At 36.7% G+C, this 60,461-nt stretch overlaps 1 protein-coding gene across 1 annotated transcript; it reads right to left on the reverse strand.

Annotated features, from left to right (window-relative positions):
• Positions 1-265: 265 nt before the first annotated feature.
• On the reverse strand, positions 266-52,101 carry LOC306864217 (integrin alpha-1-like). The gene is made up of 30 exons (XM_079408054.1): positions 51,869-52,101; positions 37,156-37,276; positions 33,898-34,010; positions 28,664-28,755; positions 26,946-27,060; positions 26,162-26,283; positions 24,335-24,483; positions 23,918-24,068; positions 23,611-23,785; positions 21,765-21,838; positions 21,116-21,260; positions 20,235-20,377; positions 19,021-19,164; positions 17,963-18,223; positions 16,665-16,795; positions 15,856-16,019; positions 15,638-15,774; positions 13,703-13,813; positions 10,430-10,506; positions 10,052-10,178; positions 9,833-9,913; positions 9,661-9,737; positions 9,021-9,110; positions 8,644-8,752; positions 8,237-8,350; positions 8,038-8,142; positions 7,839-7,949; positions 7,654-7,749; positions 2,962-3,075; positions 266-2,868 (listed from the first exon to the last, which is right to left on the reverse strand). The coding sequence occupies exons 1-30, from the start codon at positions 51,909-51,911 to the stop codon at positions 2,806-2,808; spliced, it is 3,555 nt and encodes a 1,184-aa protein (XP_079264180.1). The 5' UTR covers positions 51,912-52,101; the 3' UTR covers positions 266-2,805.
• Between the last annotated feature and the right edge of the window lie 8,360 nt (positions 52,102-60,461).

A 60,461-nucleotide genomic window follows, 5' to 3' on the forward strand; every position in this document is an offset into this window, starting at 1 on the left:
AATTGTTGTAATTATGCATATACTAATTTCCTGCAGTATATCTGGGCACAGGAGCCTTTACCTAATCTGTTTTGCCAATATCCTACTATTATAGTTTTAACTCAGGGTGCTTAGAAAATAGATGTGTGGCATGAGAGCATGAGAAAAGTGTCAATTGCACGAATCTCAAGCTGAATGCATGAGAGTTGGCAGCCCTGTGGTGAGTGTTTCCTTGCTTCCTGGAATACCCCCAGTACTGTATAAATAAAAACACACACAAATATGTCTCTTAAAGTGTCTAAATTACAAAATAAGCATTTATTTCTTTTCTGCGCACATTTTTTTTTTTTTGACAATATGTGCAAGGGTTTTTAAATCCGTGCTGAAAAGTATGTACAATATGACAAACCAGTGCATTACATAGAAACTTCACAGCAGAGTATCTGACAGGTGCCCAAGACCGATGGTCTACATCTGAGAGTGAGGCTTGATTATCCTACATGTTTTCACAAAATTATTTGCGTGTCTGAAACATTAATGCAGTTGATAGTAATATTTTATACAATAGAAACATGACATCTCAAACAACAAAAAAGAGACTAAATGGCACAAAAATACGAGAGTGGATGTTGAAGTTCCAGTACCAAATATGAGTCTGTGAACACATTTTAAGCCCACACAGCAATACATTTTTTCATGCCAACTTTAAAGATAAAAATGTTCCTTGTGTTGAAATGACATATGATTATTATATGTCTTATTATTATTATATAATAAGTTATATAATAAGACATATGCTACACATCATAAAGCAGTACCACATGAATAAGAAACAAAGCCCTTTTTCTGAAACTTCTTGCAGAACACCGTTCACATCTTTGCATGCATTGTTTTCTTGTTTTACTAAAAAAAACCTCAATTGATCTGTTTTCACCAATGAATGATTATTCATTTAAACCACCAATCAAATAAAATAAAAATAATTAAATTATACTATTTATGACTCATATATTTTATAACTTTATGAAAAACAGAGTTGGGAGAAGCCTTCTTTCTGTTCTTTTTCTCTGAATATCTTAAATATTCACACTTATTCACACATTTAGCATTTTTGGCAAAAACGGAACATTAAAAATCAATTATGTTGAAACTGATGTTGAGCTTGCAATGTAAGTTTTATATATTTTCACATGGCCTTTAAGGCTTTTATGAAAAAAATGAAGAGAAAGGGAATGGAAAAAAGTGGTCTAAAAAATGGAAAACCCCTGAAAAAAACACAACAACAACGGTGGAACTAGAAACAATGCAACTAACACAAAACATTGACTTAAGGCATCATTAATTAATTAAAAAAATATTTATGCTTTAATTAAATGAGACATTTAAATGAAAAAAAAAATCTTCTTCCCATTCAAAGACCCAGAGCATCATAAATTAAGGCACTCATACTCTATACGTATGTTTGATTGCTTAGTCTCATGTTTTGCATTTTGTCTAATTTAACTGCACTATATGTATGTATAGTGGTGCATTTGTGCAATCTGTGGGATATTTATTGGGGTTCATAACATTATTTTAACAATTATTTAGGTTATCTACTCCAAATTAATATGAAGAGTCAACTATAAGTCATTTTTAGATGAATCACCTTAAAAGTATAAGCACCTTGTCTTTGTGGTAATCTCAAAACATTTCTCTTTTTGTTTGATCTTCCCGACAACAGCAACACTGACTTAACCAATGGTGAGAGTTTAGGGCAGGGGCTCTCGACCAATAGGAGAGCATTTGGAAATCCTGTTTGAAAACAGTCATTATTTAGTTTGGTGCTGTTATAGTGGTGCATGAATTACACACTTTAGCTTTAACATTTCTGTTTCAGTCAAGTAATTGTTTTCCTGATATTTACATACGGCAAAAATCGTACAAGAAAGTTGATGGCTGTCTAATTTGATGATTCCAGACATTCACTGCAACCCATCTGGAATACCTGAGAAATACTGCGGGCATGAAGACGCTTTCTACCTCAGAAAACAAGACAGGTATCACACTGAATACGGATGATAATTTTGATAAAGCCATTAATTTATCATTAACATGGTATTGCAAACATAACTTTATATACACTTTAAAGCTTTACATTTACAGTACAGACCTTTTCCTCTTCATACTTGAAGACTAAAAGCGTGAAAAACGTCAGTGCCAAAAAATGCTTTGTGAAAAGAAAAAAAAAATGAATGTGCCAATATTCATAGACCATAACACTAATCAAAACAAATGCTTTGAAATGAAAAACATCCCTGTACAGCACTTCATCAAAACAAGCTCTAAAAGTGAGTTATTGGAATAGACCTCCATATTTAACCCTGTTGCCAATAAGAGTGTATGGTTCTGATTACAGGACTGTAGATCGCTATAGATGTTGCCAGGACAGGTTCCTGATCCTTGCTATGTTGATGAAGAATGTCGTAGTCGGGTTACAGATGAGGGTCTGTGGGATGTCGAGTTTAGACAAGATGAACCTTTGGTGCTTTGCTGTTCAAGCTTGACTCTCGTGGTTTGGCAAAATGTCCACCAATCTTGTGGCATCTTAGAGGTTCACTTGAGTTCACATTCAGTCGAATTTTGCAGTGAGCAACATGAAGATAAATCAACATGCCAAGCAAAGCGCTGGGTTCTCTTTGGTATGCTCTACAATACATTAGTTGTGAACCCAGATGTCCTACATGATCTTCATATTTCTGGTGATGCTTCTGCTTTGTGATCCATGACCTTGGCTAGCGGTGAAGTATGAGTTTACCTGAGGGGTGGAGGCTAGATCCACAGGCTTCAATTAGAGTCCTTCATATCTTCCTTCATGTCCTCGACTGATTTTCTCTTGAAGAATCCAGCCTGGAGGAGAACATTCAACATAGTCAACATTCAGCATCACCGTGGTACTGTGAGTGTGCAGAAGAATTAACATAAGCAAATTAGAATGCTTACCTTCCATAAAGCAAAGATGACAAGTGCCAGAATTAAAAGTCCTATTAGAATACTAAGGATTATAATCCATAGTGGGATTCCACTTCGTATGTCTTTGGTGACTTGAATCTTCACCTGCAGTAAAGATATAACACTAGTCACTATTTAAAAGCTAAAATGGAGAACAAGTCCTAATTTAAAGGTGCTTTAAGAGATTTAAGCCATTCTGCTAACTGTTCACACCAAGGATGATATAACAATAGTTAATAGTTAATAATTAAAAAAATAATAATTAAAAAGGAACCTCTGCATGGATGAATTGTTCACAATAAGATCAGTAACAAGCATTTAGAAAATAGATAGGGTGAACTAACATTTCCACTTTAATAGTATGAAATAAAATATTATTTAGGGATGCATGATACATTAGTACCAGATGTGTTAACTGTCAATATTAGAGTTTTTATTTTTATTTTCTGTAGCCAAAGAAAAAAAACTGTCTCATCATAGAACGACACATTAGCACTTCCTGTTTTCATAACCCAGGATATTCTCATGAGTTTCTACAGGTACATCTCAAAAAAATTGAATATCATGAAAAGGTTCATTTTTTCTTGCAACTTATTTCAAAAAGTGAAACCTTCATATATTTTAGATTCATTACATGTAAAGTAAAACATTTCAAAAGTTTTTTTGTTTTAATTTTGATGATTAGCGCTTACAGCTCATGAAAGTCAAAAATCAGTATCTCAGAATATTAGAATATTTACATTTGAGTTTCAATTAATGACCATCCCTACAGTATAAATTCTGGGTATCTCTTGTTCTTTGAAACCACAATAATGGGGAAGACTGCTGACTTGGCAATGGTCCAGAAGACGAACATTGACGCCCTCCACAAAGAGGGGTAAGTCACAGAGGGTCATTCATGAAAGGTGTGGCTGTTCACAGAGTGCTGTATCGAAGCATAATGCAAAGTTGACTGGAAGGAAGAATTTGGGTAGGAAAAGGTGCACAAGCAGCAGGGATGACCGCAAGCTTGAGAATATTGTCAAGCAAAGCTTGAAAAGCAGAGCTTCACAAGTAGTGGACTGAAGCTGGAGTCAGTGCATCACCACGCTCAGACATCTTCAGGGAAAGAGCTACCAAGCCTGTGGGGAAAAAGAACTGGACTGTTGCTCAGTGGTCCAAAGTCCTCTTTTCAGATGAAAGTAAATTTTGCATTTCATTCGGAAATCAAGGTCCCAGAGTCTGGAGGAAGAGTGGAGAGGCACAGAATCCATGATGCTTGAAGTCCAGTGTGACGTTTCCACAGTCAGTGATAATTTGGGCTGCCATGTCATCTGCTGGTGTTGGTCCACTGTGTTTTCTGAAGTCCACAGTCAATGCAGCCATCTACCAAGACATTTTAGAGCACTTCATGCTTCCTTCTGCTGACAAGCTTTATGGAGATGCTGATTTCCTTTTCCAGCAGGACTTGGCACCTGCCCACACTGCCAAAGGTACCTAAAGCTGGTTCAATGACCATGGTGTTACTGTGCTTGATTGGCCAGCAAACTCACCTGACCTGAACCCCATAGAGAATCTATGGGGTATTGTCAAGAGGAAGATGAGAGACACCAGACCCAACAATGCAGATGACCTGAAGGCTGCTATCAAAGCAACCTGGGCTTCCATTACACCTGAGCAGTGCCACAGGATGATTGCCTTCATGCCACGCCGCATTGATGCAGTAATTCATGCAAAAGGAGGCCCGACCAAGTATTGAGTACATAGAAATGAACATACTTTTCAGAAGCCTGACATTTCTGTTTAAAATATCCTTTTTTTATTGATCTTATGTAATGTTCTAATTTTCTGAGACACAGAATTTTGGGTTTTCATTATCTGTAAGCCATAATCATCAAAATTTCAAGAAATAAAGGCTTGAAATATTTCACTCTATGTGTAATGAATCTATATAATATATGGGTTTCACTTTCTGAAATGAGTGACAAAAATATTGACCTTTTTCATGATATTCTAATTTTTTTAGATGTACCTGTATATTCTACTCATTTTGTTTACCTCTTTCTACTTTAGTTCTTTTAAAACCTTTGTATATTTATGTGTTATATATTACACTTGTTTCTGTTCAGTTTGTTCATTCTTGTCACTTTTTGTTTTGGTTTGTGCCTGTGTTTTCTCCTGTGCCAGAAGGTTTTGTTTTTATTACACATACTGCTTGCGATAGATATCAATTTTTCTCTATTTAGATTACTTTAGATAAAGTTCACTTAAAGTAAATCCTTAAAAATAAACGATTTAATAATAAAAAAATATTTTTGGAAATCTGATGTACATTATAGATGATAAAATTCACTTGTAGCATCACAACTGTTTTTAGTTTTTATTGTTTTACTTTTAGTTATCAGCCATAACGATTCAGGGTAACACTTTCTATGAAGCCCATATTTATAAAGATTGTTTGACTATTCTAGTACAACTTCACACAATCAACAAGGTGCGTGCAAAAAACAGTTATGGTATACTGGGACAATACCAGTAACACTTGTGATGTCAAGGGGTCATAACAGTCATTATAATTCCTTAAAGGGGTCATATGATGCTTTTTTAAAGATCATTATTTGGCGTAACAGAATATCTTGACATGCTTTAATGTTCAAAAAACATTCTTTTTCAAATACTGTATATTATTGTAGGTCCTCTATGCCCCGCCTCTCTCAAACACTTCGTTTTCTACAAAGTCCCTCCTTCCGACAAGCGCAGTCTGTTCTGATTGGCCAACTGGCACAGTGCATTGTGATTGGCCGAACACCACAAGCTCTTGTCGGAAATGTAACGCCCCTTTCCATAATCGCGAGCTTCAGCTTTCAAAATAAGAGTAAAGACAGTTAATAATGTCCTTAGTTTTACCATCAGTTCAAGCCCGAGAGGGGAACAGAGTCGTGTGACAGACACAGTGATGATGCTCGTATGTATTTGCACACAAGCTGCGATTAAGATAGCTGACGTGCTGTGATGTGACCCTGTCTCTCTCTCTCTCTCTCTCACATACGCGCACACACACACACACACACACACACATGATACGCAAAACTCCACATTTGAACAGTCAGAACGCCATTAGAACGTCAGATTTTCATAGCAAAGTCAGAATTACCTCCTCTCCTAGGTTCATGAAACGGTCGTTCATAAAATGCGTTGTGATAACATCTGGGTTGTGCTGTTCTGTTGTAAGTAATCTTAATGATTCCTAAATGCATCTACTTTCAAAAGGCCAAATAAAGTGCTTTTGCTTTCACCTAGAAACACACAGCGTCTCCCTGACACGGCTGCATCAACACTACTGCGGTTACTGAAACCATGCCTTCTCTCTTTGCGTGAACATTTGGGCACAATTACGCAAATATATCCACATCGTGACGTGACGTATACATGTGGGGGTGTGTTTGAATGCGCCGTTTTAGGGGCGTGGCAGAGTCTTAACTTTGATAAAGAATACCTCTTTGGTTTTGAGACTTTAGTCTTTGCAACTTCAGGGATCTTATCTATGCACAAACAGCTTGTAACACTCCAAAGAGAAAGGAAAACTTGAAATCGCATCATGACCCCTTTAAGAACACTCTTATAATGTATTTTAAATACGGGCCTCATAGAAAGCCGTATTTATAATACGTTACCCAGTTCAGTTCTAACATCACTGCATTCCCACTATTTTTCCCTTTCTGTTCACTGCAGCTATGAATAGTCAATGATTACCCATCAATAGGGAAGGGAAGTGGTGTGTGGAATTTGTGCTCTGCATTAAACCCAAGTGTACACCAAGTGTAATCCAAGTGTACACACAGTAGTGAACATACACCCGGAGCAGTGGGCAATGTACCTGATGCAATGTTTAATCTTAATGGTCATGAAGTTAATTTACAGTAATAGTAATAGTACTTTCACCCACAAATTTAAATTACCCCATGATTTACTGACCCTCAAGCCATACTAGGAGTATATGACTTTCTTGTTTCAGACGAATGCAATCAGAGTTGTATTAAAAAATGTCCTGACTCTTCCAAGCTTTATAATGGCAGTGAATGGGGTGAAAAAATTGTATCCATCCATCATAAGAAGTGCTCCACATGGCTCCGAGGGACTAGTAAGTCCTTCTGAAGTGAACCAGTCTCCTCTTGGCTTATATCGAAATCCTCTGACATTTTTCCTGAAAAATCCTCGTTTTGTACTTCTAATTTGTGAACGGTGTTTTGCTTTTCTCACTCATCTACGCTACGCCTACGTCATCCGCTGGAACGCCACTCTATTGTGAACGCGAGGACAACAGTTTGCGGAAGCTAGAGATTACTGTTTATAAAGTTTTAAACATGGATATTATTCTTACACAAACGCTTCTATTCACTTCAGAAGGCCTTTATTCACCCCTGGAGCCGTGTGGAGCAATTTTTAGGATGGATGGATGCACTTTTTAAATCACGACCTCCATTCACTGCCGTTATAAAGCTTGGAAGAGCCAGGACAATTTTTAATATAACTCCGATTGTATTCATCTGAAAGAAGAAAGTCTTTGAAAGTCTTGAGGGTAAGTAAATTGTGCTATTTTTTATTTATTTTTTTGTGAAAAAAAAAAAATATCCCTTTAAGGTTGTTTGAATTGCTGTTTATATTTATATTAGTGCAAAATTCAGGGCGTGTTAATTTTCATACCTCTCTTATCTTGACGTTGTCATTTAACACAAACAGGCCCGTGTCCTGGCTCTCCAGCTTGGCATCGACAGCCATGTACATGTTGGAAAATTCTCCCTATAGATGAATTATTACTATTACTACAGCATACTGACAGATCACACGCAGCAGAACTGTGAAAGTAAATGAGAAGATAAAGGGCGTACTTTGATGAAGGTGGGTCGCCACACTCTGAAAGTGGTGTTGATCTGCTTGAAGTCTCCAGGTGGGATGGAGCAGCTAAACGACTCGCAGGGATTTCCTTCTTCTTTGCAACTCTGAAAGAAAGAAAAATGAGATACCAGATAACCATCATATATCAGATATCCATTTCACATATTTATGAGAAAAGCACTACTTACTCACCAAAAGATATACACTCAAGGTCTCTTTTTTAGGATTCACTGTATAAGGCTTGTCAGGCTTGATGCCTAAAGGGTTAATCAGTCTGCTGGCATTACAGCTGATGCCCTGTAAGAATGAAAAGAGGTAGTTGAGATCTTTCTGAGCCAGTCATGTACTGTAGTCAACACCACAAATAGCTTTGAGGAATAGGAGCACCTACCGCTGTGTGGCGGACATCTGTCAAGTACAGCAGAAAGTTTTTGACAGACGTTTGATATGGAAACATTATTTTGAGCAGCAGTGGAGGACTCGGCATTTCAGGATCCATCTCAATCTGTTGAACACAAAGAGAAATCAATCAGAAATGGATCATCAACACAGCATTCACACTCAAACCAGTTTAAGTAAATCTGGATCATAACCACACCCAATGACAATCTGACATTGGCATCAGACTACATTTGACTCAAAGATGATGACTCAGCCATGCAGTATCTTAGTTTAGCCATTTTTATCATTTTACCTGCTATGACATAGACATAGTTCTCTTTAAAAGTTCCTCATTTTGTTCACATGATGCCCTGAAAGAAGTGATTCAAACTCCCAAGTTGACGTTTTGAGTCTTACCGTGTAGCTGATTTTCACCTCGTCCCCGATCACACTAGTGTGGTTGAAAACACTGGGTTTCGTCTCCTTCTCTTTAAATATGATGTGGTCCTCCTTCATATACTTGTTTCTAGGATAAAAACATGTATTGATACTCTGACCAGCAGTCCTGGTTTATATATAATTTGAACATAATATGACATTTAAGTACATTTCACTGTGCAAATGGTCCAAATTACTTTATATATGTTAAATCTAGATTCAGTTTTAGATATATTACAGAGTGAAATAGCAAACTGATTAAATCTTATCTGTCAATGCATTCATTTGACTTAGTTCAGTTCTGCTCAGATGCTTATTTTGGCAAAGCCGATTGGTTGGTTGAAAAAGCCACTTACGCAGTGAATCTCAGGTTGGGTTCATGCTGCACAGGGATGACGATGCTCACAAAGTTGTCTTTCAATGCTGAATCTGACTCTTCACTATCACTGCAGTCAAAACAATAATTATACATCAAAATACTGTACCCCTATACTATGGAAGCTTGTTTCGGCCAAAAACAAAAAAGGTAATTGCGAATTTTTAACTCGGCAGTCTTGACTTTATTCTCACAATTGTGAGTTTACATCTTGCAGTTGACTTTTTCATATCACAATTGTGAGATATAAATTTGCAATAACAAGTTATGAAGTCAGAACTGCAAGATGTAAACAATTGTAAGAAAAGTGTTTTTTTGAATTGGACTCTGAATTGGACTTTATAACTTCACTCTGAAGTCAGAATTGCGAGATGTAATTTCGCAAATGCGAAAGAAAAATTCAGAATTACAAAAAAAAGAACTGAGTTTATAGCTTGAAATTCAGACTTTATTTTTTGCAATTGAGTTCATGTCATGCAATTCTGAGAAAAAAGTCAGAATTGCGACATAAAATTGGCAATTATCTTTTAAATGTTTTATTTAGTGGTGAAAACGGGCTTCCGTACTATTCTCTGTTTAATTGAGTCAAATTAGTGAGTAGTCAAGGGCGTAATTCTTACGTGGTTGCAGTAACATTGATCACAATGTCCTTACGAATATGAGAGGGATTGGGCTCAAACTGGATTTTGAAGCTTTCCTGTTGGATTGACATGATAAGAGTGTAAACAGAACCAGATATAATAATGCACATTATTTAATTATGTTAATTTAATAGTAAGAGGCAAATCTCACCCTTTTGTCAGTTTTAAGAAAAGGATATCCAACTGCACATACTATTCTGGTATGATTCGTTTCACAGTCTTTGTCTTTGGGCTGCAAAAAAGTGACAACAGATTTGAACTGTTTTTGACAATATTGATGACCTTTTCCCCATTTTGAATGTATGTGTGCTTTCACTAGTTTGTTCCATTTAAATGTTTTTCTTGCCACATTACAGATGACAAATCCTACCTCAACTTTCACATAGTTGATATTTTCCGTGTGGCTCAGTGTAACCTTAGTATTGTAAGCATTGTCTTTGCTGTTGTGGATGTCGATGTTGACATAAAACTTCTCCTGGTTGCATTTTATGAGAAGTCTATAGAAATACATGGAGATGGACAAAAATCAATTTGCATCTAGTGCTCTAGTTCGCTTGTTGTAATGTATTGCAGACAAATCTGAGGCTGATGACTCTCAAAAGTCAACAGAAGGGGGCAGCAGACAATAGGAAATTACATAATATCAAAATAATATTTATAATATTTGATATAATAATATCAAAAATGAAGCAGAAAGACTCAAATAGGACGATTTAACTGACCTCATATTAAAAGCTATTATTAATACCTTGAGATGTTTGCAGTGGCTTTAAGGTGTAGATTAGCAACACACTTGTCGTCATTCCCGCAGTTCACTAATGCAATCTAGATCAAAGAAAATATAAAGAAATGTAATAATAGACGATTTATTTCGACATGCTCGAATGGTTGAAAAAACTTTAAAAGCATCTTCATCCCTTTAAGTTTGCCAAAAAATGTTGGTCTGAAACATTTTCCGGCCTGCAGTATAGTATCAGCTTTTATTTTACACCCTTTCCCAACAATGTCATTTAATTGCAGCAAGCATTAAGCCAAATGTCTCCCACAAATATTAGTGGCAGGAATTGTTTTCCTGCTCCGGTGCTTTAGAAGACATGAACAACAGAACTTGAGGGAGTAGCAGTTTCCAGGAAAACGTGCTCTTCCTCCTGATAACCTTATCTCGTGAGCTTGTAAAGCTGTCTCCTTGTGTGTGTGTGTGTGTGTGTGTGTGTGTGTGTGTGTTATATAAGAAACCTCCAGTTCTGGATGGACTGGGAGTAAAAACAGGAATCATTCCAGCCATAATCCTCTATTTTATGTATCACTCATTTTTCCCCTTTATTTCTATAGTGCTTTGTACAATAAAGATTGTTTTTAAAACAGATTTACAGTGATAAACAAGAAAATAATTATTCGAATGATGCAACAGAATTTAATTCTGCTGTAAAGCAGCTTTAAAAGGAAAAGGATAAATAGTCACTATTCAGTTGAAATCAGCTCATTGCTGATTCAGTTCCGTTAAATAACTGTGTGAAGTTAATTAATGTGTAAAGTCCATACATATAATACAAATATTGCCTGCTGTACTGTCTAATTCAGGGGTTTGTACACTAGTTACACAAGGGGGGCGCAAAGAAATGTAATGGGCTCTGGAGAAAAATTGTACAAAATATATTTTTCAAAGCTAGATTTTAATTAAATATTTAACACAATTATTTATTTATCTAGTTATTTATATTACATTTGAATTCACAAAACAAAAAAAAATAATGAGATTAATACATTTTATTTTTTATTTATTTTTGAAAAATATATTTTGTGAAAGTATTTCTACATTCATCTGACATATATTATTATTTATTTCAAAACTTAATTTGCAAACAACAGTAATATCATGCTTGACATTTTGGAAATATTTGGTGAAAAAATATTTAATTATTTTCTATATTGAATGTTTTCTATTTAACCTCAAATGTTATTATAAATTTTAAATATATTACTCAATTTGTAAAAAAAAACAAAAAAAAAACATGCTGTCTTTATAATATCATGTTTGTATTTTTTTTTATATTTTGTGGAAAGTATTTGAGTATTTCTATTTTCATTTCACACTATTATAAATTTTAAATACATTATTGAATTTGTAAACAACATGTTGTCTTTATATCATGCTTGAAATTTTTTATATATTTTATGATGAGTATGAGTGTTTATATATTATTATACGTTATGGGGAAGTCGTGGCCTAATGGTTAGAGAGTCGGACTTGTAATCGAAAGGTTGCGGGTTCGAGCCCCCGGCCGGCAGGAATTGTAGGTGGGGGGAGGGAATGTCCAGCGCTCTCTCCACCCTCAATACCACGACTGAGGTGCCCTTGAGCAAGGCACCGAACCCCCAACTGCTCCCCGGGCGCTGCAGCATGGCTGCCCACTGCTCCGGGTGTGTGTTCACGGTGTGTGTGTGTGTGTGCATTTGTTCACTACTCACTGCTGTGTGTGTGCACTTGGATGGGTTAAACGCAGAGCACCAATTTCGAGTATGGGTCACCATACTTGACAATACGTCACGACTTTTTTTGACTTTGACGTTAAAAATAATATTATAATAATATAACATATAAAAAATATTTCATTTCTAAACAACATGTTGTCTTTATAATATAACACTTAATATTTTCTCATCAAAAAGTCAGCACAACTAAATTACAAAATATATATTTTTTAAATCAACAAGATCAAATGTGTAAGTAATCAAAACTCACAAGGAAATTGCTCAGATTCGTTCAAATCGGAATAATTATACATGTTTATTTTGCAAGAAAATGTGCAATTAAATGAATAAAGTCATCAAAAAAATAAAATAAAATTGCCCAACTAGTTGGCTGGACCATTGGGAAAAGTCTTGACATTACTTCTGCCAGTCCATCCCTGCTTCAGCTAAATAATCTCATTATAACTGCATGTGAGAGAGCAGCTCAGCATGGAGAAAGACTCGCAGCGCTTGTAAAATTAGAGAGACTTCATTAGCCTAACTTACAGCTGCCGCCTACATTCACTTCTTCTTTAATGAGTGTTATTACTGCAGCAGCCAGTGCAGCGGTTACACTTTATGACACACATACTTTGCAGCTCCGTTCTTAATTTGCATGTGTTGTGAGCATTTGCAGCGTTTCTTAATTTGCATGTGTTGTGAGGATTTGCAGCATTTCTTAATTTGCATGTGTTGTGAGGATTTGCAGCATTTCTTAATTTGCATGTGTTGTGAACATTTGCAGCGTTTCTTAATTTGCATGTGTTGTGAGCATTTGCAGCGTTTCTTAATTTGCATGTGTTGTGAGCATTTGCAGCGTTTCTTAATTTGCATGTGTTGTGAGGATTTGCAGCATTTCTTAATTTGCATGTGTTGTGAGGATTTGCAGCATTTCTTAATTTGCATGTGTTGTGAGGATTTGCAGCATTTCCTAATTTGCATGTGTTGTGAGGATTTGCAGCGTTTCTTAATTTGCATGTGTTGTGAGCATTTGCAGCGTTTCTTAATTTGCATGTGTTGTGAGGATTTGCAGCATTTCTTAATTTGCATGTGTTGTGAGGATTTGCAGCATTTCCTAATTTGCATGTGTTGTGAGCATTTGCAGCGTTTCTTAATTTGCATGTGTTGTGAGGATTTGCAGCATTTTTTAATTTGCATGTGTTGTGAGCATTTGCAGCGTTTCTTAATTTGCATGTGTTGTGAGGATTTGCAGCATTTCCTAATTTGCATGTGTTGTGAGGATTTGCAGCGTTTCTTAATTTGCATGTGTTGTGAGGATTTGCAGCATTTTTTAATTTGCATGTGTTGTGAGCATTTGCAGCGTTTCTTAATTTGCATGTGTTGTGAGGATTTGCAGTGCATGTGCTGTCAAAATGATGAAGATGTTTTCTTGATTTGCTGGTGTTTTTTTCTATTTGCATGTGTTTTCTGAAGTTGCAGCGCGTTGAGCTCTCTCGGCCACCCATATAAACCTCCGGCTCTGATAGAGGAAGATAGAATGAGATCTTACAGTCTTGTTGAGTGACGTCGGTAATTCCCCGTCTAGAACTGGACCCGAGTCTTCATCCGCTAAACCGAATTCCAGCGTGACCATAATGGGGTCTCTGAAATCCAGTTTATCCTGTGGGGGATAATAAAGGATGTTGCAAATTTTTTCAGCTTAACGTCTGTCTAGCAACTTATAAACAGACTGAAAATCTACAGAAATTGTATCAGATTCATTCGGTCGCTAGCAGCCACCATTATCAACTATATATTATTGCCTTAAGTCACATTCTCATATTGATCGTGCAGTATTGCAGCCGTCCATCACTGACACAAGGGGGCATCACTACTTTTGCTCGGTTTGCTCACAGACTGCATACTTCCTCTAGATCTCCGATGGCAAGTATGCAGTGAAGCAGGACATGCTGCAGTCTCTCAATGAAGGCTGGGCTGATTTTACTGGCCTCAGGCCTTTGATCAGAGAACCTCTGGCTTTTATTAAACTCAAGTCCTCTGGTTTCAAACGCTTAGTTTTATGCTCTTTATCTACTGAGAGATGTTTAACGTAACATAATCTAGATCAGAGGCAAAAACGATAGACAGTTAATGGTTTCGGAGAAGAGGAGGGACTGGTTTTATAAGAAGCCCGTCTGGAGGGAGTGTAGTCTCCATTACAAGCTACTACTTTACATTTAAAGCAGCATAGATTACATGCACTAACAGATTTCAACATATTTAACTTAATCCTAATCAGTATGTTCAAAAAACTTTAAAATATATTTTTAAGGTCAATCGGATAGATTATATATGATATACAAAATATATATTTACAGTACCTCACAGAAGTGAGTACACCCCTCACATTTTTATAAATATTTTATTATATCTTTTCATGTGACAACACTGAAGAAATGACACATTGCTACAATGTAAAGTAATGAGTGTACAGCTTGTATTACAGTGTAAATTTGCTGTCCCCTCAAAATAACTCAACACATAGCCATTAATGTCTAAACCGCTGGCCACAAAAGTGAGTACACCCATAAGTGAAAATGTCCAAATTGGGCCCAAAGTGTCAATACTTGAAAACATTAAATGAAAAAAACATTTTATTTCATCAAGCTGCCAAGACAACATTTTGAGTTAAATTAAATTAATAAAATAACTGCCATTTAAATAATAATTATATTATAAATGTAAATAAATATATATAAACTAAAACTAAAACTACATAGCCATTTAAAATATATATATATTTATATATAAAATTACAAAAAGATAACAAAATTGCTCAAATTAAATTACAAATACAGAAGTTTAAAGTAACAACTTATTCAAGATATTAATAGAAACTATAATGGTATATCAATGATAGTAAAATAACACTGATACTTCATAAGGTTTTCTTTTAAAGAATTTCATTCATTTAATAAAGGCGTATTTCTTCATTATAATATCGGAACGGTTGTACCACCCTGACAATTTTGCCTTTAGGCCCCCCCAAAAATATCAAAATTAATTTCAATTCAGAAATTCAAACATATTTTCATAACAGAAGAGGTGCAGTCAAGTAAATATATGTATTAATATCATTTGTAATGAGTGAACAACTAATAAAACTAAAAATATCTTGTTACTTGTTCTAAAACGTAGCTTTTTACTGGAAAAGCTACTGAGAACTCTAGTAGCACCGCTTCTTTTTATATAAACGTACACACAACTGAAGCTAAAATTCACGACCTTTCTGTTTCACAAAAGGTTCTTTGTGGTGAAAGAAGGTTTTTCAGATTATAAGAAGGTAAGAAAGAGAAGGTTCTTTAAAGAACTTTTGACTGAATATTTCTTTGTGGAACCAAAAATGGTTCTTATATGGCATCGCTGTGAAGAACCTTTTAAGCACTTTTATTTTTAAGAGTGAAGTTTGTGCGGCTCTCGTGTATAAGAAGACTGATTTACTTGCCGACGTGTAGAAGGTGTGCTCTCTGCAAAGCTTGTCCACGATGGACTCGTTCTTCTGCAGCCTTCTGTTGTCCGTTTCGTTAAACCGTCCTCTAGCAATCGCTCTCAGCGAATCCAGAGTCAAACTGTACCTGATGACTGGAGCAAAACACCATTTGAAAAAACAGAAATTGAAAGATTTGATTGACAAAACATAAAGAAAGCAGATCACTTCCTCACCCGTTCCTGTGTTTGTCTCTTTGTCAGACTTGATTCGATATTTGAAGCACACTATAGTCTTCACACATACTGTGGTCCTCCCTTGAACCTGACAGGTCTGCTGCAGATTGATCTTGCTAGGGTTGAAGGTCATCTCGGCAAGAAGCTCTGCGACATCCCGAGACCTGGATTAAATAAATTCAACAAGATGTTTACTTGAGCGTAGCCGCATTTGGAGGATTAATAGGTGTCTCGTTTCGCTCTGTGCAACAACAGCTGGTTCGTAGATCATAGATTGATTTCAGTCCAACTAAAGGCTTCAGATGGCCTCCAAAAAATGCAATATGTGGTCAATTACAGGCAAATTGAGAGCTCCTAAAAGGCTGGGTGGTGCAGTTTGGGGAGTGAAGATGACAGAGGTCACTAGACTCCATGGCTTTGCTCTACAGTCGCAGAGTTTCGGCGTTTAGGGGTCATTTTATGGCCGTTCTGGAATCTGTGATCTCTACAGGGGATCTAAGAGAGGAAATGCTGCCAAGCGTTTATTTGGTGGTTGGAGGCACTCTCATACAGTTTCAGAGGCCAGCAGAAATGGGTCATAGCGGAGGGACGTAACCCCTGATGGACAAGCCTCTACGATGTGGGATGTTTAGGCTTGGGTCCAAATTCGAGACAGCTGCTGCGGATGGGATCGAGGAAGCTGCACATCCAGAGGGTAGTGGGTTCAAGTTACATACCCATGATTTTATTTTAGCCCTGGACATTAGTGGGAATTTTGAAATGTTGTACTACAAGATAGATTGAGAGGAATAAATTCAATGAAAGTTCACCAGAAAAGCGCAGCTCCTCCTATTCCTCCGATAGTGACGTCAATGATGCCGTCATCATTCAGATCCATGATGCCGTGAATCGATTGGCCGAAGAACTTCATGCTCTCTCCGTCTCCTCCAGCAGCAATGCGCTAAACACAGACATATACAGATCATATATAACTAATATATATATATAGCTAATGAATTTAGAGCAGCAACACTGGAGGAGGTCCAGTCATTTACTGTCTGATTTTTAAACAAAAAATGTGTAAATCTTTCCTGTAGCTCAAATAGTAGAGCATGGCGCTAGCAACGCCAAGGTCATGGGTTCGATTCCCAGGGAAAGCAAGAGCTGATAAAAATGTAAAAACTGTAACTTGAATGCAATGTAAGTCGCTTTGGATAAAAGCGTCTGCTAAATGTCAAATGTAAATGTAACTTATTGATATTTAAGTAAATGTTTAAGTAACACTTTATTTTAGGGTCTCTTAACTAGTTGCTTATTAGCATGCATATTACTAGAATATTAGCCATTTATTAAGCACATATTAATGCCTTATTCTACATCCCTAATCCTACCCTAATACCCAAACTTAACAACTACCTTACTAACTATTAATAAGCAGCAAATTAGAAATTTATTGAGGGAAAAGTCGTAGTTAATAGTGAATAAGTGTTCCCTATTCTAAAGTGTTACCAAAGTTTATGTTAATATAATAATTATTCTATTATACAGTATGCACTAAACAAAAGCACATTATTATTATTATTAACTAATTGCTTGTAGAGCATGCATATTACTAGCATATTGGCTGTTTATTAGTACTTATAAAGCACATATTAACGTCTTATTCTGTATGGCCATATTTTAGATTCCTTAATCCACCCCATACTGTACCTAAATATAACAACTACCTTAACTACATTATTAAGCAGCATATTAAGAGTTTATTGAGGCAAAAGTCATCGTTAATAGTTAGTTAATCGTGAGAATGCCTGCCTTGCCTTGCCTTGCCTCAAACTACAGTGTGACCATTATTATTATTATTTTTACTTTGATAATAAACATTTATGTTCAAATAAAAATTAAACATCAAGTCCAGCTAAAGGTAAATGGCTCAGTTCAGCTAAATGTTTTACTGTCCAGCATCCTTGTGACCCATAGGATGCATAAGTATTTGGAGAGTGCATAAATGGATGAACAAGTATATGACCCTGTTTTAAACAGGGAGCAACTGTTTTAAACAGGGAGCCTTTCTCCCCACCAAGAAGTCTTTGGCCTCAAAAATGTTGAAGACCACTTGATTATTCTTTACCTGTACATACTTCTCCTTTATTGATTTCTGAGAGCCGTGGTAAATATACACCGCCCCTCTGTGGTCGTTCTCCAGAGGTGATCCGATCACTATGTCACTGAAACCGTCCAGGTTGAGGTCAGGGACAGCAGCGATGGCGGTACCGAAGCGTGCGCCGCAGGGCTCGTTCTTACTGACGCTCTTACAGTTTCTCTGGGAGTGAGCCGTACAGCAGGTCTGATTCACCGGCTTCAGCGTCATCTCATGTTCAAACAGCCCATCCTGAGGAGTAACAACCAGACACACGACGTGAACGCCTGAGACTGGAAATCTCATTGTGGCCTACAGACTAGTGGATGAAGATATGGGTAAAACATGTAGGTTCGGATCCAGCCAGTCATTAGCTTCCATCCAAAGTTATGCGGAAAATCAGAATAAACCGTTTCCATCCCATGTGCTCAAGAAAACAAAACTGTCACCTCCTACTGGCGCAAAGTAATAATAATAAAAATGAAAGTTTCTGCAATCATTGTATGCAAATAAACAAGAAAAAAGACCAACTGATATGCAAACTTTACCATTGTCGGACTCGGTTAGAATTTTTGAACATTCTTCTAAGCAAACACTGTAAGAAGGTCAAAGACTTTTAAGAGGTTTTAAGAGTTGAATTCATGTCCAGAGATTGTAATTATGTCCTTGTAACTGCTTCACAAAGAAACACTGACCAATGGGCAAAACCTCAAAACCAATGGAAATTGCTCCATTTAAGCCACTATTTGGTAGCTGTTGAAAGCAGGTGCTCCACAGAGGTGGTATTTTGCTGGAGATATTACAGTTTCATTAGATTTCCATTCCCATGATGCCAAGCTCCTACCCACGCTCTCATTCCAACCATTCCCCTGCTCTGGGAGCACTTATCTCAGGCTGAACACCAACACAACACACACTCCCTGTGGACAGATCCAGATTTACTGCTCCCACATGCTATCGGCATGGAATGGAGGCACTACACTCCCCTACACATGTTTTCAGTATGTGGAATGAAGCATATCACACACAGATTAAAGACACATACACACCTGATTGAGTCTGTAGACGTAGACTTGACCTTGTTCGTCCCTCTCTGGACCCATATACATGGGAGCTCCGACCAGAAGAATGTCAGTGTAATTGTCATGGTCGATGTCATGTGTCTGGAGAACACTGCCGAAATAGGACCCGATCTAAAAAGAACATGGCACACTTAATAAATGCCACTGAGAATGAAACGTCTGTAGAAACATACAAAAAACAAACAAAAAAAAAAATTATATATACATATGTATATATGTATATTATATATACATATATATATATATATATATATATATATATATATATATATAAATTCACTTCTTTATATATTATTGTAGTATTGCTTTTATAGTAGTATCACTGTTTAAAAATCATTTAAATTAAAAGTAATTTTTTGTTTTAATATATTTTTTTTTTGTATTGAAGTAATCAAAAACTATTAAGAATAATGGTAATAGATTATATAATAGCTTAAAGGGAATGTGGAATTGACAAAAAGAAAATAATATATATATATATATATATATATATATATATATTACATACACTTTTTTTCTCTTTTATTTTTGTGGTAAAATGTGGTCTGAACTTGATTTAAAATTCATTTTATATAAATAATAAAAAAAAAAAAAGATTTTGGAGTGAAATGTGATGTGAACATGTTTTAAAACGCATTCCTTTAATTAATTGTTATATAGAATTATTTATTTATAAAATATGATTTCTATAAAAAAATAACACAGAGAATAATTATTCTATAAATATTCATATATAGAATATTCATTCTATATAATATTTTTTTATACATGCTTATATATAGAATATATATTTTACAATTTTGATTTTGGGGTGATGTGATCTGAACATATTTCTGAACATATTTTAAAGTTCATGTTATATATATTCTTTTGTAAAATTGCATTTCTTTATAAAAATGTCTTATTATAATCATTAAAAAAAAGATTTGGGGGTTGAAATGTGATCTGAAGATTTTAAAATTAATGTTATATATATATATATATATATATATATTTTAATTTATAATTTATTTATATACAATAATTCATATATTTTCTTTATTTTTCTTTTGAATTTGGTGTGGAATGTGATCTGAACATGTTTTAAATGTAATTCTTTATATAGTTTCCTTTGTTTTTTGGGGTGAAATATGATCTGTTTTTGCGAGATCCACCCAAAATTGTTGTGGTTATGAAGCTACCTGCTCTCCTTTCAGCGTCTGTGTTACAGTGACATTTTCTCCATCGAAGCGGTACACCGTGACCCGCCCGCTGTGGTTAAAGCGTGGTGCACCTGTGATGTACAGCACCCCATCGGGTGTGTTCGCCGACTGCACATCGTAACCTGCAAGCAAAACCACACTGCAACCTTTACCACCACACAACTAACCCAACCTCACAGTCATTTACAGCAGTCTGCATGCTTAATACGAAACAGCTGGGGCCCAAATCATAAACTCTTTCATTACAGAAGACACAGACATTGTTGGGAATAATGCTAGAATAAACCAGCTTGACTGATTATAAATCTTTTTCCGTAAATCAGCATTTGTGAAACATTGCTTCCGCGCAGCTTGTTCTACAAACATGTTTATCAGGCAGAGTCATTTCAACTTACTGCTTTTGTTTCTGGAGCAACAGCCTTAAAAGGGGATGTGTGGAGAGTGTGAGCATTTGCACTTGAACTGTGAGTGTTTATGGGACGGCAGAAGATCATGACAATGTGTTTAGTCTACTAGCACCATACTGTCCTCTATTGTAAGCTTCCTTGTCTCTCCGAGGAGAATATTATGAAGGAAATAAAATTCTGCAAATGTATATACAGCATTTTTATTGTTGGTTATTTGGTACCCAAGAAGTATAATCATTCAAGGCCTTGGCTTATTGTCTTTCTAGTCTTGAAGTTAAAGGTATAGGTAGTTACTAAAGCTGTTGTTGCAATGGATGGGACACAAACTCATGCAGGCGAGTTCAAAACTGACACTTACGGTATTTGCTGATTCCATTCATCATTTTCTGTCCACTCTTACTGAGAATAAAAGTGGCCCAAAAGAAGAGGTTAAATGTCATTCGTAGTCCTTACCTACGTATCCCGCAATGCCTTCGTATCTCTGCTCTGTATGGTCGTGGAAGGTGTTTTTTTTGGGAACAACAAACTCTTGCCCAGATTGCATCACTACAGTCCCGTTCCAGTCGAAGGCACCCACGGCTCCCAGCATCACACCTGCCTGTCAGAAAAAATACATTGTATTACATATATAACAATTACAAGCACATTTGAACTTCCACTTATAATATGTGAGGCGCTATACTGCATATGTGTGCATTGATCAATGTTTTTATGTGACTAAAAGCATGAATTAAATATAAATCAATAATGTGTCTTCAGAAGACTTGGATTCATATGGATTACTTTTATGATGTTTTGATGAACTTTTTATTTTGAGGGGACAGCAAATAACCAGCAATGCATTCAAAAATATGCTAGAGAAGTAACACTGCTGTCTCTGTCAAATTGAGAAAGGATGTGACACGCTAACAGACTCAGAGTACTTCCTTCTGTGATTCATAACCAAACACTGAAGCGTTTGCACGTTTCCTCTGTAGTTATGCATGACACACCAGGAGCAGGATGTCAGATAATGTAAATCAGACAACAGGACGGGGTCAGAATCTGATCTGATCTGTATTACAGAACACTTCTCTTGAGAGCAGACTGACAGGACACTTACTTTAGACGTGTGAGCGCTGAATCCCGACTGAGACATTTCCATCTCAAACGAGGAGGTGTGGTTATCAGATGTGGCTGTTAGACAAAGGCCATTTTTACATTTTTGGTACAGGTTTCATGAAAAATGCTCAACATTAAACATTTGAAATATTATTCCCTTATTTGCAGTAAGAAAATATGCTAGTTATAGTTAAAACTGTAGTTTTTTTGGAAGAAATTGGGAGAGTGCTGTTTGTGCAAAACTTGGCATCATGATTTTAGGGTGTTGTGCATCCAAGATGTGGATGAGTTTGTTTCTTCATGGGAACAGATTTGGAGAAATGTAGCATTACATCACTTGCTCACCAATGGATCCTCTGCAGTGAATGGGTGCCGTCAGAATGAGAGTCCAAACAGCTGATAAAAACATCACAATAATCCACAAGTTATCCACACTACTCCAGTTAAAGGTGGGGTAAGGGATTTCTGGTAGCCAATGTTGACATTTGAAATCACCAAAACAAACACGCCCCTACCCCAAAATGGTCTCGCCCCTATTTTGATAGCTCCACCCCACAAATACGTATGCAACCCAGGCAACGATTAGTTCTGTGAAACAAAGCAAAATCAATGTTACTCACCTATCGAGAAGAAACATAGCAACCTCGGCGTCCGATCGCAGGCCTTCCCGCTCCATGAGTTCTCTCCAGTGCTGGAAAGCTGATCCAATATTTACACAGGTCCTATTTCTTGCCTTTTATCGTAACACTGTGTCTACACATTATAATCAGTGATGCTGTCTACACTGGAAGCCGCGCCGCGACAAATCCCCGACAGTAAACCGCTGCCGTGTTCTATTTATGACATATTGACACAAATTTCAAATGATTTTCAATGGTCGCTTTGTTGTGTCCAGTGTAGACAGACCGTGATAGGACAACTGTTGCATCCGGTGTAGACACGGTGTAAGCCTTCTTTTGTTCCGTAGACGTTTTCCTCTTTTGTTTTTTATCTGCCACCTCTATCTTTCTGTCGTCACTCGGCTCGGCTAATGTCCGTCATGTGCACTGATAAGCGCTCTCTCCTTTGTATCATGAGTAGACACGCCCCTTGCTGCTGATTGGCTACAAGTTTGTTTTGGAACACGGCCCCGATTCGTTTTCTAAATTTTTGATCAGTTAATGTCTTGTGAATTGAAAAGCTGCATGTTTGAAAGAAACAAATCCATCAAGATGTTCTGACATTGGGTGCTTCTAGTCAAAATTTTCAACTTCAGACGCTTTTAGTCAAAATACCAGTTTATAATTCATAATAACACTTCCTCCAGTGAGTTCATCTCCCGTTGTCCTCTCACATCAAAATCCACTGACATTTTTGTTCAGAACTGATTTGGCTGTTTTCACTTGTCACTTGTGTTTGATCTGTGCATATTTCTCTCATGATTCAGACGAGACGACTTTTACATTGGAGAAAGCTATTTTATAAACAGAGGACTTGTATTTTAGCCAGAAGAAATTGTTAAAAAGTTAAAATGTCGTAATGCTGGATTTGTTTTGTACAAATGTGCAGCTTCTCACTTCACAAGATATTAATCGATGGACTGGACTGGAGTGGTGTGGATTACTTGTGGATTATTGTGATGTTTTTATCAGCTGTTTGGACTCTCATTCTGACGGCACCCATTCACTACAGAGGATCCACTGGTGAGCAAGTGATGTAATGCTACATTTCTCCAAATCTGTTCTGATGAAGACACAAACTCATCTAGATTTTTTGCCTGATTTATCATCTGCAATGTGAAAATTGTATGTCCAACCATATGTTTAATACTTAATAGGAATGTAAACATACTATATTAGGTACCTTACCCTCTAAGGCAAAGATCTTGCTTCCTAAGGTATCCACGATGGTCACTAATGCTGCTTCATCCGACACATTGAAGAAATGATCGCTTTTGAGGTCGCTAGCAATAAATTCAATTTCGTCAATAAACTTCTTTATTTGTTCATTGGTTTTATTTTGTCGATTATAGTCACCAAGGACCTACAAAACACAAAATTACATGTGCCACGTTAAAAATGAACAGCAATCTATATTGTCTACTGAAACCATTGAATCCACGCACCATAGTATTTATTATGTTATTTTTTATCATACATGGATGGATATACTTACAGCAACAGCGAACCGCTCAATCCCATCTTTTTCACACTGATTAGTGACATTTATCAAATTGTAGTGGTCATGTGACTCGCCATCTGTGACGATCACCATGATTTTTTTGACCCCTGGTCTTGCTCCTCGCTCCACCGTAAAGGCCTCTTTCCTTTAGAAAATAAACAACATCAGGTCATGATTTTGTACAAAGTTTACAACTTTGTTTGAATTGACACACTGAAAATAATGATTATTTGGGGATTTTTCTGAAATCCAACGAGCTCCAGACTGCCGGTGAAAATGCTTTTAATTAATATAGTTTAATACAACTCTATTCATTACAAATTATAATATTGAAGCTCATGTTATCCAGAATACATTTTATCATAACATTTTCAAATTTAAAATTAGTCTTTGAATGTTATTGTTTGATACCTTGCTGTATCAATGCCGAGAGCTGTCATGGTTCTGTGGCCGGTTCTTTGAGATATAGTACCAGCTTTCGCAAGAAGGTCTTTTGTGTTATTGAACTGGCTGAGGTTGAAGACGTGGCCGACATCGTCTCCATAAGACACAATGCCCACCTGGAGAATCAAAAGCCCAAACAAAAAGTTACACATAAAGCTCAGGCGATGCTACAAAACATAGAGAGTTTGGGTGGCCCTCAGACACACCGTTGTTTCTCTCTGCTAAACGTCTCTGTCTGTGCTGACTCAAAAGTGAAGTCATTCTCTCAAAAAAGCCCTGCGAGCATTTATTTAACCATGGAATATGTGGTCTTCCCCCAGCTCAACGTTCTGGAGCCGTATTTTCCAGTGGTGTGCTCAAGAAAGCCTTTATTTCCCTAGGATCAAACCACCCAGTAGCTTCTCCATGGAAAGTCTTTATGTAATAGTCCTTGTAATGATGTTAGTGTAAGCTGATGACAGATCCACTTATGTGCGACTAACTGCACACAACATTGACAAAACAAATCGCTATGGTTTTTAACAAGTACACAATTCATAAAACAGTTTTAATTCCAACCACTAAAGGGTTTCACCCAAAAATGAAAATTATTTTATTATCAGTGTTATTGTAGTATCATTCAGACACTATTAGTTTTATTCAAAAATGTTTAATTACTTTTTGCATTTTTTGTTTCTATTTTCATTTCAGTTAAAGTTTTAGTTTTTTTTTTCTTCATTTTTATAAGTTATTGGGTTGTTTTATGTCTATCTAGTAATGCTGGGCAACGATTAATCGCATCCAAAATAAAAGTTTTTGTGTATGTATGTGTGTAATGTGTATATTTATTATGTATATACTAAGACACACACATACAGTATATATTTATATTCATATTATTTATAATATATCTAAATATATATATATATATAAACATATCCTATTTTTCTTAAATATATACATGCATGTGTCTGTATTTATGTATACATAATAAATATACACATTACACACACATATATTATGTACATATTTTTTTATATTTTGGATGCCATTAATCACGATTAATCGTTTGAAAGCACTAATATGTAGTTTTAATTTATTTAATTTATTTTTATTTTAGTACATTAAATAAAACTAAGTGAAAATAAGATATTGCTTTGGCAACTAGCTAAAATAAAATAGTCTTGCAACCACTTGAAATCACTAAAACTGATTTATAAAAAAGAAATTAATGCTAAACATAAATATAAAAAACTAATAAAATGAATAAAAATACCAATAAATATTAATATAATTTCTTTTTTACATTTACATGGAAATGAAAATGAAAGTTGAAAATATAAAAAAAAATAATAAATGCTATAATAGTACATAAATAATATTATGTTATATAAATTAATATTATATAAACTTTTCCAAACTTGGATACATTTATTTTGCCCTGTGGAAAAAAAGCTGTTGTTTTTTTTTTTTTTTGGGGGGGGGGGGGGGGGGGGGGGGTTTGTTCATACATTGAAAATCAATGGGGTCAAATGTTGTTCGAAACATTCTTCAAAATATCTTTTTTGAGTTTCAAAACAGGAAAGTCAGTCATAGATGTATGGAACCACTACAGGGGAAATAAATGATGACAAAATCTTCATTTTTGAGCCAACTATTCCTTTAAAAAATCAGCTTGAGTTAAACATCCAATGATGCAGTAAGTGGATATTTTTTTTTAACCTGATGTAATTTCTAATGTGTTTCAAGACAACATGTGTTTCAAGACAAACTACATCGTTGCTCTCCAGAGCACTATAATTACAAAAATCTCACCCGGGCTGGTCCGATTTCAATGCTCTGGATAAATTTTTGCAGGAAATCGGTGATGGGCTCCCACGGGTAGATGCTGTTGGAACCGTCCAACACTATGACAATGTCCATATCCTGCTTGCACTCTGAAACAAGTAAGTAAACTTAATGAGCACCTTCTTTACAATTATATAGTGAGAAAGAGAAATAAATACCACACTGCTTTCATTTAAATTCCTGAAAGGAAGCTTAATGCCAACAGCAAACTAGTAGGTTTACACAGGAAATACATTACAGCTAACTGAAACTGTGCGCACTTTTATAAAAATGTTTTGAAACATATTGAGCCATGAAATTGGAAGTGACGCTGACCTCGCTGTGACACAGAAAAGCAGTGATTAATCACAGCTTATGCTGTTTTTCCAGTCACTTTTTGTATATGGAAGAAACGAGATGTGACCTTTCATTAGAAACTCAATATAGTTTGTACATCTGTATATACCGTGGTAAATAAAGGCTTAGACTGAATGCTAACCAGCGCTATTTGCCATTAAGAATCAAACTGAGAATTCAAATTTGAATTTAATAATGCAGAATTGAAATGAAATGATGTGGGGGACAGTGCTGGTTGTTGCTATGAAACATCATACAGTATGTTTTATGATGAGTCACTGGTTCTGTGTTGCATTGGGAGATGTCAGCTCTCCTAAACACTGTCCTAACATGGACATGTGGCACAGGGGAGACCGGCTGCGGTTTACACGGCTGCAATGCGCTAATGTACACTCACAACACGTGTGTGTCGTACCTCGTACAGTCGGAGCGATGGAGTTGAGGACTTTGAAGGAGGAGCTGACATTCGAGCAGATCCCAGTGATGTACTGCTGTTTTCCACACATGTAGCCGTACTGAGGACCACAGGCCTGCCCAGAGGGAACGAGAGAGAGGGATTTGAGCACTGAGTAGCTGACATGACATGAAACTTTATGGTCTTCACAGAAAAAAAAGCCTAGCATTTTCTTGTCTTATATTTTCGTAATTTGGCCGGACAGCAAAGACTCATCTATACACATGTACAGTGCTATAAAAATTTATAGAAAAAAAAATACTTTAACTGAAATGGAAATAGAAACAAAAATTACACATGTATGCTGCAAGATTTGTTATGTTTTTTTTTTTTTAAATAAGTGTCTCTTATGCTCATTAATGTTGCATTTATTAAATCTAAAAAACAGTAATACTGTGAAATACTATTGCAATTTAAAATAAAGATTTAAATTTTAATAGACTTTGAAATGTCATTTATTCCTGAGATTCAAAGCTGAATTTTCAGCATCATTACTCCAGTCTTCAGTGTCACATGATCCTTCAGAAATCATTCTAATATGCTGATTTATTATCAATGTTGAAATTGTTTTAGAAATTTTGAAATTCTTTCAAAGTTTAAAAAATAACATTTAATTAAAAATGAATAAATGAATAATGAATAAATTACATTTTAAAATATATTCAGATATAAGCCCGTTATTTTAAATTGTAATAAAATTTGATAATATCACTGTTTTTACAGTATTTTTCATCAAATAAATGGAGCCTTGGTGAGCATAAGAGACTTCTTTCAAAAACATTAGAAAATTATACCGAACCCAAACTTTTGAATTATAGTATATACACATATATACACTCTTGTGGAGTGACTATTCCATTTGTAATGTAATTGTTGAGACTTGAGACCTCCCACAATTAATTATTTAATTTGTAATGTTTATGTGGAACTATTTCCGTTTCAGTCCTTTGCAGCATATGGAGCTGGAACTGCATATGGGAACAGTTGGAAACAATGTATCAAAAAGCTTAATACTACATGGCAATGTTTAGTTTTCATTACCTTCTATTAAACTGGCTATATGGAATATTTGTATATTAAAACGTCATTTGTCACACTGCAGGACCATTCAAATAAACTAGAGAAATGAACAAGGTGATCAAAAGTGCTGAATATGTCCAGTTGTCACTTGCTTTAATACAGATTCTTTAATACAGAGTTCTGTGTTACTCACCTTGTCAAATAAAATCCTAAAGCAATTTTTACAATAACTGGACTCAGTTCTAATGGAATCAACTAGGATCCTACTGAATGAAGTGAAATTTCTACTTTTCCATTGGATTTTTTTGTTTTATTTTTGCTCAGAATGTCATTTGGATTCCTGTTTGATCCCATTAAGTTCAGGTCCAAATTATTCCCCCTTTTTTGAGTACTGGAAAAGCTGTGTTTTCATGAACTGCAATCACAGATTGCTGACAATTTGTTCAGTCATAAAATATAACCAAACACAGACATAGTGCCAGCATGTCATGGCTGTTCTATAATTATAAACATTAAGTGGAAAACCGAGTATTTCCACAAAGCTTTTTTAATGTAATGATTTAAAAGGTCTGTGATCAGACACTATTAATTAACAGTGGCTGAAGTAACAGAAGACATATAAAGATCTCAGTGCAATCACATCCGCAGATGTTCCCTACCAGAAAGCCATTGCCGTCTGGGTTAACCACCAGCGTCGTCCCCATAGTCATGTTTTCCTTCACTTCATTTATGTTGGGAATTGTTGTGTTTTCTGTAAGAAAAATAGACAAATATGCACTCACAGTGAAAATCCTATGAAAAGAATATCTAAACAAAAATTCCCCTGCATTTTCCCATATAAGGACCCTTGAGATTGTCTTTCCTTTTTAAAAACAAAAAGCATTGGTAGGGTCCTTTTATGTGGGGTTTTAATGGAGAAAAACACAGTTTTGCAGCTTTTTTTGACCCTTCCTGCTTCACAAACAAACCATGCGAAAATAATGTAAGCCACGGGCATGAAAACAAGTACGAAAAATAATATAGTTAACCCATACAATCTACATTGTACATTAACATTGAGATATTTAAAAAGAGGAATTATAAAAGTGAAAACACTGAGAGTAGAGTCATCTGTTCTGAGATCAGAATTCCTGTTGGAAGTGTGTTATTTTGAGGCAGATACCTGAAGTAATGAAAGACGACATGCAACATTGAGTTATCTGGTGAAGGATTAAGTCATTATTTGTAGATTAGACATTAAAATGTTTTTTGGATCACTTCCTTTCTAGGCCTCCTCTGAGAGTCAGACATTGAGGCAGAGGTTAACTTAACGCTACAGACTAATGAGTCTTACAAACAAAACATTATATCATTGATCAAAATGTGCAGTGATGCAAAAATACTCTCTTAATGTGAGCATTATAGATCATACTTACACTCTGAATGCACATTCTTGGCTTTTGTATATTAGAATTCATGGTTCACGTTTTTACAAACATTTTACAAGCCGCGTCCAACGTTGTTTTTTCCACTCTAAATATGTTTTACTCAAAAATGCGTCACAATACTAAACTAAAATGAGTTGCGCATACTGTTGATTGTAAGTTAACTGCTGCACTTTGGCCTTTCTATCGCCAACTGTGGTTGAAATGTAACAATGCAAGTTACTTGCAAAGTTGTTTTCACGTAAATTGTGTTTCGGTACAGCTCTTCTGCGCAGATTAATCTGATGATTTTAGCTAAACCTTGTGAGTCTGTAATCACAATATCAGGCGCACTGACAGGGTTCATAACTGAAAAATGTGTTGTCTGAGCAAGTATCATATCTGCCACTATTATAGACAGAGATTATTTTCTTTTCTTTAAGAATGAACAACCAAACCAAATTTACCAAAAAATGAACCAATCACTCCAAATATAAACATATAAAATGGGGGTAATTAAAAAAAAAAAACAGGCTGATTTCTGTGAATTACTAGCTCAATAACAAAAACAGTAAGAGCCTCTGTACCAGGGTTGTCAGGTTTTCACAACAAAACCCGCCCAATTGCTACTCAAAACCAGCCCAAAAATAGCCCAACTGCATTTCGAGGGGGGTTCCCCGGTAAAAATTGCATTCCGGGGGTAAAATAAACGTTATCGGCGGGGATCCTCCGATAAAATTCACATTCCAGGGGACACTATATCAGTCTTTCTTCTTCGCAAAAGATCCAGAAAATCTGTATGTTTGTGAGGGCCATTTAGACCATTAATATTACAACTCAGAATATTAAGGTCAGTCATAGGTATACAAAATACAAGTTTGAGAATAAAACCAGATGAGTCTACCATTAAACCACCCCCCCCCCCCTTCCCATCACTATTCAAAAATATATATAAATATATATAAATACATTCCCATGAACTATGGCAGATCAAACTAAGAACAAACCTTGACCTGCCAGCACCCCTTAATATGGTCCGTGGTGTCAACAAAAACCTGCACATTACTGTAGCACCAACCTTTGGCCCCATAGTCACATATTGACTAAGTAGTATCTCTATTTTAAAAAAAATTATATATATATATATATTAGGGGTGAAACGATATCACAAACCGAACCGAAAGATCGCGATACACCACCCACGATACGAATACTCTCGGTACACGGTACTCTCACGCCCCCTGCTTCCCATTGTTGAGGTTAATGGCACTTATCTCTAACTAACTATTAATTTAAACAAATTTTTCTTTGCTTACATTTGATTAAATTGTATAAGTAACGACTAATAAGAGCTTTTTAAAGTTACTGTTTTCCAAGTGCATGTCATTTCACGTGACTTGGGAGTGAGCATCACACACGGTTGCTAGTATATGCAGGATGGCTGCTTCACATAGTACTGAAATTGCAGATCCCCCGGACACATTTAAGTCTCCTGTGTGGGAACACTTTGGATTCCAGTGGAGTACAGGAATGGAATTCGTGTCGTAGACAAAGCGCACACAATCTGTCGTAACTGTTTCACAAAACTCTCTTAGGGCACGTTCACATATCGCGTCTTTTGCGCGTTCAAGTTCCTTATTTCAAATGTAGACGCGCGGTATGCGCGCTCATAATGGAAGCGCCGCGCTCGTTTTTTCCAGGCGCATCCGCGCCGCATCGAGATAAAAAGAGACTTTTCAGAGCCGCAAGCGCACCGCAGGTCATGTGACAAGAACCAACCAATCAGCTTCCTCACCTTTTCCGTTACTTTGCAACCTCAGCAGCTTTTTTTTAAGTATGGGGTACACCCAAACACTGCGGCGTTTTTTACTTTTCTTAGTAAATAAACCTTGTAACAGAGTTACAGCAAGGGTTTTTCGGTGGTGGAAATCCATTGCTGAAATTTCCTTGTTGTAACGGAGAGCGCAGCTGATGGTTGCTTAGCACCAACGCCTCCAGAGCACAACCGCCCGAGCGCTTTGGAAAAAAGGAGAAAGCCTAGCGTTTTCCAAGCGTTTTTAGGCGCGATATGTGAACGGCCCCTTATACGACAGGAAACACATCTCATGGTGCGTTCACACCAGACGCGAATGAAGCGTGATATGCGCGAGTGATTTACATGTTAAATCAATGCAAAGGCGCGAATAGACATCCTGCGGCGCGATTCGCGCGAATGAGGCGACCGCATTTCAGTCAGAATGTGCTGCATGATGGTGTTTTTGAAAAAGAACTTAAAACTTAATTGAACTTCCAAATGTTTCTTAGAGTGGACAAGCCAGTGTTTATTTTTGACTAGAGTACATTGGAGTTTATTTATTTCATTTTAGTTTACTTCAGGTAAGCTGACTTCACTAAAGAGACAAATGTTTATTTCTGAGTACCTACATTGGAGTTATCTCATTTTAGTTTACTCTGTTAAGCTGGCTGCACTAAAGAGAGAAATGTTTTATTCTGACTAGTCTACATTGGAGGTATTTATTTCATTTTTGTTTAGTGCTGACTGCAATGGCCCCAAAACCGTGAACCAAACCGAACCGTGCCACTGCTGTATCGTTACACCCCTAATATATATATATATATATATATATAAAGGGAGAGAGAGAGAAGAAATACAACTAGAAACATAAATAAAATAACATCATAATCAGTAAGCGATACTGTACGCACAATGAAAGCTTCTAGTAACTATGAATTAAGAAGTGTACAGTGAAAGAGACAGTCACCCAACCATTTAGAGCATCTCTTCTCCGATTAGACAGCAAATGTCCAGCTGAAGCTTACTGAGAGCTGGTGGATGAATGGGATCTGAGAAAAACTCTTGCTTCTTCTGGGGAGTGTAGCATTTTAGGTTCACCTCGATTGAGAATGACCTTCAGCTTTGCAGGATAGAGAAGAAAATTCTGGATGCCAGCTTCTCTCATTTACTTCCTAACTGGCGCAAATGCACTTCTTTTTGCGGTGATTGGAGAAAAATCTGGAAAGAAAGACAGCGTTGCTCCGTCGAATGTTTTCACCGGGGCATGAAGTCTGGCGGCCCGCAGAATGAGCTCCCGTTCCGTGTACCGCAGCAGTTTAAAGATGAAAACCTGAGGTTTAACGCGATCTGAGGTGAGCCTTGTGTACACGCGATGCGCTCGCTCCACTTCAATCTCTTTGCCCGCCAGAGACGGGAGCCACGTCGGTAGCAATCTTTTCAAAAAGCCCATAGGGTCGTCCTTTTCGGAACCTTCAGGCAATCCGACCAGATGCAGATTGCTGTGCCTATTGCGATCCTGTAAGTCCACAACATAAAAAGTAAAGTAAAGTCGTGACGTATTGTCAAGTATGGTGACCCATACTCGAAATTGGTGCTCTGCGTTTAACCCATCCAAGTGCACACACACAGCAGTGAGTAGTGAACACACACACACACACACACACACACACCCGGAGCAGTGGGCAGCCATTTATGCTGCGGCGCCCGGGGAGCAGTTAGGGGTTCGGTGCCTTGCTCAAGGGCACCTCAGTCGTGGTATTGAGGGTGGAGAGAGCGCTGGACATTCACTCCCCCCACCTACAATCCCTGCCGGCCGGGGACTCGAACCCGCAACCTTTCGACTACGAGTCCGACTCTCTAACCATTAGGCCACGAACATGTTGCTCAAGCGCGGCAACGCGCCTATCGTGATCTACGACGACTTTCTTTTGTTCTTTCATCTCCCCTGTAAGAAGATCCAGTTTAGAGCATAGCGACTGAACAACTGACATGTGAGAAGCGAACTCGTTCCGCATCGCCGTCAACTCGGTTCTTAGAATGTCCTCAAAGTGTGTAACAGTGTTCGCCATCTTGTCCACCATATCGCTCGCGGTCGGTAACTTAGATTTCTTCTTAATCGGAGAAGCCGACGGAGACAACTTCTGATGTTTCCGATTGCATGCATCAGTGAAAGTATTATTAATAAATAAAACGAAAAAAAAAACAACTGCAAAAAGGGCCAAACATACGGAGCTCTACTCAAGTGCGACTAGGTTCATGAGCACGACACGTGACTCCCGTAATTGTTTTGACTTTAGGACTGAGGAAGGGTGTATCATCTCCCCTCTCTGGAGGTTTTATTTTGGAAAGATGATTTGAGAACTTCATTCTCAAATCTGGAGGAGTTTGCATGCCAAGTCAAAGTGCCATGTTAGTGCATGTTTATCTGCTTAAATCTGCTAGTACCCTTGAGTCACGCAGCAGTGTTTGGGACAGTCAAAGTAGTACCAGCTGAGGAAGTATGACAATTTCTCGCCAACTGAGGTAATGTCTGTTACCCTTCCTATAACAAGTTTTCTGGTATAACCACACCCACAGAGTAAAAGCACACAGTAAATACAGACAGATGATACACAGCAATGAACAAAAATAGCTTGCGGAAAACATGATGGCGCTAACCGAACACACAAATGTTTTCAAGAAGGCCACCTCTCACCTGGCAAAAGGAATTTTTCACATCCAGTGGTTTTGTTTTGTCCCACGGGGCACCTGTAGACGTCTCCGGTCCGTTTAGCCGGCTGTCCAGTCAGAGGAGAACCAATCAGAACCCTGCAGAACAAGCAGGAAGTAAAGAGCGGGGTCATTTATCCCTGACCGCAAAAAAACCCTTGGGCTTTGTGAGAAAGTGGAAGCACGCTGAGCCAAAGTGCAGTTGATTGATTCGCCAGTTTTCCAGTGGGAACAAAAAGCATAACATAAATATGCACATGCTTATTTTTAAATATTACTGTAAAATGGAACATACGTGAAATGTCAGAACAATGGGGAGAAAAGAGTTTCTTTTTTTGGAACAATAACTGTTAGAGAGTTTGAATATGATATTGACGGATATGTGATGTTTTACCATTGAAGCCCACTGTGATTTATGCGCTTTAAAGTGAGATAACATGAAAGGTTGTTTATGTTTCATTATGTTCTGTGCTACATCTGAGTGCACTTAGCTGAATAAAAGAACACTTGCCATGTTCTTCAGGTTTCTAATGGCGGTTTTTGACAACAGTGCTAAAAGTAGACATCCTTGTGTAAGCATGTAAACAACTCAAGTCATTGGCATTCCTGTGCACAAGTGGGCCTTCACACAGTAGTGGATACAAGCGAGAGCCCATGCAATCTTCCCTTGTTACAACTTTGAACACCAGTCACCTCCAAAATCTACAAACAATATATTTTAGCCTTGACCGACTGATGATTCACAAAAAATACAAACATTTTAATACAAACATTTAACCTCATGTCATTTCAAACCTTGTTTGCGTCTGTGGAAAACAAAAGGAGAAATATGGAATAATGTCCTGGCTGCTCTTTTCCATACAATGAAAGTGAATGGGGGTTGTTAAGTTCAAATAATACCATACAATAATGGCACCAAAAAGCAGCATGACGTTTATCCACATAAGTCTTCTAAAGTCATATGAGAACTTTGTGTGAGAAACAAGCTGTAATTTAAGTCACATTCTCCTCCACCGTAACTTTAAAATCTCATTTGTGGTCAAATACATTGAAATATTATGCATGAAAGACACATCAATAAATACGGCTACAAGACATTCGAGAAACATTGTGCAATTTGCACAAAGTCACTGATGTCTTAAACCACTTCTAGGATAATTTTATTATGCTTTATGTAATTTTTGATGCTCAACACCTTCCGCTTCTATTCACATTCATTGCAAAATATATTTTTTGGACAAAAAAAGGTGAAGAAATCCAATCATTGAGGTTTGAGAAGTCAATTTAAGTCATGTCCTCTAATTTTTAGTTAATGAAAACCTTTTGAATAAAAATACTTAACATCTAAAGCCAACTTGAACAGAATGTCAATAAAATAACAGTAAGTTCTTGTAGAAATCTGATTTCTTTGGTTCTTCAAAGAAAGTGCTGTATGAATGTTTTTTAAAGCTTTCTATTAAACAATTTTTTTTTGCTTCGCTGTTGTTGTGATCCTCAAAAAACCCTAATGTACTCTTTAAAATCCATCCCGATCATGTCTGTCAAATCATCTAACTATGCTAAACAGGTCATTGGCAAGGTTTACAAGTCAGTCAAGGCCACCTGTGAGAGGTTTATGTAAAGCTGTCTTGGGGGTTTCACACCAGCTGAGGTGTTTGTCTGGAAGTAGAGGGTTAACCATTACAAGGAGTGCTAAAATGTGCTGCTGGACCCGTTTTTAAGAGACTACAGATGTTTGAATTCACAATATGAGGTTTCGCTGAGGGGAGCTGTTTCATACAGTGTTCGTAATGGAGATAGCAGGCCTTAGTACATTAGCTTGATGACTTTATTGGAAAAAAAACCCGAGTCATTACAAAAGCAGACTACATCAGTGGTGCTCATAGGTTTACAATGACAATTCCTGGCATTATTATGGGATGGTTCTGAGTGATATTGCTTATTATTATGTAGTAAATTATTGCATCAAAACCACTTGCCATCGTCATGACACTCAAGCATGTGAATTGTTTTGGTTGTACAAAATGCTAAATAGAGGCAAAAAAGCAATGACCAATCAGAATTCAGTATTCAAATAATTCAATGATATTATCAATGTCGGTTCAATTTTGAATGGCGAATATTCTAATCACATACATCAAGTGGAGATTTTCAAACTTTCAAATCTAAAGGTTCTAATAATATTCAGTAAATACTAAAATAAATAGCATATCTAGGGCCAGTTTTACTAACAGCTTGCGCCAATGCAAACCATTTTAATTTTGGCGTTAAAATAGTACTGTCAGGATTTACTAAAGATATGCAGTGAAGAATTAGCGCTGAAAAAGCGTGGACAGTTATTTTTGCACCTGACCTTATTGAATATGCATTTGTAGGAGTTTCTCTTTGAGATGCAAAATTTATGGGAGGAGAGTATTAAAATGAATCACACAACGCGTTTACTAAGATTTGCGCTCATCAAATTATCGGTATTTGCGCCATTATTTAATTCCCCAAAAAAGCATGTCTTAAACTATTTTGCGCTTGAGAGAACAGAGAGCGTGTGGGTAGAAGGGACAGGGTTTTTTCCACACGTATTAATTTATTTGGAATGCCAAAAGAGCATATTATCTGAACATATTGTTTGCCAAGCCATGTTATTTTTTAATTTGCTTCAAGAAATAAAAGATGTCTTGGAACCCTCAACTAGGAGTCACGCAAAACCAGGTCTAGGGTTGCAAAAAGGTGGAAAATTTCCATTAAATTTCAGAAACATTCCAGAAATTTTGGAACCTTTCCAGGATTTTTTTTAATCATCCGGGAATTTTTGGAAAGTTTCCGGAAATTTACCGCAAATTTTACACCCCTTTGCAACCCTAGACCAAGGTCTCTGAAAACTTCTTGCAACCCTTAATTTTTTGGCCTCCAGTTTTCAACAAACTGTGGCTTCTTAATTGTTTATTTGCGACTACCCTAATTTGCGTTGCGCTTGGTCAATATGTAAATTAGATGTTGCATCTGTGTTCTTTAATTTGCGCATTGTCAGTAAATAACCCGCAGAAATTTCCACACCCATTGGTGCTGTTTTTTTACGATACAAATCGTTGCAAAGAAGCTCTACAGGAAATTAAGTTTCCACAATATATTTATATATTGCAGAAGCTTAATATATTTAACTTATGACAAAATTTGGTAATTCTGTATACTCTGTATATTCTGTATGTTCTAGCCCGCAAGCATTTATAGATATAATATAAAAACATACCACTTTCCCTCACTGTTCTCAAATTGTTGGACGGTGTATCCGAACATGTCCTCCATTGGTCCACTGAAAGACATCTGGTTCTTCTCGTCAACATTGAAACATGACAACCATGGCAGCAGAGCTATGAAGAAACATACAATAAAAAAGACAACATAAACATTACATACAATATGCATATCGCTTTCCCTTATAAATAAGACTAAGGGTCAGTTTGTCCAATAAAAGAAACATTTCCAATGAGCTGATAATATAAATACTAGTATTTACTAGCATGAATGGAACATTAGCTTACAAGTTACTGCAAATACTCAGCTGTTTATTAATTGTTAAATATTTATAATGAATATTAATATACATAAGTAAATAAACACACAGACTTTTAATTTCCCTGTTTTGTTTTGGGAGAGAGAGAGAGAAATAGTCCCAGTTGTTCATGCCCAGTTGTGTGGGAATTAAACATGCGAATCCTACGGGGAGCAATGCAATCATAGTAGGCAGAGGAATTTCACGTAGCCATGCTGACCTCTTGGACAATGTCCTCTTCATGAAGACAACCAGAGTCTGACTTTTAGTACTGTATATAAAAGGAGAACTAAGTATAGTGTTTAAATACTTCATTGTGCAGAGGCCACAGAGAGTCTTTTCGCATGTTGTGTGCAAAGGAATTCCAGTCATGATTTATTCAATTCCAGGATTTGGAAGGGAATTGTGAAGATTAACAAATCACTGTGGTGTTGAGTAGATGCTGGATCTGGGTGAAAACACGAAGAGACAGAAATCCAGTTGTGCTGCCTTATGTCTGTTATCTGTCGATAAGTCATCTTCTGAGCTAATGAATGTAGAACATCTAGTCATGACTCAATGAGGAAACAGTATGTTCGTGGGCATGCCTCATATGAATGTCTACTCCCGCTTTCCATTGAGGCTTAACTTCTGAGGACGATATGCATGATGAGTGGCCATCTGAAAGACCAGACCAAAGACCATTTATACACTCGCTACTTTGACAGGCAAGACACAACCAATGTGTTTTGGAAAAACAAGCAAAAGAAAAAAAGAAGACAAAAAGATGAAGAATGCAGAAGAAGAAGAAACATGTTCATTAGACACTTGCTGGGCCTTTTTTGGCTGGAGGAAATGCTGTTTTGTTTTTAGTTAGATTTGCAAGTTAGATAAGCAGAATGAATTTCCTCTGCAATCTAGACGGAAGCAATGTGTTATAATAAGAGAAGGAACAAGAAGCTGAACATGAAGACGTTCAAAATACGAAGCTCATGAAAGTTATGATGCAGAAGAGGCTGAAAAGGAGCTAAAATAGAAAGAATCTGAGGAACATGAAGATATAACGATGAAGAAGATAAATAAGAAGCTGAAGAAGAAGAACATGAAAAAGACTAGAGGCTTAGTTAAGGCAAAGAAGAAGCTGATGAAAGTGAAGCTCAAGAAAATTAAGCTGCAAAGGAGCAATTGAAGCTCAAGAAGGCCAGAAAGAATCTGAGGAACATGAAGATATAACAATGCAGAAGATTAAGAAGAAGCTGAAGAAGAAGAACATGAAAAGACACAGAAGACGAAGATGAAGATTCTGAAAAAGATTAAATGTGCAACAGAACACATTTTACTGCAAACTAATATATGTGTTTGGAAAAACAAGAACAGAAAGAAGACGAAAGTGAAGAAGAAGACAAAGAAGAAGCTGAAGTAGAAGACGAACATGAAGATGAAGACAGAATAATAAGAGAAAGAAAAGAAAATGATGATGATGAATCAAAAGAAGCTGTAAAAACCTCAGAGGAGAAGCTGAAGAAAAGCACAATGAAGAAACTGAAGAAAAATAAGAAGACAAAGAATGATAACAGGAAGAAGTTAAAAGAGGAAGAAAAAGAGCAAGATGAAGAGAAGAAGGTGATGAATCTGAAGAAAAAGCTGCAAAAAACTTCAAAGGAGGAGCTGAAGAAAAACAGTGAAGAAAGTGAAGAATATTTGAGAAGCTGAAAGTCAGCTAAACAACAAATGTCCAACAAGCATGTTTTGGAAAAGCAAGAAGAGCAACAAAAATAAGACGAGGCAGAAGATGTAGACATACTGTAGACAAAGAAGACAGATGAAGAACGCAGATGAAGAAGAGATGTGCCAACCCGTTCCCATCCTGTGGGGCAGCTGTTCTGTTTTGGGACGGATTTGCAAGTTAGATAAACAGAATGAATTTCCTCTGCAATCTACTGACTCTGTAAACAAAGACGTAGAGGACCAAAGGCAACCGGACAGCTGGCTTCCTCCTCGACTACGTCTATCTCCTCACAGACACACACCATCCTCTAAACCAGGAGAACTGACTCCTCTCTTAATGAAGAGAGTGTTTGTAATGTATAACGAGAGGAAAAGGCAAGACTTCCTGCTGAGGTTTAATACAGGACGCGCTCTGAGCTAGTGCTCAGCAAACACACTACAAATCATATACACAGCAGTTGTGCAAACACAGCAACACACACATAACCTTGGGAATACATGGAAAGAGAGGCCTTAAAAACACTCTTACATTGGAGTTCAATCATTTTTGCTGGATTCATGCTAATGGTGAATGGGAATGTATCATCCATTCCCTCAATAGACGTGATTGATTTCAAGCCTCTACAGTATGCCAGAGAAAATACAAATGCAATTAGGTGCTTCAAGATGGCCACAAGCCAAAGAGGCCCTTTGCATTGATCACAGATGGGGAAGATGGCCAGACACATGGATCACAGCACTCCCAAGAACACAATTTATAGTCAAGATTCAGGAGTTCAGGGGGTTCTTGCTCTTAAAGAACAGGAGAATCCCTCTCGCCAGAGATGGAATATTAAATTAAATTAAACTATGAAGCACATGAAATAATTATATAAAATCTGACTATATAAATGTAAATTGTGAATATAGAAGTGAATTTGAATATATTTTTTTATAAATCTGAATATATAATGTAAATCATGAATATATAGAAGTAAATCTGAATATGTAATTATTAGTCTGAAATATAAATGAACTTATAACTTGCAGAATATCAATTCCAATTCATTTTGGCATATTTAATTGATAAATTCTGTAAATGCAGTGTTTAATATTAATATTACTGAAATACTATTACTTTTGTTTTTTATTAATATAGTTTAATATAGTTTTTTATTTTCCATTTTCATTTAAAATGTTCTCTGAAGTTTTAGTAATTTTGTTGTATTTTTGTTATTTTTAGTTCTAGGTTTTTATGTCTATATAGTTTTTATTAATTTTTATTTCAGTTTTAGTTAAAAATAAAAAAAAAATTAAATGAGAAAAGCAACTAGCTGAAATAAAAAAGGTTTTATTTATATATTATATTTATATATTATATATTATATTACATTATTTATATATTTTATTGGTTTTAATTGTTATTTTAGTAAACTTTTATACAGGGCCGTTTTTCATATTGATTTAAACTGGTAACTATTTACAATACCATGAAAAATGTAACTATTTTATAATTTGATTCATACAAAAAATTTATGATTTTTAGAAACAAAATTAAGCAAGAAGGTCCACCACTAAACCTAACCTCCAGTGGAGCCTATAAGCAGGCCATATAAAAATACAAATGAGCTTGTACAAATTCATACAAAATGAATTCACCACCAATTTGCCAAAATATAAAGAAGTTACAAATTGCCATAAGAGTGTGTTGACTGCTTATTAAAAGAACTGGCTCACAAGAATCATTTGTTTTGGAAATCGGACTGCACTGGTCACAATGTATGTTTCTGATTTACTAAAAAGAACTAGCTAAGAAGAGTCATTTCTTTGTGAATCGGTTGTATGTTGCTTTTGCATGCAGCCTGTGAAGACAACTCAAACACATTTCTTGCCATTATTTTTTTATTCCACCATATTCAACGTAGACAGCAACTCAGATAACGTATGATTCTGTTTAGGCTCTAGATTATTAAAAAATGGGAAAATGAGGGAAAATGGTCAATATCAATCTTCAGAAAATGTTTTTTATTCATCTTGACATGGATTCTCACATGTGTGTAGTAGGTACACTTCCTGCAAGTCACAACCAGAGCATCCTTTATGCATCATGCAGGGGTAAAGTGTGAAAAAAAACTACAGCCTACACAAAGCAGAACATTCTCCATCTGATTTTCAAAAACCACATAAAGACAATACTAAAGAACTGCTGTCTGCAGCTTTGAGTTTTCTTAGTGTTTCCAAAAAGCATGCATGACCTTTCATGTTTTAATTTTTTTTTTAACTTTGCTAAAATTACTTGATATCATCAAAATGTTATCATCGCACCCAATTTGTTTGTGATGCAAAGTCTTGGTATCCATGGAGATGTAAGAAGAAAATGGCGAACACGTTATGGATCTAAGTGACGTGCTCCATGCTTACATTGCAGACAAGGTCAAAGCCTGTTAAACGATGCTGTCTTTCCCCTTCAGGTTTGATCATGTGTCACTTGACAGTGCCAAAATCTGATTACTTACATTAAGATTTAGTGTTGTGTTGGATTTATCTGTGCTAAGACTTTTATATCAGCCCATTTGGCAGTGGGAGAGCTACGTGATTATGAGAAACAAGGCCTGGGTTGAGGCTTTGTCTGGCTCACATGCTCTTTCATGACAAAGCAGATCTCAAGATAATCAAGTAAATGTGTCCTGTTGCACACACTCTCCTTGTCGCGTTCTTTCTTTCCTGGCCAAAGGGACTGATGTATCTGACTCAATTCACGTACTGACACGCACACAGTGTAGGAAACACTTCTTTGGGCTATTAAAAGAGCACTTAAAAGACAAGATAAAATAAAAAAACATCACTATTTACATTATGAGCTGTATGTATGATAGTATATACATACTAACAATATTAAAAATATGGTTATGCCAAAGAGCTAATTCAATCATGACAACTCTCTGAAGATTTTAGGATGGTGATGGATATGACAATGTTAATGTATTTGGTCTTGGCGGAATAGATCTGCTACACTGCTGCTGTTGATTATTGCTGTAGTGGTAGATTATTGCTGCCGCTGCTGCTGCAAGCAAGTACATGAACTTGCTACTGCCAATGCATATGGCAATATGGTGCCGTGAGTATTTAAGACATACTGCTGCTGCACAAATAGCATATAAAATAACCCGTAGCAGATCTATACAGGTGGAGCTGGGGAAGGTGGAGGGCTTCAGAGAAATTCTGAAAGCATGCTGCAGGAATCTCAAGTGAATACTAGCCAGCCATATAAATGCAAGTCAGTAAGCTCATTGGCTGCATATGCAGCATGAACCAATCAGCTTGTGGCAAGTCATTTAACTCTCTGAATATCACCAGTTACGTTAACGACCATCTAGAGTTTCATGACTGAACTATATTATTAATTATTTTCATGTTTTGGTTGATATTACAGTTTTGTATACTATATGTTTAAATCAAGGATTCACAAATGGGGGGTTGTTGAGGAAAAGTGAATTAATTCAAATGTAAAATTAAAATAAGTAAACGTGGCTGCACAATTAAAAATGCATTAATCATTATTAGGCCTATAATGATCAAATATTCATATCTTTATTTTTATAATTACATTTAAAGCAACAACAACAATAATAATAATAAGCCCTATAGATATGCAGTCAAAATAAATTTCTTAAATATTAAGTCTAAATATTAAATACTAAAAAAGATTAAATATTTTATCTGTTTACTTACAGATATAGAGATTAGAGAACATTAGAGAAACTGTGAACATTTGCCATTGTGTGCCATTATTTATTAGATATAAACTTAAAATCTTACATCTGGGAGAAAAAATAAAAAAAATTATAATTAAAAATTACATTCAACGTATAAACAAAAGACATTAAAACATTACTATAACGTAATTTTTCCCCCTATAATGTAAAGCACAACCGCACAAATACATTTGCTATCTTTGTTTTCAGAGCCTTCAATTTGCACACAATTTGGAGGAATTCCACAGCCCTACTCTATTCATATGCAACAATGCCCACAAATATAGCAGTGAATGTAATTCGCACATAGAAGGAGGTGTGTTTGCTTGGAAAATAATGACTTTATTCATTTTATTTCGGCACATGTTAAGTTGTATTGCATGTCATTAGTAAATCCAACATTTTTTGCACTGAAATGCTTCTCGCAAAAGTGGCAGCACTCTTTAGAGGATTCACCACACAACCCCAATATCCTGTTCCTGAATATGCTGCCTTCAGATGTGTCCTCTGGACGACCAGCGTTTTATTGGCCATGAAAAAGTCCGCCCACAGAATGACATAATGTTCCCTGCTGATTCCAGAAGCTTTCATTCCAGTTTCCTCCGCACTAACAGGGGAAAGACCCCGATCATGTTCTGTCAAACGCCCACCTTCTACAAACACTCACACGCAAACACACCCAGACACTCCTGAAAACGGCCTTTCCCACACAGCTTCGTAAGTGTGCGGCCACATGGTGCACAGATGGGCCAGCAACCCAAGCTTGCTCAAGCATCACACACAAATGTTTTGAGACTAAAAGTACATGGCGCAGGGCAAAGCGGGTCACTTCCTGCATCTCAACCCAAAAAATAACAGCCAGAGTATAACTTTCTAATACAGTAAAGAAACAATCGAGCGTGAACGATTAACGTCATGATAAACCATATGACTAAAGCATATTTTCGTATATATTTATAAATATATTTAAATATGTTCATATAAATTTTGAATTTTAAAATTAGAATATTTGCATAAATAAATATATTTGCATGTTTAATTACATACATTTCCTGTATATTTTGTATAAATATATTTAAAAAATACATAATGTATTTTTTTTTTTTGCCTCATTTTGTAATACATTTTGGCATTTGAAGGTTGAAATTAAATATATTTTCCACTGACACAATATATTTAGCATTTATTTTGGTCAGAACAAAAATACATATTGTCAATCAAAAGTCTGGAATAATTAAGATTTATTACAATGTTTTAAAAAAAAAAAAGCCTCTGCTCACCAAGGCTGCATTTATTTGATGAAAAATACAGTGAAAACATTAATAATGTGAAATATTATTACAATTTATAAGAACTGTATTTATTTGAATATATTTTAAAATGTCATTTATTCCTGTGATGAGAAAGCTGATTTTTGAACAGCCATTAACCCAGTCAGACATTTATAGTGTTACAAAAAACAAACAAATGCAATTTCTTTCATTTTCTATTCAAAAAAAAATAAAAAATCCTGAAAAATATTAAAAAAAATAAAAAATAAAAAAACTCTATTATTATTATTATTATTATTAGGAATTGAGCACCAGTATTATCCACATTTTAATTATTTCTGATGGATCAAGTGAGAAAATTTGGCTTTTCATTACAGATATAAATTACATTTTAAAATATATTGAAATAGAAAACAGTTCTTTTAAATTGTAATAATGTTTCACAATATTACTGTTTTTACTGTATCTTTGATCAAATAAATCCTGCCTTGGTCAGTATAAACCTCTTTTAAAAACAATAAAAAATTAATTATTCTACATTTCTGACTGTGTATATTTTTTTCCCATATTCATGACATCGCCTCCAATCAGAAAGCAAAATTAGCCATACAAATAGATGTTTTAGCAATTATTACAAATTAGGTCAAATAAATAGCGCTGCCCTCCTTCCAAAAGGAAAAGGTTAGGCTGTTTATCTGCGGCATGAGAATAAAGCGAAACAGTCCCCGTGGCTAATCACAGAATGTCACATGCTAAAGCGGCTCTGGAAACAGTTAGGCTGTTCTGCCTGTCCTGCTGGAGGGGAGTTCGATTCTCTGCAGCAGACATTATCCAGCTCACTTCCTGGAGCAGCGCTGGATGCCAACATTTCCCGGGACTGCCGTTTTACATGCAGCTGAAATTAACACAATCCTCCATCATGGACTGACTGATGTCTCTCAGCTGGAGTGTCTGTTTTAGTCAAAGCTTGCTTAGTTATCCTGGATGGTACTACTGGTGTAACAATGTAACTGTAGAAAGAAAACCTAAAAAATCCCCACACACTATGTCAGTCAGCTAGGTAATGCTACCCTAGTGACATTTACATCAGAAACAGCAAATGTTCAAAACATAAAAGTAAACCAAATGTTTACATTTGCATAAAAACACAATCCACATTCAAGGTCTAGTGAAAACAAAGCATGCAAAATAGCATTTGACAATGTCCCAGCTAGCTCATAAACACACACAGATGAAATAGCACCTGTAAAGTATCTGTTCGGTGCTGTGAGGTTTACGGCCTTTGAGAGAGAGGACAGCGGGTCATGCCCCTGGGGTCATGTTATATAGCTGCTTCTAAATGTCTGGCTCGTTATGTTGAACATTTTATGGGAGATAAGGGGTTTCCCCTATAATGTTTCATTGCAACGGTTCTCATTTTGAGAAATGCTGCTTTACCAAGAACAAGCTCTTCTGAAGCGTTTTTCCTTTTCGGCTGACATCACAAATCCCTCTTTCTATTCACCTCCTACCCTGTAACTGCCCGGCTCATTCCTGTTATGTAGCACCCAAACATTTGTGTCAGATGTGATCAGCCACTGCATTTTCTGTGGTAAACTGGAAGGTGTATGACAGAAAGCAGTGCAATGTAGTACAGTAACTTCTTTCCTGATCCAGACAGGAGATAAGATGCTGATTGAGAATAAATGCGATCACACATTTGTCATACGAACTGTTTTCATCACATAAATGTAATGAAACGGTAATGCATATCCAAACAAACAGTTTTACTAGTTCCAAAGCTACTTTTCCTCAAATAATGTTAATTAACACATTATTGTAAGCACAATTTTTTTTTTTTAGCTTTCTATTTACCAGGATAATCACTATAATGTATATAGATTGCTGCAGTATTATGTTGCAAGGCTTAAAATGTTTAGAGGCTGCTCTGTGAAATCTCATTCACTGTAAGAGGCCATAGTCATATTGTTTTTTATTAAATCTGACAGAGTGTAATGAGTGTTCGGTCCATCTGTCTGTCTTTGAAGGCAATGTGTGATTTACATACTAAGTTTTGAACTGAAAACTGTGAAATGCATGAAATCTGCACTAGCAGATCAGAAAAATGAGCTCTGTAGTTTGCTTTTATAGCTCTTACAAAGATGTGCAAAAGCATCAGCAGACCTCTGAACTAAAGCGAACAATGATAGTCTTCTGGTTTCAGAAGTGTGACTTCCTGTGCATCTTTCTTTTTTTAAATAGGTGTACAAGGTCACAAGTGTTTGTTTCAAATGTACAAGAAACTGCTCCCTAGGAAACCGAACCACTTCAAAGACAAGCTTTAAAGTCAGATGCACTTTCACACTAAAAGTTCAGGGGTCTCATTTATAAATGCTGTGTATGCGTATAATATGCGTAAGCAATTTTCCACGCACATATCTGGATTTATAAAAAATAAAACGTACAGACATTCTAATCTAGACCATGCGTACAAACTCTTTTGGAGTGAAAAGTAATGAAGTAAATGATTTTAAACTGTGTTTTCATTTTGATATGCATTTACAATAAATATTCCGCTCTCATTAAGCACTGAAATTACAAAAAGTAATTACGCAGAAGTTAAACAAAATTCAATTTATAGTGGATGCATTTGATCACTTTTCATGTGGCATCCTATGTTTTAATGACAGTGCTATAGGTCCACAATAATTCATTTTTAAACTAAACTGCAGATCTTTTTTTTTTTTTTGCGAACATTGAGAACAATGATCATTATGTGCACTTATTTCGATATTATGGTGGACATAGCTGGATACGGTGGTCGAACGGTCAGTCCATTGTCCATAGGACCAATGATAATATCTTACTGTACAACCAAAGCTGCACGGACGTGTTGATGTCATATAAAGGCATCTCCAAAACATTATAAAAAATACCACTGTATTTGAAGGATACCATTAAAGGAAATCGGTAAGATTTGCACAGTTCCTTCTTAAAATACTTTCAGTATTTCGCCGAGTCAGACAACTGTATATACACTGCAAAAAATATAGGCCTATTAGCTGTTTCCACTAAAAATAGATGTTCAGCTTATGGGAACTTTATCAGCAAAACTGCATAAATTTAATTTGATTTGAATTGAAATACTATATAACCAGTGTAAAAGAATGAGATCAACTATTTTAAACCGTTTTGTTTTTATGGATATTTTAATAGATTTATTATAAAACATAACAAGGATACCGGATAATCTTTAGCAATAAAAATTAATATGTAGGCTACGGTCCAAATGGAATTACAGTCAGGATCTCATATTTCCTTATTCGTACCTTATTTGTCACGTGGATGAGAATATACATGGAAATTATATGCAAATTAGTTTATGCATAGTAAAACTAGGCGTTGTAAGCTCCATATATGGTGATTTCTGGGAGGAGTCGGGGTGGAGATGCATGTACGCACAATTTTCCTCTGACTGGGATTTATAAAGGGATTTTTGCGCAGGTTCTGGCGTACGCATGGTTTTATCAATCTGAAAAAATTCACGCGTACGCAAAATCTAGCTTTTGTGCGTACGTACACTTTTAGGATGAAATCTACTGAGAGTTTTATAAACGAGTACCCAGGTCTTGTGCACAATTGTCATCATTTACTGAGGATGTTGTGTCATTCCAAATTATTAGGACTTTATTTCTTCTGTTTGTCCAACGCTATCTCACGACCAGTTCGTACGTATTTTACGAGGTGGCTTATTCGTACTATTTTGTACGATTTGTCTAGACCCCTGTGATGGGTAGGTTTAGGGGTGGGGTTAGGTGTAGGTCATTCGTACAAATTCATTCGAAATGTGCAACTTGTAAAATACGTACGATTTCGAAAAAATCGTATGAATTTGTACGAGTAAGTTTGTACGAATTCGTACGAATTAGCCACCTCGTAAAATATGTACAAATTGCCATGAGATCGGGCTTGTTTGTCCATTCAATGAAACTCAATGGGGTCCAATGTTGTTTTATGTCCATTGTATGGACAAAAACGGTTAAAACATTCTTCTTTAAAACATATTTTCGTTTGTGTTCCATAAAAGAAAGTCCTACCGGTTTGGAGGGATAGTAACTGATTTTTATTTTTAAGTGAACTATCCATTTAACTAAACCTTATGTCATTCTATGAGTGCATACGTTTTTCAAGTGACTGGAAACGAAAGACACGATTTTTCTAAGTAGTCACTTGTAGATCATAGTTCGAGATGTTTTTGAACCTAAGGAAGCTAAGTATGTGCAGATGGGATGGAAACTTCAGTCATTGGCATATCTGATGGAGAAACGGTGTGCCAGTGAGGGATGTGCCAGCCTCCGGTTCACCCGCCCAAACAACCAACAGTACTTTTCCAGAATTTGACAGCCTCTGGCACAAAGCAGATGACGGGATATGTTTTTCTCAGCTAGCAAGAATGTTAAAAATACCCTGGAACCCGGAATACTTCCTGCGATCATGTCATAATAGCAAAAAACGAGCCTGATCACAACAATTTATGAGAAACCTTCCAGATCGCATGGTAGTCATGTATCATATTCAATGTGAATATTTTCACAGTAGCTCGTTGAGTAGTTGTTTAAATTGGAGGCTGACCAAAGCGGTAATTATGTCTATTATGATTATTTAAACCGAACTGACCATTCTGTGCCAGTTCTCAGACAAGTAAGTGGTTTGCCAAATCGTATTGATGCCACTATGACATTTACCATGACCAACCCGCTCTTGACCTCCTCATTGGGTACCATCAACTCCAAATTTGCCAGGTCTGGAGATTATTTCTCTAAGGAACTCTAGCAGCACAAATAAACATAAACACCACTGTCAACTGTCTACAACCATCTTCTACTATAATTATGAGTCAGAGCATTTCCTTTGAAAGGACTGGGACTTGTCTGCATGTAATGGAATGCATTCGGCAATCTGAAGTCTCCAAGTATGGAAGAAGACAGTTCAAAGCAAGGTTTTCTGGGAGACGTGAAGCCCTTGCCAGTAAGTGCTTTGGATTTATAACTGTGGAGATCTTCTCATGCCAGCGAGAGGAGAGTGGCAGATGGCTAACTTAAACCCGTCTCGCTCTACACTTGACCATTCATCTCCTAATGACACTATTTTTGGTTCACTTTATTAAATTAGACAAAGTGATGAAGTGAAACATGTTTAATGAGTCTGCGTTGAAGATGCCTTAAAGGAATAGTTCACCATAAAATGAAAAATCTTGTTGTAATTTACTCACCTTCATGTTTTTTTAAGTGTGGAGCACATTAGAAGATATTTTGAGAAATGTTGTTGCCCTTGTATGAAAGTAAAAATGTGGTCCAAATGAAAGTAAATGTGGTCCAAAACACCACTGACTTTCATTATATGTACAAAAAACACTGAGATATATTTTTTTAAATGTCTTTGTTTGTGTTCTACAGTGCAAAAAAAAGTAGGAGTGAGTAAGTGATGACATTTTCATTTCGGGGTGAAATATGCCTTTGAATTCAAAGGCAACAGCATGCACAAACCATTCTGCTGTTATGAATCTGTTAAGCATTCAATGAATTAATTTTTATCCCAGACAGTGCAAGCGTTTTATACACAAAGCACACACAGAAGGCATGCATGATGAGTTTGTTTCTTAATGGGAACGGATTTGGAGAATTTTAGCATTACTTTACTTTCTCACCAATCAATCCTCTGCAGTGAATGGGTGCCGTCAGAATGAGAGTCCAAACAGCTCATAAAAAAAAATCACAATAATCCACACAACTCCAGACCATCACTTAATGTCTTGTGAAGTGAGAAGCTGCTTGCTTTTAAACTTTAAATTTTAACTTTAAACTTTTGGCCAAAATACCAGTCCATAATCCATAATAGCGCTTCCTCCAGCAAAAAAAAAGTCCATCCCCTGGTGTCCTCTTATATTTGTTTAAAACTGTTTTCTGACTTCATTTGTAAAAGGTGCTTGATCTGTGCATATTTGTCTCCTGATTCAGACGAGACAACTCTTTTTCAGTGGAGACAGCAATACAAATAGATGACTCGTATTTAGCCAGAAGCAAAGGTTAGAAGTTAAAAACGTCTTGATGGATTTGTTTCTTACAAACACACAGCTTTTCACTTCACAAGACATTAATTGATGGACTGGAGTTGAGTGGATTATTTATGGATTATTGTGATGTTTTTATCAGATGTTTGGACTCTCATTCTGACGGCACCCATTCACTGCAGAGGATCCATTGGTGAGCAAGTGATGAATGCTAAATTTCTCCAAATCTGTTCCAATGAAGAAACAAACTCATCTACATCTTGGATGGCCTGAGGATGGTAAATTGTCAGCAAATTTTCATTATTAGGTAAACTGATCCTTTAAGTGCATGGATGAAGCGACAGTGTGATGATCCTGCACCTAATTTGAGTCAATTAAAGCGCTATATAAATGCATCATTCATTCATTCAATGTGAACCTCTAACTGCAGCTGCATCCACAACTCAATTCCTTAACGTGGGTCACGAGCCTTCATCACATGCATTCCTAAGAAACTGCACCCAAGGAGATCTGAGCTGTCTTCATTTGGTTAAACTAACAGGGAGGGAACACTGATATTCTTTATACAAAAGTGCTCTTCCTAATGCCATTTAATAGCCTAATATTAATTAAATGTTTACTTGAAAAGTGTTTTAAAAGTTGCCTATATTCAGCTTCGTGAACAACAGCCAAAATGTTGATTTATATTTTGAGGTGCCATTAGGAAGTTTTTATTTTTGTTTAGATGGCTCTTATTAATGTCAATAGTACTGACGGTTTTGTACTGTATACTGACACCTTGGCTTGGCATTGGCTTGGATGTAAGAAGTTTGTGTAACACTCTGGCTGAAAGACTCTGTGCTATATAAAGTAAAAAAAATAAATAAAAAAAATAAAAAAATAAAAATATATATATATATATATATATATATATATGTGTGTGTGTGTTACTGCAATGATTAGAAACTTCTTCAATTGCATGGCACAGCAAGTCGTGATCTTAACATGCCAGCTGCCATGATGGGGCAACCAGCTACATGTAGAATAAAAATGTTTTTTTTATTATTATTATTATTTCTTCAATAGGAGACTGATGTAACTGGAGTCTTTATCTTATGTGAGAGTACATGTTTTCAATAATTTTTCTTAGAAGTCATATTTATGTCTTCATGCCTGCAAATTTTTATTTAGCAAAAAATGACAGAGGGCACCAGAATGCAGAATGTCAGTGTGATGGTGATAATAATATGAGAAAGCAGTAGGGAATAAAAAAGTCTGATAAATATAGCCAGTTGCTCTTAATGTAAGACTAAAAGTGCGTTGTAACATTTTACATGCACATACTGTATACACTGTGCAAGCATGTGGTGCGCAAAAATCGTTTTACGCCGCGTAAACGTGCGTTAAGTAATGTTCTCTACGTCTACCCGAAAATAAATAACAATAACTTGTGTTCAGACTAACAGACCGCAGCCTGTCAAAGTGGATATAACACACATGATCAATAATACATTATAATGCATGCATGGTCTTTGGAAAATAGAGTGACATGCAACGAATAAACAACGCGCGCAGTTTCGCGCTCAGGATTTGGACATTATCATTATCAAACATTTGACCGAAAACAGGCTAAATAAGACACAATGAAAAAAATAAAATAAAAAACCTACCCAAAAGCGCTGCTAGTGTGAAATGAACGACTCCAGAAAGCATCTTCCCGGTTCGCTGTCAGAGCCTGGATACAAGGCTCCTTTCCTTGGAAGCGCAGACGCTCAACTGAGCAGCAGCCAAGTCTCTGGAGGCAAACACTCGATTCAGTTACTCTCAGAGTTAGCTAGAGGGCATTTCATCCGCAAAGTCAACGTCCCAGTGCAAGTCTCACACCTTTTGCCTGAACTTGACTGACTTTACAAAGCGTGTTTGAAAGTATGAGTGACAGTGAGGGAGGGTTTAGCTGGGCTTTGAGGGAGGACTCTCACTCTTTCACATTCAAGTAGCTGTACTAGCAGAGTCTTAGGCAACATTAGTAGCATTATATACAGCATGTACACATTTACAAACGTGTACACAAATAATTAAAATAATACCGATAATAACAATAATGATATTTTTATTATTATTATTTTTTTTTTTGTATTAGCCTGCAATTATGTATATTTGACTATTCTATACTGGACATTAACTGGTCTAAGATGGTGATTAGCTTGTTTAAACTGTTCACTGGTTGGTCTAAACTAGTCATTAGTTGGTCTAATCTGGTTATTAGCTGGTCTATGTTGGTCATTAGCTGGTCTTAGCTGGTCATTAACTGGTCACTTACTGGTTTAACTTGGTCATTAGCTGGTTTAACTTGGTCATTAGCTGGTTTAAACTGGTCATTAACTGGTCTAAACCAGTCACTAGCTGGTCCAGCCTCGTAATTAACTGGTGTAAGGTGGTCATTAGCTCATCTAAACTGGTCATTAACAGGTCTAAATTAGTTATTATTTGGTCTAACTGGTCATTAAGACGGTATAAACTGCTCACTAACTGGTTTAACCTAGGTAGGTCTAAACAAGTCTCTAGCCAGTCTAAATTAGTCATTAGCGATCTCAGATGGTCATTTGCTGGTTCAATCTGATCATTAATTGGTCCAACCTGGTAATACGCTTGTCTAAGGTGGTCACTAGCTGGTCTAAACTAACCTAACCTGGTAATTAGCTGGTCTAAACTAGTCATTAACTGGTCTAAACTGGTAATTAGTTGGTCTAAGTTGGTTATTAAGCTGGTCTAAACTGCTCAATAAGGTCTAAACTAGTCATTAGCTGTCTCAGATGGTAATTTACTATTTTGATCATTACCTGGTTTCAGATGGTCATTAGCAGGTCTAAAATGATCATCAACTGGTCTATGCTGGTCTTCAGCTGGTCATTGGCTTGTCTAAACTAGTAATTAGCTGGTCCAAGATGGTCATTAGCTGGTTGAGTTTAGCCTGGTAATTATCTAGTCTAAACTATTCCTTAGTTAGTCTAAGATGGTCATTAGCTGGTCTAAACTAGTAATTAACTGGTCCAAGATGGTCATTAGCTGGTTCAGGCTGGTCTAAGGTGGTTCAACCTGGTAATTTACGGGTCTAATCTGGTCATTAGCCAGTCTAAAATAATTATTATCCAGTCCAAGATGGTCATCATTTAGTCTAGTCTTGTAATTAGCTGCTCTAAATTGGTCCAACCTGGGGTGCGTTTCCCAAAACCATCGTTAGCCAACTATGGTCACAAGTTCAATTCAAATGAACATTCGCAAACAGCGTTACAAGCTGGTTGGAACTACAGCCTTCGACCTGTGGTTAGAAGCATAGTTTGTTGTTAGTAAGACATATGGGCTTAAATAAATATGCTCTTGGGCACAATAAACAAGCTAACATGCAGTACAATCTATATGTTCCATTTTATCTAAATATAAATGCATTTTAATCTATGTATTTTTGCGCGTCCTCAATAAGTGCAGTTTTTGAAGAGTGCGCATGTGCACAAATGCACAAAAGCGAACCCCAGAGTATAACTTAAGAGGGAAACCGCAATGAATCAAACATCAAATAAAGTAAAATGACAGGGAACAAAAAATAGCAAATTAGTCATCAGGTGCCATGTTTAATACAGCAGCATCAGTTAAATAGCAGAAGTCATTACTCCACCACATGCATGTGGTGTCATTAACAATGTCATGACTAGGTAGTTCGTTTCCACAACAATGCATCATACTATGGTGGTTAATCAGCAAGTTACATCGTTGTATGGGAAATGCACACCTGGTCATTAGCTTGTCCAGCCTAGTAATTAGCTGGTCTAAACTAGTCTAACCTGGTAATTAGCTGGTCTAAACTAGTCATTAACTGGTTTAAACTAGTCGTTAGTTGGTCTAAGATGGTCATTAGCTGGTCTAAACTAGTAATTAACTGGTTCAAGATAGTCATTAGCTGGTTCAGGCTGGTCTAAGGTGGTCATTAGCCAGTCTAAACTTATAATTATCTGGCCTTAGATGGTCATCAGTTGGTCTAGTCTTGTAATTAGCTGGTCCAAGCTGGTCTAAATTGGTCATTAGCTCTGGTGTTGTAGTGTCTATTTAACTTACATTCCTTTTTCTCAGAATGATTTTTTAGTTTTCTGTTTACATAAATGCTGTGTTTACATTGCTATAGCCAACAGTGCTAGATACCAAACACAAACCATCAAAGCAAATCTGAAATCTCTCTAGTCATCAGTTATTCTGACAATAATGTGGCCATAAATCTGCTTCGTATACACTACCTGCTCTTCATCAAAGACTAAAGTAGCACCGAGGGGGTTCTGGAGAATTATTTCTACAATAATGACATTTACAGATGGCAAGCAGTCACATAAAAAAAAAGAAAAGTCCACAGTGTCAGTGAGCGAGAGGCCATCGAGTGTATCGTTCCTTTGAGTCCTGTGTATTTCAGAAAAAGAAAAAACAATCAAAAATGTCATCTCAAGAATCTCTAGAGAAACAGACAGTTTACATTATTCCAGCTTCCGCTGTTCTCTAGGTCCTCCTAGAATCATGTTTCAGGAAAACACTGATTAGTACCATTAAACAGAAAAAAAGGAGATATGACTCCTATGACTAAACTTTTAAGTGTTTTTAATTATTTTTTTTTTTTTTTTTTTTTTTTATGAAATGGCAATGTTAGTTAAGGTTTTTAAATCATCATATGGTCTAACCCCCAAAAATGTCATAATGTCATGATTCACAAATCCTGAAAACTGACCTAATAAAAAAGAAATAAATAGATAAACAAACAAATAAATTAATGAATTAGCACGTATACTAACATATATTTAAGGAAATTATTTTACTCTAACTTGATGGTTGACCATAAACTATATACCATTTCATGATTTTTCCTTTTCATCATCTTGGACATAATTATGTGTCATTTAATCACATAACAATATAAAACATAAAAATTTTGGATGCATTATTGACAAAGCGGTTCTTTGCAACAACATGCTGGAATTAATTTCCTTCCACACACACACACACACTTTCAGAATTTCTTTTGTGGCTGGTCTGTTTATTTTGGATACTGCATGATCTTGATTAGTTACCCTGTTACTAAGGGAAAGCTTTTAAGATGTCATTTGCTTTTCAGCAGACAGCCGTACATGAGCCATTATATCAGAAGATGCCTGATAGATTGGTTTAAAATAATAAATTTGCCTTAATGTGGAGGAAAATAGGTTTGATGGAGCACAAGGAGTCCTCTTATACAACAACATAATCTGATTTCTCATGTCCAGGACAGTCAGATGTCTGTTCTTCAAGCCTATGTTCTGTTCTTCTCCATTTTCTAGATTCTTTTCTGGATAAATAGTTATAATTTCAGAATGCAGAACTCAAAAATAACCCATTGCAGATCACTTGAAAATTTTCGGTAGGGGTCTTTCGGTTCGGTATGCATGCGTAGCTTACTGAACAAATTGTTAATTTTTTTTCAGGAAATTCAGACTAATTCAGACATGGCATTCATAGTTTAATGAATGCATTTGTCCTCCTGCCCATTTGGATCACTATGATTGTGTGTGAATTAGAGCTGAGTTTCTTTGTGGTTTACCCCGTCCACACCCACTCACTTATTAGGCAACATCAGCAACGCTTTAGAAATGTTGCATTCTCACTCCCACATAACTTATTTTGATAAACAGTATAATGAATACTTAAACACAATCAGATGTGCCATCAGAACTAAGTGGGGGCTTTTTGACAGTTAATTGGGAAACCACTGATTGACTGCATTACACTCAATTATCAAGCTTTTGTTGTTTGACAAAGGACCTTGGAATGATCCTGAAAAAAATCAGGAAATTTGCTGGACACAGTGATACCTCACTGATTGGAGTGTTTTTGAAGCCGCTGCCACCGATCTGGATGAACTCACAGAGACTGTAACATCATATATCAGTTTCTGTGAGGATATATGCATCCCCACCAGGACATTCTTATCATTCAATAATGATAAACCGTGGTTTACTGGGAAACTCAAACAACTTCGTCAGGCCAAAGAGGACGCTTACAGAAGTGGGGATAAAATCTTGTATAACCAGGCCAGGAACAGACTAACAAAGGAGATCAGAGTGGCTAAAAAGAACTACTCTGAGAAGTTGAAAAAAGAACTTTCAGCCAACGATCCGGCGTCGGTATGGACTGGTCTGAGGAACATCACCATGTACAAGACACCACCCCCACAGTCTGTGGAGAATCAACAACTGGCTGACGATCTCAATGTGTTCTACTGCAGATTTGAAAAGGCCAGACTGACACCCAACACCCGCTCTGATCTGCACTTCACACATTCCCCTTCCCCCCCTGCAACCCCCCTTACTCCCTCCCCCACCATTCTACCTGCGTTTAAAGTCTGTGTAGAGGATGTGAACCGGGTCTTCAGAAAACAGAAATCTAGGAAAGCTTCAGGACCAGACGGTATTTCACCTGCCTGTCTAAAAGTCTGTGCTGACCAATTGGCCCCCATCTTTACACAAATCTTCAACAGATCTCTGGAGCTGTGTGAAGTTCCCCGCTGCTTCAAACGCTCCACCATCATTCCCGTCCCCAAAAAGCCCAAAATCACTGGACTTAATGACTACAGACCTGTCGCACTCACGTCTGTGGTCATGAAGTCACTTGAGAGACTGGTCCTGGCCTACCTGAAGGACATCACTAGACCCTTGCTGGATCCTCTTCAGTTTGCCTACAGAGCAAACAGGTCTGTGGATGACGCTGTCAATATGGGACTGCATTACATCCTGCAACACCTCGACAAACCTGGGAATTATGCAAGGATCTTATTTGTGGACTTCAGCTCGGCCTTCAATACCATCATACCTGACCTTCTCTCAGACAAACTGAGACAGCTCTCTGTGCCCTCCTCCATCTGTCAGTGGATCACCAGCTTCCTGACAGACAGGCAGCAGCTAGTGAGGCTGGGCAAACTCACATCCAGGACTCTCACCATCAGCACTGGCGCCCCTCAGGGTTGCGTTCTCTCCCCACTGCTCTTCTCGCTCTACACGAATGACTGCACATCAAAGGACCCCTCTGTCAAGCTCCTGAAGTTTGCGGACGACACTACAGTCATAGGCCTCATCAAGGACGGTGACGAGTCTGCTTACAGACAGGAGGTTGAGCAGCTGGCTGTCTGGTGCAGCCTTAACAACCTGGAGCTGAACACGCTCAAAACTGTGGAGATGATAGTGGACTTCAGGAGAAACCCCCCTGCTCTCCCCCCACTCACCATCATGAACAGCACTGTGACTTCAGTAGAGTCATTCAGATTCCTGGGCACCACCATCTCCCAGGACCTGAAGTGGGACAATCACATTGACTCTATTGCGAAAAAGGCCCAGCAGAGGCTGTATTTCCTCCGCCAGCTAAGGAAGTTCAACCTGCCTCAGGAGCTGCTGAAACAGTTCTACTCTGCAATCATCGAGTCTGTCCTATGTTCTTCTATAACTGTTTGGTTTGGTTCAGCTACCAAAACAGACATCAGAAGACTACAACGGACAGTTAGGACTGCTGAGAGGATTATCGGTGCCCCTCTGCCCAGCCTCCAAGAACTTTACACCTCTAGAGTGAGGAAAAGGGCTAAGAAAGTCACTCTGGACCCCTCACACCCAGCTCACTCTCTCTTTGTACTGTTGCCATCTGGCCGGCGCTACAGATCACTGAGCACCAGAACAGCCAGACACAAGAACAGTTTTTTCCCCCAGGCCGTATCCCACCTGAACAACACATAACACACCCCGGTACTGTACATCTGTAAATAACCCATCAAACCGTCATGCACATTCACAGTTCTGTCTATGGTCATGTCTCTTTTCTGTATATTTTTATTTTTATTACTATTGTTATCCTTAATTATTGTATATTCTCTTCATTAGTGTTCTTTATCACCTTAATTATATGTTGTCTGCACTATGTTTGTACTTTCTGTACTGGAAGCTCATAACACCAAGACAAATTCCTTGTGTGTGCAAACACACTTGGCAATAAAGCTCTTTCTGATTCTGATTCTGATTCTGATTCTGATAAGGGTCATTAATGAAGATTCAAAGCGCCCTTCACCCCAGTTTCACGCTTGTTTGTTTGTGTGCAACTGTGTTGGCTTGGCATGGGTCTGTGTGAACTTTCTTAGTGGAATTCTGCGTATGCCAATGTTTTTTTTTTCCTTCCTCCCCCGTCACACAGTTGTTTGCAACTTGTGACCACAAATTCTGCAGACTCCAGCATTTAGACTTATTGGAACATTGCAGGTTCATTACGAAGTTACTAAACTAAAGAAGCAACATAAACTGACCGATTGAATAATGTGCAGTTGTACAGTATAGTAGCCTAGTTAGTTCATGTTTATACCCATAGCTGATCACATGAACACATTGATGAATATGGCTGACTCTCATGAAAATTTTAATTTTAGTGCCCCCTTCACATTTTTAATAATAATAATAAATTTGACCCCCCCCCCCCCCCACACACACACAGCCCGCCAAATTATTATGAATTTACTCATTCTTATTATATTATCCTTAAATATATTTTTTAATTAAATTAAATTTTTATTTTAATTTATTATTAAAAACATTTATTATTTTTTTTATGTAGTACCTTTAATTTATGATGATTTAAAATAAAAAATGTAATGCATATTTACTGTAATAAATATATTTCTAAGAGAATCTAATGAGATTTTTTTTATATAAAAATATGTCAAATAATGTTTCATATGAATTTATTATTAATATTTAATATAATAATAATAAAATTATTACATAATAAATTTAATCTTCTAATTATTATTAGTTATTAATTATATATATATTATGAATATTAATATTATAATTAATATTATACAATTATTAATATTAATTTATTCTTATTAAACAGTCCATATACTAAGGCTTAAATGAAATAAAATTTTTATTAATTGATTTAATTACATTTTGTTGTAGTGCCTTTAATTCATAATTTAAATTATGATTTGTGATTGAAAAATGAATAATGATTTAATCTTTACTTGAACATAATTGATCTATTTATTTATTATTTGTCATCTGGACATGTTAGTTTGAGACGAGCCAATACAAACAAATGACAGCTTTAATGCATTTGATTCTGTCCTTTAATCTACAGTGGTGTGAAAAAGTGTTGGCCCCCTTCCTGATTTATTATTTTTTTGCATGTTCTAAAGTAAAAAAGTCTAAAGTCGTGACGTATTGTCAAGTATGGTGACCCATACTCGAAATTGGTGCTCTGCGTTTAACCCATCCAAGTGCACACACACAGCAGTGAGTAGTGAACAAATGCACACACACACACACACACACACACACACACACACACACACACACACACACACACACACACACACACACACACACACACACACACCGTGAACACACACCCGGAGCAGTGGGCAGCCATGCTGCGGCGCCCGGCGCCCGGGTTCGGTGCCTTGCTCAAGGGCACCTCAGTCGCGGTATTGAGGGTGGAGAGAGCGCTGTACATTCACTCCCCCCACCTACAATCCCTGCCGGCCGGGGACTCGAACCCGCAACCTTTCGATTACGAGTCCGACTCTCTAACCATTAGGCCATGATTTCCCCCTGTTTGTCACACTTTAATGTTTCAGATCATCAAACAAATTTAAATATTAATCAAAGATAACACAAGTGAACACAACATGCAGTTTTTAAAAGAAGGGTTTTTTTTTTTTATGAAGGGAAAACAAAATCCAAACCCACATGGCCCTGTGTGAAAAAGTGTTTGCCAAGTTTGTGAAGTAGACCAAAAGATCCTCAAAAGCTACACATGATGTTGAGATCCAAAGAAATTCAGGAACAAATGAGAAAGAAAGTAATTGAGATCTATCAGTCTGGAAAAGGTTATAAAGCCATTTGGGACTCCAGCGAACCACAGTGAGGGCCATTATCCACAAATGAAGAAAACATGGAACAGTGGTGAACCTTCCCAGGAGTGGCCGGCCGACCAAAATTGCCCCAAGAGCACAGCGACGACTCATCCAAGAGGTCACAAAAGACCCCACAACAAAGAACTGCAGGCCTCACTTGCCTCTGTTAAGGTCAGTGTTCATGACTCCACCATAAGAAAGAGACTGGGCAAAAATGGCCTGTATGGGAGAGTTCCAAGACGAAAACCGCTGCTGAGCAAAAAGAACATAAAGGCTCGTCTCAGTTTTGCCAGAAAACATCT

The sequence above is a fragment of the Barbus barbus genome, assembly GCF_936440315.1.
Source record: "Barbus barbus genome assembly, chromosome: 45".
Classification (NCBI taxonomy): domain Eukaryota; kingdom Metazoa; phylum Chordata; class Actinopteri; order Cypriniformes; family Cyprinidae; genus Barbus; species Barbus barbus.

What these genes read in the sequence shown, in the direction of transcription:
- LOC306864217 (XM_079408054.1), bottom strand. Translation starts at nt 51,911, where the DNA reads ATGCTTTCTGGAGTCGTTCATTTCACACTAGCAGCGCTTTTGG. An exon ending in GCCACTGCAAACATCTCAAG is followed by an intron (nt 10,179 to 10,429) that starts GTATTAATAATA and finishes GTATTTCTATAG; the next exon opens with ACTTCTCATAAAATGCAACC. An exon ending in AGGTGAAAATCAGCTACACG is followed by an intron (nt 8,351 to 8,643) that starts GTAAGACTCAAA and finishes TGTGTTCAACAG; the next exon opens with ATTGAGATGGATCCTGAAAT.